This window comes from Triticum aestivum, chromosome 7D (genome assembly GCF_018294505.1).
Source record: "Triticum aestivum cultivar Chinese Spring chromosome 7D, IWGSC CS RefSeq v2.1, whole genome shotgun sequence".
NCBI classification, from domain to species: Eukaryota; Viridiplantae; Streptophyta; class Magnoliopsida; order Poales; family Poaceae; genus Triticum; species Triticum aestivum.
The window spans coordinates 513996283-514068371 of NC_057814.1; positions in this window are offsets into that span (position 1 = coordinate 513996283).

The following is a 72089-nucleotide window of genomic DNA, read 5'->3' on the forward strand; positions in this document are numbered from 1 at the left end:
ATTTTGTGCATTGTACCTAGTAGTTAAGTATCATCACGTATCTGTGATGATATTTTATATATATATATATATATATTCTATGATGAACTAATGAGTAATTAATATATATATATATATTATGAATTCCATTTTCTATCTGTTTTTGTATACTAATTTGAATCTAGCTGTTATCATCCACATATACAAAATGGAATAGGTATATACACACATTGAAACAGAACATATAAAAATGGTAAACATAGTACACACATTGAAACAGAGCAATAAACAGAGCAATACTATGATTTCTGCCAATACATAGCTATCCACGTCGAAATGACTTTTCAAAATAAAACGCGTCCATGAGACCATGACCAGCAGCCCTTGCCTACAATAGCTCTTGGCTCTGCCTGAACTCATGCAGGCGTTCGTCCAAGCGGTCGACATGCTCACGGTACATATGGAGCACGATCTCGAGCTCCAAGTTGGCTTTTTCACCAGAGATCACCAGCTCGAGGATGCGATGGCCATGTTCCTCTACTGCGCCCAGGTGGACACCTGGGCCAAGGAGGCGGTCGAGCCTACGGACCAGCGCATTGGCAACCAGCGGGCCACGGACAAGGTGAATGCCGGCACCCATGCGAACGGCGCGGCGGGCGTCCAGTGCAAGTACGGCGCGGCCGGCCTCTGGTGCAACTACGGCGCTGAGGGCCTCTGCCCACTCCTGGCGAGGAATGGAGGTACTGACGGGACGTATACCCAGCTGCAACGCCGTGTCGACAGCAGGCAAGCGCCGATGGATCCGCTCTTGCTGTGCGGCGCGCCGCGCCTCTCGCTCTGCGGCGCTCCAACGGTCTCGTCGTGCGGTGAGCCGCAACCTATCGGCGCGGACGCTCCTAGCTTGCTCTGCGGCACTCCATCGATCATGTTGTGCGGCGAGCTGCAGCCTGTCGGCACTGACATGCCTATCTTTGATCCGCTGCGCTCAAGCGCCATGCGCCAAAGGTCTGCTCAACCTTGGCGATGACGCGCATCACGGCATCGTCCATCGCGTTGCCGGGGAGCACCTCGGCCTCGATGGGCCGTGGCGCCTGCTTGTTTTCCTCGTCGAGGAGGTTTTTGGTGGGTTGGCATGCTTGGAAAAGGTGGATGTGCTACCGGCTGCGCTTGTCGCCTCCGTGCGTCGCGCGGCGCCTATGCGCAATATCGCTGGGTGGCGAGAAACAGGTGAGGAAATGGCGGGAAATGGTGGCGTTTTCTTACATGAGCTACTGGTGGAACAGCTAGTCCTTGCTGATAGGATGCCTCTTCGCATCCTTACGGCGTAACCGGAGGACCGCCCGTCCCCCAATGGCCAATAGATGTTGTGTAGATAGAGCATATCACATACGTCTTATTAGAAGCAATCGTCTGTGTTATTATCGGTCTTCGCACACATTTCTTATTACAGACCTGTTTGCCACGTATCTCACACATCTTGTTATATTGAACCGTTTCTGTTCTCTTGTCTCAATGCAAACAGTTCATCCGAGTGAACCGCATGCCGTATATCGCACACACCTTCATCTGGCTGCCCGTTTCTTTTGTGTTTCCTAATCACAAATAGTTCATCCGAGTGAACCGTATGATGTATACCGCACACACCTTCATCTGGCTCCCCGTTTCTTTTGTTCCTCCTCATCGCAAACTGTTAATTGAGCTGAACCGTATGCCCTGCATCGCACATGCAACTAAATCTGAACCGTGTTTGATGCATCCTCCATCGCAAATGTTTTGCACCTTTTTTACGGTTATTTTACACCACTATTTGCGATTATGGCATCGCACACAATTTTGTCGAAGGGTCTCTGATCGTAGTGTCGCGTTAGCAGCAACCTGCAGCAGTGTATGATACTCCTTCACACCAAAGGATGGTTGGAATTGCTACAGGTGATACGACGGTCTTTCTTTGTACACTCCTCCCCCATCTCTATAATTACCTCTTGAAAATGAATGAAATGATATATACTTGGTATTCTATATGTGCATTTTGTTATATGAAAACTCGGTAAAAGTTTGCGAGGTTCAAATTTTCAATAAAGCTATATGCACTACATTTTGGAACGGGGGGAGGAGCATACGACAGTTGCTAACACTAATGTGGAAGATTTGTGTGTCGGAGGAGTGGCTGTTCTGTTAAATGCCATGGCAAAACTGGCACTGTCGGGTGCCGATCTATCGGTTCTTTTGGCATTCGTCAGGAAACGGCTTGTGGTGAATGTTTGTCAGGTATGATTTACGGACACATGCATTGCATTGATACGTGCCCCCTCTCTCTCACGCACACACACACCCTCACGAGTCACGACTCTCCCGAGTCCTCTCGCACCCACCGTCTATCTGTAGGTAGATGTCACACGCACATGTGTGCTCTTCACACCCTACCCTCAGAACTTCTAAAAAATAAAAGACGCCGCACACCTTTTATTTTAACTCACACATCACACACTTATACTACTACTCTTGTGGCGAACGTTCTTTGGGCATAGTATATTGTACTCTCACGAAGAGAAGTGGTGCACGCATGCACTAGTTCTCTCACACCCACTCGTGGGTACACGTAGGAGCACATTTGTTTACAAAGAGGCATCCCTATTGACATTTCGACGCGTCTAGTTTTCAACTTCATGTAGGGCCGGGGACCACACGTGAATGATACAATACATAGTGCGTCCTGGATGCGGTGATTTGATAGTGCGACCTGGAAGCGGTGGCACGTTATTGATTTTTACTTGAACTTCAAATGAAAATAGTGGTTCGCGTGTATTCAATTTAATAACGGTTGATACAACAAAATCACTCCACTATATATATAAGCAGGAGCCTCAGTGCTTGCTTTACTAGGCACTACTGCAGGATGCTGCTAACGCGACACTACGATCAAAGACCCTTTGACAAAACTGTGTGCGATGCATTAATCGCAAATGGTGATGTAAAAAACGGTCAAAAAAGATGCAAAACGTTTGTGATGGCGGAGCCATCAAACACGGTTCCAATTTTCGTTGCGCGTGCGATGCAGGGCACGCGGTTGATCCATCCGAACTGCGATGAGGCAGAACAACAGAAACGGGCAGCCATATCAATGTGTGTGCGATATATGGCATACAGTTTGCTCCAATGAACTGTTTGCTATTAGGGAGTGCAACAGAAACGGTTAGCCAGATCAAGGTGTGTGTGATATACGGCATACGGTTCACTCGGACGAACTATTTTCGATTAGGGAACACAACAGAAACGATTCAACTTAACAAGATGTGTGTGATATGCGGCATACAGTTCACATAGATGAACTGTTTGTGATGAGCCAAAACAATACAAATGAGTCGTGTAAACAAGATGTGTGTGATACGCGGCAAACTTCCGACTCGGATGAACTGTTTGTGATGAGAAATTACAACACAGACGGTTACTACAGTTAGTTCATGTGTGATTTTGTGTGTGCAAAAAACTTTGAAAAATGCAAACTAGTTGCTTGCGGTGGCTAGGAGTATTGCACACGATGCGTCTGCGAGTACTCGTGTGCGATGATTAGTAAGTTACACATACGTTTCCTTATGTTAACACGTGTGTGAATTTGCAATATGGACAGTTAATATGCAAATGCCTTTTGGACATCAGGCATACGCTTAAACTCAGTGAACTATGTACGATACTAATACTTCCATGAAAATTTAAGAACTTGGCTGACAGCATTTGAGTAACATATATATAGTGGTTACACTATTCGACAAAAAGAGGATCTTCGTAACACGGTTTTGACAACCATATGGTCCATATCTACATACTTAACATAGTAACAACTATCACATTTTAAGAGGCTGAGGGCGAACAACCATATGATCCATATCTACATACTTAACATAGTAACAACTAGCACATTTTAAGAGGTTGAGGGCCAACAACCACAAATATCCGCTGGAAGCAGCTTGATCACAGTGACTCGGCATCTTGTTAGTGAAAAGGAAGAGCCCTCCTGTGCCTTGGTAGAGCATGAGTAGAACAGTGTCTCCAATTTTCCAATATGGATGCATTGCCATGACAAGCGAGAACTTGTTAATTTGAATGGTTCCATTTCTGCGGGAAATGCAGTACCTTGCAATCACTTTGGCGTTATTAGCAGGCACAAGTGTAATTCAACCACGCCAGAAAATCAATCTAGGAACTGCTACAGCGGGGAATTTCTGTTGAAATGTAGAATAAAAACCAATTGTAACATATCGTTGAAGATATATATAGTTTATGAGCATCAACATTAAAATAAGACTTTTTACCAGCGTTTTGTGCACACAATTGGTCTTGTTCAATGTGTGCACCATAGGTATAATTAATCCCATCAAAAATCCAGCGTTCATACGCTGTGCTATCTCTATCAGATTATCAACAAAGTTTATGACATGCTTCAAGTCCTTCGAGTGAAATTTGGTACGCTTAGTAACATACAGATCGTTCACTATGCATCCAACATATCCTGCTTAAAAGGTGGAAAGGTATTATTTATTCAGAACATGGAAGAAGAATATATAGTGCACATAAATTGGTAAATAGAATTTGTTACTGCCTAGGAATGGAGTGAGAAAATGAAATCACAATTGGTTGCCTAAATAGTGATCAATTAGTCAAAACAAATACCCCGATTTTGCTAAGTAATATGCCAGTATGGAGAAAGTTGAAAGGACACTAACCTCGATCAGACTTTCATCGGCTGATGACGTTGGGGAAGTAAACATCCATGTTAATTAGACCAGGCTGCAGTGCACGGACTAGAATTTTATTGCCAGCTTTCAGTTCATAACACTTAGACATTTTTCTCCAAAGGTCCACATCAAAATAGGACTAACCATCTTTATCGAGTTTTACGCTAACCGTCATTGTAAATCCATGATGCGTTGTCAATATGACATCCATGGAGTCATCAACAAAGTAAAGCCCAAGATTTCGTTCTACTCCTGTTCTTGCAAAGCAAGGGGTGTACTGCTTGGAATAAAAATTAAGATCGTAAATTAGATATATGGAAATAACAGGGCAAGATGCAAATATTGGAGTAACTGATAGAACAGATCAATATATAAATGAAAGCAAAGTACAAAAATATATAATTAAAAATAGATAATATCACTACTGCAGGATGCTGCTAACGCAACACTACGACCAGAGACCCTTCGACGAAACTGTGTGCGATGCCATAATCACAAACGGTGGTGTAAAATAACCGTCAAAAAGGTGCAAAACGTTTGTGATGGAGGATGCATCAAACACGGTTCAGATTTTAGTTGCGTGTGCGATGCAGGGCATACGGTTCAGCTCAATTAACTGTTTGTGATGAGGAGGAACAAAAGAAACGGGCAGCCAGATGAAGTTGTGTGCCATGTACAGCATACGGTTCACTCGGATGAACTGTTTGTGATTAGGCAACACAAAAGAAACGGTCAGCCCGATCAAGGTGTGTGTGATGTACAGCATACGGTTCACTCAGATGAACTGTTTGTGGTTAGGCAAGAGAACAGAAATGTTTCAATATAACAAGATGTGTGTGATACGCGGCAAACAGGTCTGTAATTAGAAATGTGGGCGAAGACTGATAATAACGCACGCGATTGCTTCCAATAAGACGTATATGATATGCTCTGTCTACACAACATCTATTGGCCATTGTGGGACGGGCGGTCATCCGGATACGCCATAAGGATGCGAAGAGGCATTCCTATCAGCAAGGACTAGCTGTTCCACCATAAGCTCATGTAAGAAAACTATCAAGTTAAGTGTGCTTAGGCTGGAGCAGCCATCGAATGGATGACTGGATGGGAAGTTGTGTCGATGTTAAATTAGCTGATGGGATGGGTCATTTCGATCAAATGACCGAAATGCCCCATTCCTTCAGCTAATTTAACCTCGAGGTCCTTGTTTTTTATTTTATTTTTTATTTTTTAACACATGTTAAAGAAGGTCTACCGCATTACTTTTTGACAATGTGCGATACATGGCATACAATTGATCCATCCGACCTATTTGTGATGGAATAGGCCGTGTGTGTTGTGGGCAAACGCTTGCTAGTATTCAACCGCTTGGGATTGATGAATTCATCACCGACGGGTTCCCTAGTGTGGTCCGTGTTCATCTGATCATCATCTACTTCTTGTGCTAGCTCGATGCTAAGTTTCCATTAATTGATGGCGTTTTATGAACACGCCACCGTTTCCCGCCATTTCCTCACCTGTTTACCGCCACCCTGCTATATTGCGCATAGGGGGCGCGCGACGCACGGAGGCGACAAGTGCAGCCAGTAGCACATCCACCTTTTCCAAGCATGCCAACCCACCAAAGCGCCGCCTTTGCCATCAACCTCGTCGACGAGGAAAATGAGCAAGCGCCACGGCCCGTCGAGGCCGAGGCGCTCCCCGGCAACGCGATGGAGGACGCCGTGATGCGCGTCATCGTCAGGGTTGAGCAGACCTTTGGCGCATGGCGCTTGAGCACCGCGGATCAAGATAGGCATGTCAGTGCCGACAGGCTGCAGCTCGCTGCACAACATGATTGATGGCGCGCCGCAGAGCAAGCTAAGCGCATATGCGCCGATAGGTTGCGGCTCGCCGCACGGCGAGACTGTTGGAGCGCCGCAGAGCGAGAGGCGCGGCGTGCCGCATAGCAAGGGCGGATCCATCGGCGCTTGCCTTCTGTTGACATGGCGTCGCAGCTGGGTACACATCCCGTCAGTACCCCCATTCCTCGCCTGGAGTGGGAAGAGGCCCTCAGTGCCGTACTTGCACCAGAGGCCGGCCACGCCGTACTTGCACCGGACACCCGCCGCGTCGTTCGCATGGGTGCCGCCATTCACCTTGTCTGCGGCCCGCTGGTTGCCAACGCGCTGGTCCATAGGCTCGACCGCCTCCTTGGCCCAGGTGTCCACCTGGGCGTAGTAGAGGAACATGGCCATCGCATCCTCGAGCTGGTGATCTCTGATGAAATAGCCAACTTGGAGCTCGAGATCGTGCAGATGTACCACGAGCGTGTCGACCGCTTGGACGAACGCCTGTACGAGTTCAGGCAGAGCCAAGAGCTACCCTAGGCAAGGGCTGCTGGTCATGGCCTCATGGACACGTTTTATTTTGAGAAGTCCTTTCGACGTGGATAGCTATGTATTCACAGCAATCATAGTATTGCTCTGTTTCAATGTGTGTACTCTGTTTTCCATTGTTATATGTTCTGTTTCAATGTGTGTATATACGCTTTCCATTATGTATATGTGGATGATAACAGCTAGATTCAAATTACTATACAAAACATATAGAAAATGGAATTCATAATATATATATATATATTAATTGTTCATTAGATCATCACAGAATATATATATATATATATATATATATAATATCATCACATATACGTGATGATACTTAACTACTAGGTACAATGCATAAAATTGAAAACGAACAATACTAAAACTAATAATCCCTCCTAGGGCAAGTATTCCGGCAGCCCTGCTACCTCTTGAGCACTGTGTTGGCTTTCCCTTGAAGAGGAAAGGGTGATGCAGCAAAGTAGTGCAAGTATTTCGCTCAGTTTGAGAACCAAGGTATCAATCCAGTAGGAGACTACACGCAAATCCCTCGTACCTGCACAAACAAATAAGAACCTTGCAACCAACGCGATAAAGGGGTTGTCAATCCCTTCACGGCCACTTGCAAAAGTGAGATCTGATAGAGATAATAAGATAAATATTTTTGGCATTTTTGTTGTATAGATTGAAAAGTAAAGATTGCAAAATAAAATAGATCGAAAACTTATATGATGGAAAATAGACCCGAGGGCCATAGGTTTCACTAGTGGCTTCTGTCAAGATAGCATACTCTACGGTGGTTGAACAAATTACTGTCGAGCAATTGATAGAAAAGCGCATAGTTATGAGAATATCTAGACATGATCATGTATATAGGCATCACGTCCGCGACAAGTAGACCGAAACGATTCTGCATCTACTACTATATTACTCCACACATCGACCGCTATCCAACATGCATCTAGAGTATTAAGTTCATAAGAACAGAGTAACGCATTTGGCAAGATGACATGATGTAGAGGGATAAACTCAAGCAATATGATATAAACCCCATCTTTTTATCCTCGACGGCAACAATACAATACGTGCCTTGCTGCCCCTGCTGTCATTGGGAAAGGACACCGCAAGATTGAACCCAAAGCTAAGCACTTCTCCCATTGCAAGAAAGATCAATCTAGTAGGCCAAACCAAACTGATAATTTGAAGAGACTTGCAAAGATATCAAATCATACATAAAAGAATTTAGAGGAGATTCAAATATTGTTCATAGATAATCTTGATTATAAACCCACGATTCATCGGATCTCGACAAACACACCGCAAAAAGAATTACATTGAATAGATCTCCAAGAGAATCAAGGAGTACTTTGTATTGAGATCCAAAGAGAGAGAAGAAGCCATCTAGCTCATAACTATGGACCCGAAGGTCTATGGTAAACTACTCACACATCATCGGAGAGGCTATGGTGTTGATGTAGAAGCCCTCCGTGATCGATTCCCCCTCCGACGGAGCGCCGGAAAAGGCCCCAAGATGGGATCTCACGGGTACAGAAGGTTGCGGCGGTGGAAATAGGGTTTCATGGTGCTCCTGTATGTTTTCGGGGTATATGAATATCTATTGGCGAAAGAAGTCGGTTGGGGAGCCACGAGGGTGGGGGGACCGCCTACCCCCCTAGGCGCGCCTCCCTGTCTCGTGGCCACCTCGTCGCTTCCTTGACGTCCACTCCAAGTCTCCTGGATTGCGTTTCTTCCAAAAATCACTCTCCCGAAAGTTTCATTCCGTTTGGATTCCGTTTGATATTTCTTTTCTGCGAAACACTGAAATAGGCAAAAAAAACAGCAATTTGCATTGGGCCTTTGGTTAGTAGGTTAGTCCCAAAAATAATGTAAAGTGTATAATAAAGCCCATTAAACATCCAAAACAGATAATATAATAGCATGGAACAATCAAAAATTATAGATACGTTGGAGACGTATCAAGCATCCCCAAGCTTAATTCCTGCTCGTCCTCGAGTAGGTAAATGATAAAAATAGAATTTTTGATGTGGAATGCTACCTAGCATATTTTTCAATGTAATTTTCTTTATTGTGGAATGAATGTTCAGATCCGAAAGATTCAAGACAAGAGTTTAATATTGACATAAAAATAATAATACTTCAAGCATACTAACAAAGCAATCATGTCTTCTCAAAATAACATGGCCAAAGAAAGTTATCCCTACAAAATCATATAGTCTGGCTATGCTCTATCTTCATCACACAAAGTATTTAATCATGCACAACCCTGATGACAAGCCAAGCAATTGTTTCATACTTTTGATGTTCTCAAACTTTTTCAATCTTCATGCAATATATGAGCGTGAGCCATGGACATAGCACTATATGTGGAATAGAATGGTGGTTGTGGAGAAGACAAAAAGGGAGAAGATAGTCTCACATCAACTAGGCGTATCAACGGGCTATGGAGATGCCCATCAATAGATGTCAATGTGAGCGAGTAAGGATTGCCATGCAACGAATGCACTAGAGCTATAAGTGTATGAAAGCTCAACAAAAGAAACTAAGTGGGTGTGCATCCAACTCGCTTACTCACGAAGACCTAGGGCATTTTGAGGAAGCCCATCATTGGAATATACAAGCCAAGTTATATAATGTAAAATTCCCACTAGTATATGAAAGTGACAATATAGGAGACTCTCTATCATGAAGATCATGGTGCTACTTTGAAGCACAAGTGTGGTAAAAGGATAGTAACATTGTCCCTTCTCTCTTTTTCTCTCATTTTTTTTGTTTGGGCCTTTTCTCTTTTTTATGGCCTCTTGTTTTTCTTCTCTTTTTTTCTTTTCGTCCGGAGTCTCATCCCGACTTGTGGGGGAATCATAGTCTCCATCATACTTTCCACACTTGGGACAATGCTCTTATAATGATGATCATCACACTTTTATTTACTTACAACTCGAAAAATTACAACTCGATACTTAGAACAAAATATGACTCTATGTGAATGCCTCCGGCGGTGTACCGGGATGTGCAATGAATCAAGAATGACATGTATGAAAGAATTATGAAGGTGGCTTTTCCACAAATACAATGTCAACTACATGATCATGCAAAGCAATATGACAATGATGGAGTGTGTCATAATAAACGGAACGGCGGTAAGTTGCATGGCAATATATCTCGGAATGGCTATGAAAATGCCATAATAGGTAGGTATGGTGGCTGTTTTGAGGAAGGTAAATGGTGGGTTTATGGTACCGGCAAAAGTTATGCGGTACTAGAGAGGCTAGCAATGGTGGAAGGGTGAGAGTGGACTCAACATTAGTCATAAAGAACTCACGTACTTATTGCAAAAATCTATTAGTTATCGAAACAAATTACTACGCGCATGCTCCTAGGGGGATAGATTGGTAGGAAAAGACCATCGCTCATCCCCGACTGCCACTCATAAGGAAGACAATCAATAAATAAATCATGCTCCGACTTCATCACATAACGGTTCACCATACGTGCATGCTACGGGAATCACAAACTTTAGAACAAGTATTTCTCAAATTCACAACTACTCAACTAGCATGACTCTAATATCACCATCTTCATATCTCAAAACAATCATCAAGTATCAAACTTCTCATAGTATTCAATGCACTTTTTACGAAAGTTTTTATTATACCCATCTTGGATGCCTCTCATATTAGGACTAATTTTATAGCCAAAGAAAATTACCATGCTGTTCTAAAGGACTCTCAAAATAATATAAGTGAAGCATGAGAGATCAATAATTTCTATAATATAAAACCACCACCGTGCTCTAAAAAGATATAAGTGAAGTACTGGAGGAAAAAATTTCTAGCTCAAAAGATATAAGTGAAGCACATAGAGTATTCTAATAAATTCCGATTCATGTGTGTCTCTTCAAAAGGTGTGTACATAAAGGATGATAGTGGTAAACTAAAAAAGCAAAGACTCAAATCATACAAGACGCTCCAAGCAAAACACATATCATGTGGTGAATAAAAATATAGCATCAAGTAAAGTTACCGATGGACGAAGACGAAAGAGGGGATGCCTTCCGGGGCATCCCCAAGCTTAGGCTTTTGGTGTCCTTGAATTTACCTTGGGTGCCTTGGGCATCCCCAAGCTTAGGCTCTTGCCACTCCTTATTCCATAATCCATCAAATCTTTACCCAAAACTTGAAAACTTCACAACACAAAACTCAACAGAAAATCTCATGAGCTCCGTTAGTGCAAGAAAACAAACCACCACTTTAAGGTACTGTAATGAACTCATTATTTATTTATATTGGTGTTAAACCTACTGTATTCCAACTTCTCTATGGTTCATACCCCCCGATACAAGCCATAGATTCATCAAAATAAGCAAACAACACACGAAAAACAGAATCTGTCAAAAACAGAACAGTCTGTAGTAATCTGTATCTAACGCAAACTTCTGTAACTCAGAAAATATACCAAAATAGGAAGACCTAGATAATTTTTTTATTGATCTACCGCAATTGGAATCAGTATTTTATCACTTTCTGGTGATTTTTAACAATTGTTTTCGTGAGCAGAAAGTTTCTGACTTTTTCAGCAAGATCAAATAACTATCATCCAAGAAGATCCTATAGGTTTTACTTGGCACAAACACTAATTAAAACATAAAACCACATCTAACCAGAGGCTAGATCAATTATTTATTACTAAACAGGAACAAAAAAGCAAGGAACAAAAATAAAATTGGGTTGCCTCCCAACAAGCGCTATCGTTTAACGCCCCTAGCTAGGCATAAAAGAGAGAATAGATCTAGTTATCATCATCTTTGGTATGCAATCCGTAAGTGGCTCTCATAATAGATTCATAAGGCAATTTAATTTTCTTTCTAGGGAAGTGTTCCATGCCCTTCCTTAATGTAAATTGGAATCTAATATTCCCTTCTTTCATATCAATAATTGCACCAATCGTTCTAAGGAAAGGTCTACCAAGAATAATAGGACATGTAGGATTGCAATCTATGTCAAGAACAATGAAATCTATGGGCACATAATTCCTATTTGCAACAATAATAACACCATTAATCCTTCCATAGGTTTCTTAATGGTGGAATTCACAAGATGCAAGTTTAAAGAACAATCATCAAATTCACGGAACCTAACACATCACACAAAGTTTTTGGAATCGTGGAAACACTAGCACCCAAATCACACAAAGCATAGCATTCATGATCTTTAATTTTAATTTTAATAGTAGGTTCCCATTCATCATAAATTTTTCTAGGGATAGAAACTTCTAATTCAAGTTTTTCTTCATAAGATTGCATTAAAGCATCAACGATATGTTGGGTAAAAGCTTTATTTTGACTATAAGCATGAGGAGAATTTAGCACGGATTGCAACAAGGAAATACAATCTATCAAAGAGCAGTTATCATATTAAATTCCTTGAAATCCAAAAAATCCGAATTTTGACCTCTTCAATCCCACTTTGCTATGTAAAGTGGGTTCATTGCTATGTAAAGTTTTGACCTCTTCAATCCCACTTTTACCAATTTTTGCATCAAGATCTTAAAACTCCGAATCATTGGGACGCCCTCTAACTAAAGTTGACTCATCTCCAGTCCCATCATTATCAAGATTCATATTGGAAAACAAAGATTTAATAGGAGACACATCAATAACTTTTAGATCTTCATCCTTATTATCATGAAAACTAGAAGAACACGCTTTCATAAAGCAATCTTTTTTAGCACGCATCCTAGCGGTTCTTTCTTTGCACTCATCAATGGAAATTCTCATAGCTTTGAGAAACTCATTGATATCATGCTTAGGTGGAATAGATCTAAGTTTCAAAGAATCAACATCAAGAGAAATTCTATCCACGTTCCTAGCCAATTCATCAATCTTAGGCAATTTTTCTTCAAGCAAAGCATTGAAATTCTTTTGAGAAACCATAAATTCTTTAACACTAGTCTCAAATCAGAGGGCAACTTATTAAAATTTCCATAAGATTTGTTGTAGGAATTACCATAATTATTAGAGGAATTACTAGGATACGGCCTAGGATTAAAGTTTCCTCTACACGCGTTGTTACCAAAATTGTTCCTACCAACAAAATTTACATCCATAGATTCATTATTATTCTCAATCAAAGTAGACAAAGGCATATCATTAGGATCAGAAGAAATACTCTTATTAGCAAACAACTTCATAAGTTCATCCATCTTTCCACTCAAAACATTAATCTCTTCTATCGCATGAACCTTTTTACTAGTAGATCTTTCAGTGTGCCATTGAGAATAATTAACCATAATATTATCTAGGAGTTTAGTAGCTTCTCCTAAAGTGATTTCCATAAAAGTGCCTCCCGCGGCGAATATAAAAGATTTCTAGAAGCAAAATTCAATCCAGCATAATTTTTTTTATAATCATCCATAAATTCAAACCATGTGTAGGACAATTATGTATCATTAATTTCATCCTCACCCAAGCTTGTGCAACATGTTCATGATCAGGTTGCTTAAAATTCATAATATCATTTCTAAGAGAGATAATCTTAGCGGGAGGAAAATACTTAGAGATAAAAGCATCTTTGCACTTATTCCATGAATCAGTACTATTTTTGGGTAAAGACGAAAACCAAGTTTTAGCACGATCTCTAAGCGAAAACGAAAATAGCTTCAATTTAACAATATCATTATCCACGTATTTCTTCTTTTGCATATCACACAAATCAACAAAGTTGTTTAGACGGGTAGCGGCATCTTCACTAGGAAGGCCAGAGAATTGATCTTTCATGACAAGATTCAGCAAAGCAGCATTAATTTCACAAGATTCAGCATCGGTAATGGGAGCAATCGGAGTGCTAAGGAAATCATTGTTGTTGGTATTGGAAAAGTCACACAATTTAGTATTGTCTTGAGCCATTGTGACAAACAATCCAACACACAAGCACACAAGGGGCAAGCAAAAAGAGGCGAACGGAAAAAGAGGGTGAATAAAATGGCAAAGGTGAAGTGGGGGAGAGGAAAACGAGAGGCAAATGGCAAATAATGTAATGCGAGGGATAAGAGTTTGTGATGGGTACTTGGTATGTCTTGACTTGTGCGTAGAGTCCCCGGCAACGGCGCCAGTAATCGCACGTTGGCGGGAGATCAAATCTTGACTTGACTTGGCGTAAACCTCCCCGGCAATGGCGCCAGAAATCCTTCTTGCTACCTTTTGAGCACTGCATTGGTTTTCCCTTGAAGAGGAAAGGGTGATGCAGCAAAGTAGCGTAAGTATTTCCCTCAGTTTGAGAACCAAGGTATCAATCCAGTAGGAGACTACACGCAAATCCCTCGTACCTGTACAAACAAATAAGAACCTTGTAACCAACGCGATAAAGGGGTTGTCAATCCCTTCACGGCCACTTGCAAAAGTGAGATCTGATAGAGATAATAAGATAAATATTTTTGGTATTTTTTTGTATAGATTGAAAAGTAAAGATTGCAAAATAAAATAGATCAGAAACTTATATGATGGAAAATAGACCCGGGGGCCATAGACTTCACTAGTGGCTTCTCCCAAGATAGCATAATCTACGGTGGGTGAACAAATTACTGTCGAGCAATTGATAGAAAAGCGCATAGTTATGAGAATATCTAGGCATGATCATGTATATAGGCATCACGTCCGCGACAAGTAGACCGAAACGATTCTGCATCTACTACTATTACTCCACACATCGACCGCTATCCAGCATGCATCTAGAGTATTAAGTTCATAAGAACAGAGTAACGCGTTAGGCAAGATGACATGGTGTAGAGGGATAAACTCAAGCAATATGATATAAACCCCATCTTTTTATCCTCGATGGTAACAATACAATACGTGCCTTGCTGCCCCTGCTGTCACTGGGAAAGGACACCGCAAGATTGAACCCAAAGCTAAGCACTTCTCCCATTGCAAGAAAGATCAATCTAGTAGGCCAAACCAAACTGATAATTCGAAGAGACTTTCAAAGATATCAAATCATACATAAAAGAATTCAGAGGAGATTCAAATATTGTTCATAGATAATCTTGATCATAAACCCACAATTCATCGGATCTCGACAAACACACCGCAAAAAGAATTACATCGAATAGATCTCCAAGAGAATCAAGGAAAACTTTGTATTGAGATCCAAAGAGAGAGAAGAAGTCATCTAGCTAATAACTATGGACCCGAAGGTCTGTGGTAAACTAGTCACACATCATCGGAGAGGCTATGGTGTTGATGTAGAAGCCCTCCGTGATCGATTCCCCCTCCGGCGGAGCACCGGAAAAGGCCCCAAGATGGGATCTCACGGGTACAGAAGGTTGCGACGGTGGAAATAGGGTTTCGTGGTGCTGCTGGATGTTTTCGGGGTATATGAATATATATAGGCGAAAGAAGTCGGTTGGGGGAGCCACGAGGGTGGGGGCGCACCTCCCTGCCTCGTGGCCACCTCGTCACTTACTTGATGTCCACTCCAAGTCTCCTGGATTGCGTTTGTTCCAAAAATCACTCTCCCGAAGGTTTCATTCCGTTTGGATTCCGTTTGATATTCCTTTTCTGTGAAACACTGAAATAGGCAAAAAAAATAGCAATTTGCACTGGGCCTTTGGTTAGTAGGTTAGTCCAAAAATAATATAAAAGTGTATAATAAAGCCCATTAAACATCCAAAACAGATAATATAATAGAATGGAACAATCAAAAATTATAGATACATTGGAGACAAATCAAGCCCCTCGCCAGCAGCTCCCTGGTGCACGGCATCTTCCCAGTGCGGAGGCAGTACTGCGACTCCTCCGCCTCGCAGCGCTTGACGTACCAATCTGCCTCTTGCTGGCGGACGCGCGCGGCCGATCTTGCCATTTCGTTGGGCGCCCACCGGAGCTCCTCGTCGGTGGCACGGTGGAGCTTATCGGCCCACCTCCATGCAGCGACGAGGCGCCTAGCGCCTATGACCTTCCTCGCGAAGTACCCGTCTTCGTACACCTCCTTGGCACGACGACGCGCCCGCCCCAAGCTCCCCCGCCTCCTTTTTCCAGGCGGCATCACGGGCTTTGCAGGCCGCCTGGTACCTGGCTTCCTCCTCCGCCATCTCCTTCTTGAACGCCACTTGCCTGGCTTTCTCAGCCGGCGGCAGGGTCTTCCGCAGACAAAGATTGTACTGGCCCCACAACTAATCAAAAGTTGGGGGACTGGCGCAACCTCGTCAGGCGGCGCGTAGGGGTCCTCGTCGCTGCTAATCGAGTAAGCATCCTCGGGGGGCGGCGACTCCTCGTCGGCGCGTGGGCAGACCGGCGGCGCCATGGCAGAGATTTGAGAGAGAGAGAGAGAGAGAGAGAGAGAGAGAGAGGGCGAGCGAGGGGAGGATGTAGATGAGAATGCAGGCGGGACGACGTGAGCAAGGTAGTATTTATTGGTGGCCGGAATCTAGATCGACGGAGACAGTACACACGCCGGTCTCCGGAATTTACGAGTACTGTAGTTTGAATTACACACAATTCCCGCAGCAAATCCGTGTGTGAACATAATAGCTGACGGTTTCCAATACAGAACCGTGTCTCATTAATGATTCCCGCCAATCACCTACCAAACCTCGAGCCGCGAGATAGAGTGCCAATCGTGTGGGGGCTGGTTGTCTTTCCATATCTTTACATTTTCTTTTTTGAACACCAGATATTTACATCATCTGATGATTTTTTAACTCGCACACAAGTACACAAAACTATGATTTTTCAAACCGTTTTGGTTAGGCGTTGCATGTAGATGTAGTTCAAATTTCAATTACGGTCATTAAATGGTTAGAAAATCACTTAAATGTCTTTAAAAGGTCAAATGACCCCTGCAAAATTCTAAATTTTCACATGACAGTTGTATTAGTGCACGTTAAACGTAGAAACAATTTGAAGGCCGTAAGAGGAAGCTATCTCCCATTCGTCATCAAACATGCATTGTTCCCTCTCGGAACCACGAACCTTTTAGCGAGTTGCTCCAGTTTGTGAGGGGTGTGTGTCCAAACTTTCGTCAAACATGCCAATTTCTTTACCACATCATCTTGGTGGCATGACATTATATCAACCAAGGTTTCATGTGTTTCTGATCATTTTTCTATTTTTTTGAATTAAAATGCCATGTCACTCCATGCATACGTATGCATGTGTCCATGTCGTGAGACCAATATGTTTGAAAATTCCTTCTAATTTACTGCACATGGAATTAACTCGCACACAAGTACACAGATATGATTTTTCAAACCGTTTTGGGTAGGCATTGCATGTAGATGTAGTTCAAATTTGAATTACGGTCATTAAATGGTTAGAAAATCACTTAAATGTCTTTAAAAGGTCAAATGACCCCTAGAATTTTCCAAATTTTCACATTACAGTTGTAGTAGTGCACGTTAGACGTAGAAAAAATTTGAAGGCCGTAAGAGGAAGCTATCTCCCGTTCGTCATCAAACATGCATTGTTCCTCTCGGAACCACGAACCTTCTAGCGAGGTGCTCCGGTTTGTGAGGGATGTGTGTCCAAACTTTCGTCAAACATGCCAATTTCTTTACCACATCATCTTGGTGGCATGACATTACATCAACCAAGGTTTCATGTGTTTCTAATTTTTTTGGAATTAAAATGCCAAGCTACTCCATGCATACGTATTCATGCATATGTGTCCATGTCGTGATACAAATATGTTTGAAAATTCCTTCTAGTTTACTGCACATGGAATTAACACTACTAGGAAAAGGGCTATAGATGATATGGACACTAATGGCGCACCAGACATGTGGTGCGCCACTACTATATACTAATGGCGCACCATGTGTTGGTGCGCCATTAGTGTCCAAATACTAATGGCGCACCACATCCACGGTGCGCCACTAGTAACAATTTTTTTTTTCAAAACTAGTAATGGCGCACCAGGGGATAGTGCGCCATTACTAGTTAAACTAGTAATGTCGAGTTAAACTAGTAATGTCGCACCACATCCACGGTGCGCCACTAGTAATTTTTTTTCAAATTTTTTTTATTTTTTTTCCAAAACTAGTAATGGCGCACCAGGGGATAGTGCGCCATTACTAGTTCAACTAGTAATGGCGCACCACTCCCACGGTGCGACATTACTAACTTGACCCAAAAATTCCACCGAATGCACCCCCCCCCACCCGTGGACCGCCTTTTCAGTTTTTAAAAAATAAAAGAAAATAATGGAAATGTCAAAAAAATAAAAGAAAATAAGTTTCCCATGTGATATGTGGTCTAGTTGTTGGGAAAATTCACAAATATGAATTTCGACTTTATTTGCAAAATCTCTCTGGAATTTGTAAAATGGGCATAACTTTTGCATACGAACTCGGATTAAAAAGTTTTTTATATGAAAAATCATCTACTCGAAAAGTTACATCCGAATTTAATAGAAAAAAGTTACGGGGCTTTCAAGATCTAGAGGCAAAAAAATTCAAAAAAATTCAAACTTACTAGTGGCGCACCGTTTGCTAGGTGCGCCACTAGTAACAGAAAAAAAATTGGTGTTGAATTTTTTTTGGAATTTTTTTTCAAAAAATGATACGTAATATGACCGGGAAGTTTGAAATATTTTTCAAAATTTCATCATACTCATGAACATGAACAAAGTCCTAGACATCAACAAGGTTTAATAGGATTGATATGGTAGATATATCAACAAGTGCCTGTTAAGTGAGGTGGTGCTGGGGTTGGATAGAACTGTGAAGTTAAGCGTGCTTGGGCTGGAGTAGTGTTAGGATGGGTGACCTTTCGGGAAGTTTGACCACTTAGTGCGATTTGACTTGAGATTAAGCATATTGACCCGAGATTAAGAAAAAAACGAAAAAAATTGAAAAAAAATTTAAAAAAAAAAATTCTGAATAAATATTTGAAAAATAATTGTTACTAATGGCGCACTTCTATGTGGTGCGCCATTACTAAGTCAGATAGTAATGGCGCACTTCTATGTGGTGCGCCATTACTAAGTCAGATAGTAATGGCGCACGGCGTGATGCGCCATTAGTATACCAGATACTAATGGCGCACCAGTGGTGCGCCATTAGTATTTAATACTAGTGGCGTGGTACTAGTGGCGCACCAGTAGTGCGCCACTAGTAGGCCTTTTCCTAGTAGTGTAACTCGCACACAAGTACACAAATATAATTTTTCCAACCGTTTTGGTTAGGCGTTGCATGTAGATATAGTTCAAATTTCAATTACGGTCATTAAATGGCTAGAAAATCACTTAAATATCTTTAAAAGGTTAAATGACCCCTACAATTTTCAAAAATTTCACATTACAGTTGTAATAGTGCATGTTAGACGTAGAAAAAAATTTGAAGGCCGTAAGAGGAAGCTATCTCCCGTTCGTCATCAAACATGCATTGTTCCCTCTCGGAACCACGAGCCTTCTAGTGAGTTGCTCCGGTTTGTGAGGGGTGTGTGTCCAAACTTTGGTCAAACATGCAAAAAAAATTACCACATCATCTTGGTGGCATGACATTACATCAACCAAGGTTTCATGTGTTTCTGATTTTTTTTTTGGAATTAAAATGCCATGTCACTCCATGCTTAATTGTACTGTCATAGCCGTTAGACCAATATATTTGAAAATTTCTTCCAATTTACTGCACATGGAACTAAATCGCACACACTTACATGAAATATGAGTTTTCAAACTGTTATGGTTAGCTGTTGCATGTACATGTAGTTCAAATTTCAATTACGGTCATTAAATGGCTAGAAAATCACTTAAATGTCTTAGAAGGTCAAATGACCCCTAAAATTACCAAAATTTGACATGACAATTGTATTAGTACTACAAAATTTCTTGTTCATTTAAAACACCATCCGTTGGCACTTTATTCCAAATTCGTTTTTCACAGCTAATAAAAAATATCTACAACATCACACATTGTTGTTTTCTAGGAACCGTTTGCGATGAAAATATCTGAATCTATTTAAGTCTCCCTCCTTAAGCTTCCCCGGCTCGTCTGCTCTAGTGCCGGCAACTCCCGAATCCACGAATCCGGATCCCCATTCCCGCACCGCCTTCTTGCAAAGATGACGCCATGGAAACGCTTCGTGAAGGCCCGTACGATGGCCGCGTCCCCCCCCCCCCCCGAGCACTGCTGCCTGTGCCGAGAGCGCGGCCACCTACGCCGGGAGTGCCGCCGCATCCGCACTGAGCGTGGCCACTTCCGCCGAGAGGGCGTCTGCGGCAGCCGACAGGGCAGCACACGCCAAGATATTCCAGGCCACCTCGAACTCCAGCATGCAACCCACGTCTGAAAAGGCGGCGGTGGCCATGGAGCACATGCTTCCTCATGACGTCGCTGAGCGGGAGCTGGAGATGCAGGAGGCGGTGGAGATCGAGGAGCGCCAGGAGGAGGAGTTGCGCGTGGCCGAGGTCGAGGTAGAGAAGAGTCTGTCCATCGAGGAATCGGTGGTGGAGTACCAACGCGAGCTCTGGCGCAGCCACTACTACGAGTACTAAAACCTTGAGGGCGGCACCGAGGACGAGGACGCGGTCGACTTCAGCAGGGGGGCGCGGAGTCCACCAACGGCGGCATGTCACCAGGACAAGTCATCGACGTCTCATCTCACATCGGCGATGCATTGGCCGGCGCGGCGGCGGATTTTTAATTATGCGTACTTAGGCTTTGTTTTTAATGCTGGTCTTTTGTTAGAGCAATGTTTAGGTCAACTGGCTCTGTGTAATTACTAAAATTGCTCGATTCAGTAAGTGTGGTCTGTCTGCTGTACGCACTTTTGTGTGCCCAAATTAGCAAGCGATGTTAAATTATGCAATGACGTACCAGGGGAAATTTCCACCAAAATTTGAATTATCAAACTCATCCCATGCGCGTAAAGAAGAAGTATCATTTGTGATGCACACAATCGTTCAAAGTGAATGGTCCGGCGGCACCCCGCGCATTCAAAGTGTATGTGCCATGCCTTGGGACCAAAATTTGAATTATCAAACTCATCCCATGCGCGTAAAGCAGAAGAATAGTTTGTGATGCACACAATCGTTCAAAGCGAATGGTCCGGCGGCACCGCGTGCAAAGTTTGCCTCCACATTTCCAAAATTTTGGCCTACCGCCAAAATATCTACCCCCGCCCCCCTTCCCCCTTCCCCACCCCCTTTTCTCCCTGACCAAAAGTCACATTTCCCCTGTTTCCTCCTTCCTTCCTTCATTGCTAAGCTATAGACGCTTCCTCGCTCTCGCCGTCTCGCATCCTACCGCCAGGGTCGCCATGGTCTTCTTCAAAGACCTCTCCAGCGGTTCCTCCTCCGGCGACTACTCCTTCACCACCCGGGTATGCCTCTCTTCTCTCTCTCGGGCTATGACTTGGAATGAAGGATTTTTACCCGGCGGTCGATTTGAGTCATTTCTTCCTCTTGTAGGTCCCTAGGACCATCGGTGGCAATGAATGGAGCGGGGGTAGCTGAAGATCTATCTGCTCGTTGTCGCCATCAATCTCCATGCGTGAAGCTAGTTGCGTTTGATTCTGTGGACAGTGGGAGGAAGTTTCTGGCATGTACAGAGAAGGTTAGACCCTCTTTCGTTGTTACAAATCATTTGTTAGATGTGATTCAGACACTGTCACGGTCCCAACCCATTCATACCACACCTTCAGCCAAACGCATCCCAAGACAGTGTCACAGTTTGTACCTAGTATCTTAAATTGTTGCCATCTCATCAGCGGTGCCATTAGAAAATTATTTGGCACCGCTTCAGGAGTTTGTGCAGCCAACTTTGGTCCAAACATCCGAGCAGCCAAGCAGTAAAATACTAAATCTTTATGGCACGAAGGAACTGGGCAGCGGAGCAACTACGTGCTCCGGAGTCTGAGTCCCTAAATTTTTTTCCGCTGCATCGGCTCGCCAGTGCAGGGCACCGGTGCGAGATGTAGCAACAGTTGTCTTTACCCCAGTTTTGACATACATAGTGGACAGCCTTAGTGCTATTAGTTCTATGTTACTAAATTTGTGCATGTACACACCTGTTAGTATCAATTTGCTATCATCCAAACATTGTCGCTATGTTATTGCAGTTATATTTACCTTCCTCATAAAATGTTCAATTTGTTAATTATTGTACATGAGTAAGAACTTGTAGCGTCGTTGTAGTTAATTATAGCTTCTGATGTTCCAGAATTTGGTTGTTGCCTCAGTACCAATTATTTCATTTGCACATTGATCTTTTTGAGAAGATATGTCATAATTAACATGTTTCTTCATATTTTCAAAATAAGCATTGGTGATTTTCTCTGTTGCTATAAACCCATTTCCCCTACAATTGTTACTGATCTAGTTTTAAATATTATAGGATGAACGGAAGTGTTCTTACTTGGAGTGGGTTGATCAAGAGTGGACACAGTCTTTGAAGATGTGCCTAACGAAGCTCTGGAGCATGTATGAGGAAGAGAACACACGTAGGCTTAGAGAAAGTCTTGTCAATGCTGAAGCGTATTTCAAGATGCGGGATAAAAAGTTGAAGGTGGAGAATGAGCTCAGATTTTTTAAATCAGACTTTGCTAAGATGGTGTTGGTGAAGGAGGAGGCACTTTCCTAGTTGGCCCGTGCAAACGGGTTCTTACTGAACTGAAAGCAGAGGTGGATAAGACGAGCCTGGATGATCTCGATTAGGGAAATGAATATATTGTTCTTATGAAGTTGAACTAGCTATATGTTGTACTCTGTTGTTTTCATGTAGCTACCGTACTGTGATGTTATAATATATTTATGTGCCTGATATGAAATTGGCAAACAGCTGTTCAATATGAAATGTGAATTTGCGTAATACTGGAATTATTAATTGTAAACTAATAAACCTGCTAAATGTATCATGGACCTTTGCAAACGGTTCTAGCAGTAAAAGCGCTTGCGATGGATAGCCCAATGCCACATAGTTTTCTTCATCAAATCGTGTGTGATATAGTTGATAAAAGCAAACAGTTAACCCAGGAAGACCGTGTGTGATAGTTACACCTTTCACACACGAGCCTACACATAAAACTGTGTGGGATGTACGTCCGAACGGAAACGTTTTCCCTGGATTGACTGTGTGGGATGTACATAAGAATGGAAATGTATTCCTTGGATGGACTGTGTGTGATATACATACGAACGGAAATGTTTTTCTGGGATTCACCGTGTGGGATGTACATACTTATGGAAATGATTTTCTTGGATTACCGTGTGGGATGTACATACCTACGGAAATGATTTTCTCGGATTACCGTGTGGGATGTACATACCTACGGAAATGATTGGGTTTCGATGCCTCGCCCGATCGCACACGGCCCCAGCCTGGGTCCCAGGAGGGCCTATCCCCGACGATTTCTGGGTCGTGTGGGAAGGACACCCTATCACACACACTCACTTGGCGACGGTTCCAAATGCCGTCGCGGAAAGGGGTTAAAAACCGTTTGTTTAGAACCGACGCGCACCAGTGTATAACAATGATTTGATGCAAATATGAGAGTAACTTAATGAACAATACATCATATATTTGCCTAATATAGGGGGGAATCGGCTTCGACATCTAGGCTGCACGTGGCACCGTACAAAATGTAGCAACAAAGGGTATATGTTCACAAATTTAGGCCATGCCAACTGTGGTAGGTTGAGATTGAACATACCGAGCGCTCCCTGAAGTCATCCGGAATGGTGAGATAGAACCAGACTGGCCGCGACCACACTTGCCCGATTTGTGCTCGCACTATGGACACATGAATGAACACCGACGAAATAGCTAGAACAAAAATGAATGCACGGCGATTTCAGGTGGTTGATTAACAGCGACAGACGGACTGCGATAAGGGATGGGTGAATATTTCGCTAAGTTGATTACCTTCTCCATGAGAAAAATCCCTGGCCCAATCCCGCAGAAAACCCCAATCGACCAGAGTCTAGAATGTCGGTGCAAATAGGCGGCGGAAAGCGGTAGGGGCGAAATCCCGTGCCGTTTGGAGTGCGACCTCCACCCACCGACAACAGCCGTCGAGCTTAGGGTGGCCGCCGCGATAGAAGTTGATGAGGTGCAAAGTTGCGGAGGAGTCCGCGGCGAGTGGGTGGGGACGAAGTGGGCGAGGGTTTTGTTTTTTCCTTTTGCATGTGTGGGTGAACACACACGGTTCGCAAAGGCAACGGAGATGAATTGTGTGCGATAGTAAATCACCGAGATTGAAGGGGCATCCAAATTTCCATTGTCCTTTGTCCATGATTTTTTCTACGATGAACATAAACCCTACAAATCACCGTGTTCAAATTTGGCACTTTTCCGGGTTCATTTACAATATTTAGGGGATTATGTGCATTTTCTAGGCATTAATGCACATAATTCAAATTCAAACAATCGGTGCATGAAAAGGTGCACAAGAACGGTCTGGAAAACCATGATCATGCTATTTAGTAAATTCCCATGCCTTTTACAAGGAATGGGCAGATATTTCAAGGAAATATGTGGCAATAGTCAACCATAAATGCGTCGTTTACTGGGTTAACAACTATGCAAAAATGAAATACATGCTTGGAAAACATGACGCCTGGCGTGGTGCCATGGTGTGGCCTCACCATGCCCTGGTAAAAATTTGAGAATGTTTGCCTTATGTCGTCATGCACGCCATTCATAAATCGAACCATCATCGAGGAAAATTCATGGTCTCGAGCGGGAAATCAACAAGATTGAAGGGGCCAGGAATCCAAATTTCCTTCCTAGCTTGTCATTTAGTTTTTTCTACAATCAACATACTCCCTCAAATGCAATGTGTTCAAATTTGGAATTTTTCCGGGCTCATTTATCATATTCGGGGATTATGTGCATTTTCTAGGCATTAATGCACATAATTCAAGTTGAAACAATCGGTGCATGAAAGGGTGCACAAGAACGGCCTGCAAAACCATGCTCGTGCCATTTAGTAAATTCTCATGCCTTTCACAAGGAATGGGCAGATATTTTGATGAAATGTGTGGCAATAGTCAACCACAAACGTTTGTTTATTGGGTTTTCAACTATAGAAAAAATGAAATAAATGCTTGAAAAACATGATGCCTGGCATGGTGCCATGGTATGGCCTCATGATGCCCTAGTAAAAATTTGAGAAGGTTTGGCTTATGTCGTCATCCACGCCCTTCATAAATCAAACCATCACCGAGGAAGTTTCATGCTTTCGAGAGGGAAATCACCAAGATTGAAGGGGAATCCAAATTTTCTTCGTTCTTTGCCCTGAAGTTTTTTTCTACGACGAACATACACCCTGAAAATCACCGTGTTCAAATTTGGCATTTTGTCGGGCTCATTTACCATATTTAGGGGGATTATGTGCATTTTCTAGGCATTCAGAGCTAAAAATCCAATCTGGCTACAGCTACACGGGTGTGATGTGAGGGACGTGGATTGCCGTTCGATCATGGTGCATCCTATGGTGCACATGCGCGATCCGCGTGGCTGGGGTTCCGGCCAATCATAACGCAACACACAATAGGCTCAGCGCACACTGTTTCCGGAGGCGACGGAGATGAACCGTGTGCGATAATGAACGAGCAAAATTGTAAGGGAAGCCAAATTTCCTTTGTAGTTTGTCGTTGAGCTCTTAAAAACCACCGCACTGTACGGCTGCCCGACCCCTCTGTCCCAAAGCTCTCTCCAAGCGTCGTTCATGGCACCGCGGACCACAGTAACTGGTAAGGAAGCGATGGCATCCCCCCGCGCTGCGTTCCTCGCCGCCCGCGACCGCACACATGGTAAGGAAGCGATGGCATCTCGCCGCGCTGAGTTCATTGCCGCCGCTGACCACACAGTTACGTGGGCGGACTTTGAGGCTGCCATGGCCGAATGGGCGGTGGATCTAGAGGCGGCCAAAGCCGCACATAAGGAGCGGAAAAGGCAAAAAGCAGTCAAGAAAAGAGAGTCCCGCCGCCGCAAGAAAGAAGAGGCCGCATGTTGTGCTGAGGAGAGCTTGGTGGAGATCGAAGCACGGTGGGCTGCCGCCTACAAGGCCGGGAACGACAACGCCGGCGTCTGGCCAGCATGCCTGGATGGCAGCATATGAGAAGTAGTTAGTGCGTGTGTCGCCCGTAGTCTTAGAGCAAATTACAAGTAGTACTTTAAGTTTGTACTATCTATTATTAACATACAATGTCGGTAAGCGCATCCTTTGAGGGCTTTGAGCCTTGATTAGCATGTGTTCACTGAAGTTTTGTAGCTGCACCCCGGCCCCAAATACTACCGAAATGTCCGCCCGCAGCCACCGGAGGAGACTAGAGCTGGCCGCAACTGATTTTTAGTCCCACCTCGCCGCGCGACTTGGCCACGCACCGGGTTAAATTGTCGCGCCCGCGGATGGCAGCAAGCTTCTCTCTTGTTGCATAGGATCAAATCTGGCTACGCGAGCGAGTCAGGTTGACACTTGATTGCATTTCATAAACCGATGATTGCTCATCGGGTGTCACCTTGCCTCGTTCATGTACATTTAATAATATGAAAGAGATTTTTGAAATTAGGTGCAGTTGGAGATGATCACAAAACACACGGTTTCTATGGCGTACCCATGTGCGTTTTTTCGTTAATGATCCACTAGATCGTTGACGGCGTGCGTTGCCGCACCCATCACTTTAAATGTTTTATTATAGTGTTACAATTTTGTATAAAAACATGGAGTCCAAATTTAGGAAGAATGATAGTAAAACAGATGGAGTCCAAATTCCTATAGAAATTGGGGTTTAGAACTATCTAGTTAGAATGAACTGAAATAATCGATGCACAAAAACTTTAAAAAACTGCCTAAGAGGGGGAGTAAATCTATAGTTCCAATCGGAAGTGCAATAAAAGGGAAGAAGGAAACGAAGACATGGCAAAGAATGAGATACGGATATCCGAAAATCAAATTACGCCAACGAAGTTGTAAGTATTTCTCCTTGCATTCTATAAAGTACCAAATTGATTCGAGGATCCATGTCTCAAATTCAGGACACCTATAAGGCTGGGTTTAGATTGAAAATACATATAGCTAATTGATGGGCCTTGGCTAAATGGAAATAGCCAAAACAGTTGAATGTCAGCAAATGAAAGTACATAGGAGAAGCAAATGTTGCTATCCTCATTCTGAGTCAGCTGCAATTTGTGTCTCTTGAGAAACATGCATTTTTTCTGATAAAAAGCACACACTGTGAGCCTAACGATATTCATTTGTTGATCCATCTTCAAATGCATTGACGCAAAAGTAATTGGAAAAATACTTCATTTTAGTGAAAAAATAGGGTTTAGCATATCAAGGAAAAAGAAGCAACATTAAGAATACATGCAAATATGGAGGAGCGGAAGAAAATGAATCAGTGGGCAGAGACGAGGAAACAAAGGCTATAGGAATAAGTATGGGACCATAAAAGAAAAACACCATGTCTAGCTTCAAGAATGTATAAAGAACAATTGTTGTAATGTTATTTACAATCCATCTCACATCAAAATTATCTGCCCAGATCTAAATAATCATGTCTTGAACAACACTGTACAGTGTATGCAGTTCAGAATTCTTATGTTACTTAAAATTAAGTAAATTTGAATTCCAAATAACTGTTCCATCAAATATACAGTTCAGAATTGAACTATTCTCTTTCGTGACACTGCTCTTTACTCTGTTTCTACAAAAACTGGGAACTGCCATTGTTCTGATTTTATTATTGTATTAGTGCATCAATTATGTTCACTGCATTCTTCCTAGATGCTCAGTCCCTGCAGATTACCATGTCCATTGGTACAAAGAAATTAATGGCACCAAAGAATAAACAGTAATATTAGAGATTCGCTACAGCGCCCATGTATCTTGTAAAACAACTCAGGTCTTGTAAAACACAGATTGACCGGTAGCCTTTCTAAATTGGAAGGGATGCAGTACTCAGTTCTTACCATGATGACTGTATAATCTGGATTCAAGTTGGAGCTTGTAAAGTTAAGTTATTTGCATATGTATCATCATGTCCGTCACTGGTAATGGAGGAGGCCAGGAGTGAAAGAACCAACAATGGCGGAAGTATAATCTGTAGAATGAATAAATGGTAACTAATGCGCTTAATGCAGTTGTGCAAAATAACCAAAACTAATTATCAATAGAAATGTTGAATTACACACTGTGTTTGTGATTAAGGCCATAAGATATGACCATATTAAGATCAACTACGCAACCTTGCTTTCAGAAGTGTGAATACATATCCCACGTGAATTAAGGGGTGTTCATAAAGAAATAAACCAAAATCATATTTGATATACCCGAGGCTTACTGCCTTATGTGCTTGTTAGTAAAACCAAGAAATTGTTGATGTAGATACATATATTATAGAGACTACCTGCGCCAGAAAGAAAAGTACATGAAATTGCAATTGCACATTAACTACCATGATAAGGTATAGTTTTACATACTACTTGGTTAAAGAGTCGATTTGAATTCATGCATAAATGCTCAGAATATTGCAGCACTTAGTAATATGTACCTTTCCGCATCATTTCAGTAGTTCATCGATCTGCACCAGATACTGCTCCTCGCATTGCTGCTCATGTAGACATGTACAACTACACCTCTGTTCCCAATTAAACCATCATTCCTTATAGCCCTAAAAAATCAACTAAACTTATCAACAATGGTCGGCATGAGCGTAGCCAAATTCTATAATTTGTGAGTGCTACTACAATTTATACCAAGAATAGAAGTACTTACATGTGAAGCGGGAGGTCGCCACATCTCTGCTGCTTACAAAATCACACAGCAAGGCTGTAGCGCTAGCCACCAACATGAACACCCGCCCTCCTGTGCCTGCCCGACTCTTTCCCACACGAAGCCATGGCCTTCTCCATCGGCTAGGGTTTCGCCTGCTCCTCCAGCGCCGCTCGGTAGCTGCAATATGAGTTGGATTATGCCTGCTCTTTATCCATAGCCGCTCACGCCATTTCTCCTTCCCGACCCAGGATGTCGCCCCTCCAGCCCGTCCTGCCCGATGGAGGAAATAGGGGATAAGTCTATCCGGCCACCGCACTACGGCCCGTCCTCCGCGTTGTCGCCGCCGCGGCCAAATCACTACCTCCAAGGAGATGAGGGGGGATGCGGTGATGGGGATGAGGAGAGCAGAGTGGGGTGGCGGCGGCGCATCGCCTAGGTCATGAGGGATGAGAAAAGTAGGGTAGCAAGCGAATGATTTTTTGTTCTTTCCTGGGAGCCTCGCCCAAAATAGTTTAACGGGCCGTCGGTACAGCCCCACGGACCCGGATTAATCACAGGATTCCAAAAAAGCTACCGGAGTAGCAGCCCATTAGGACATTGGGCCTAGTTCGCGATCTAAACTAACATTGGATGGCCCTGGACGTCCCAAACACAAAATCTGACGACTCACGAGTGAGGATGCGTGAGAGGGCTGGAAAAGTGCTCGGTTATAATGTCTTTAAATAAGTCACTTACCTGTGCGATGTTTCCTAATAAACCAGGCGTACCATTGACCCAAAAAAGCAACTACACGTGTAAATTTTTTCGAGACGGGATCTGCCAATTTTCTCTTTTCTCGCACACGAGTATTTTACGTGCTTCGTCTGTGTTGTGTGTTTCCCCGCCCAAGTTTCAAGTTTCGGAGTGAAATTTTCATTAGGCGGGCAATTTCAGAATTTATTCGTCCAACCACATCCCCACCCATCAAATTTCCTCAGTATCTCCCCCCTCCCCCGTCCCCCTACCGGTAGCTCAAACCGCCGCCGCCGCAACCACAGCTTCAACCACATCTACATTCTGCTCAGATCCAGTCAGGTAACCCATCGATCTCTATCATGGCCCCGGCCTGATTGCTTAAATGGCGCTTGCGAAACATCCTCATGCCTCCAAATCCCCACCGCCCTACCTCTAGAGCATCACCGTGCAAGCCCAACCACATATCACGTGGAGGTTGAGGAGCTGATGGCGGTCCATGGCGCGATGGCCGCTGTGGGTGTTGACCCAGAGGAACACCTCGCCTCCGCCGCCGTCGACATGGTGCAGGATCTGGCCCAGATGAAGTGCCCCAGCAACTACCCCCTAGGACATAACTGGTATGATCTGACCAGCTAAATCTTACCAATACCACTTGCAATGGCTATGTTTTGTATGGTTGATGTATTAAGCATGTTCTTGCCTTGTTTATTTCAGTACTGCACTCTGTGTGATGTTCAAGTATTAATTGTCCAGCTCAATTTCACCAATACCAGCAACAAACTTACAATACATGACTCGGGATATCACTAGAGATGCTGCCCATTTGCTATTTTTAGTGGATGCTAACCCTGTTGTACTTAACATGCATGTCCATGTACTTACACAGGGTCATAACGGCCCATGCTATTGTTTGCCATCGAGGTTAGCTGCATCCCATGTCTTACAGTATTTCACATCATTTGTGCAATTGCAGTTTAACTTCTACCATTTACTGGTTGCCTGTAGGTACACATGTCAGTGGCACTGATCCATGCTTCGACCCAGAGGAACAGCTCGCCTCCGCCACCGCTGACTTTGGGCGGGCTCTGGCCAAGATGAGGTGCCCTAGCAACTACCTCTCAGGACTTACCAAGTATGTACTCACCAGTTCAATCTTACCAATACCAGTTGCAATTAATGGCTATGTTTTGTATGGTCAATGTATTAGCATGTTGTAGTAAACATGCCTAACACGTTTTAGCTACTTTCCCTACCTTTTTATAAACAATTGGGCCATTCTCTGCTTTCGCGGCACCTTCCTTGTGATGTTTAACTCTGCTAATTGCATTTTTATCAGTAGCGGTTTCAATGGCTATTAAGCCTGTTGCAATGAACAGTTGAATCCATTTTTAAACAATTGTATTTCAATGGCTACAAACTTACAAAACATGACTTAGGATGTTGTTAAGCCTGTGCAATTAATAGTTGTATCCATTTTTTAATATGTCCCTTTGCTACCGTGCTACTCTCCGCAATGAAGATATAAATAGAGATGCTGCCCATTTGCTATTTTTGGCGGATGCTAACCATGTTGTACTTAACATGCCTTTCCATGTACTTATGTAGGGCCATAACGGGCGATGCTGTTGTTTGCTGTCGAGGTTAGCTGCATCCCATGTCTTACAGTATTTTACATCATTTGTGCAATTGCAGTTTGGCTTATAACATTTACTTGCTTCTTGTAGGTACACATGTCGGCGGCACTGATCCACGCTTCGACCCGGAGGAAGAGCTCGCCTCCACTGTCACTGACTTTAGGCGGGCTCTGGCCAAGATGAAGTGCCCCAGCAACTACCTCTCAGGACTTACCAAGTATGAACTCACCAGTTCAATCTTACCAATACCAGTTGCAATTAATGGCTATGTTTTGTACGGTCGATGTATTAAGCATGTCATAATAAACATGCCTAAACATGTTTTAGCTATCTTTCCTACCTTTTTATAGACAACTGGGCCATTCTCTGCTCTGGCAGCACCTGCCATGTGATGTTTAACACTGCCAATTCCATTTTTATCAGTACCAGTTTCAATGGCTATTAAACCTGTTGCAATTAACAGTGGTATCCATTTTTAAATAGTTGTATTTTAACGGCTACAAACTTACAAAACATGACTTAGGATGATGTTAAGCTTGTTGCAATTAACAGTTGTATCAATTTTTTAATCCGTCCCTTGGCTGCCGTACTACTCTTCCGCAATGAAAATATAACTATAGATGCTGCCATTTTATTACCATTTGCTATTTTTGGTGGATGTTAACCCTATTGTAGTTAACATTGGCTGTCCATGTACTTACACAGGGCTACAATGGGCGATGTTGTTGTTTGCCGCCGAGGTTAGCTGCATCCCATGTCTTATACATCATCTGTTCCTAAATATAAGTATTTTAGAGATTCCAATATAGACTACATAAGGAGCAAAATGAGTGAATCTAGATTCTAATCTAAACTATATCTATAATTATATATACATCCGTATGTAGTTCATATTGAAATCTCTAAAAACACTTGTACTTAGGAACGTAGGTAGTTGTATTTTACATCATTTGTGCAATCTCAGTTTAGCTTCTAACATTTACTGGTTGCTTGTAGGTACATATATGAGCGGTACTGATCCACGCTTCGATCCCTTTTGCGTATGGGGCAATGAGATATTCATGAAAGAGCGTCAAGTGAGGAAACTAAGAAAGATTATTAGGCGAAAGAAATGGGTGATGGTAATTAAGCTCTTTATTTACACTTTGTCCAAGACAACAGTGAACTTTAGGATGGTAAGTAACGTGTTGCCTTTTCCCCCTGCCCACAACAAGTTACTCTATTAGACCTCAGTATCTAATATTTTTTTCTTTTCAGTGGTTTCCGAAGCTATTTACTGATGATTACCTTGCAAACTACATGACCGGAGTGGAGGCAAATATGGTTAAAGTATATAATTCGTGCTACCATGATAATGCTCTAGAAGTCTTCCTGAAGGCGGCGAAGGATGGGCGGGCGATCGTCACAAGGGGTTGGACAAAAGTTGTTCATGACTGTGGCATGCAGGAAGGCACATTATGGGCATTTCGCTTCTTCAACACCATCGGCAGTCAAAATGATTTACACTTGTCTCTTCACCTTTACCGTCTCTAAATATTGTGGTTCATTATAGTTAATTGTTGTCTAATCCTGTAATTACTGAGCATATTGTACTGACAATTTTATTTATGAATTCGTTGTTGAACCATTGTGCTGAGAATTTGAATTGCACGTTTCATATTTCAAAATTTCCAACTCGAATAATAAATTACAGGGGGAAATAAAATTATACAGGAGCGAATAAAATAATGTGCACACGGTTAGAAAGAAAATAGCGTGTGCGATGAAAAATAGAGAACAGACGGTTCTTTGACGTGAAACGTTTGCGATGCCCGACAGACGCACACATGGTTTCATCTCATATGTGTGTGCGATTCATGGTAATACGGCAAACGTTTCAAACCAGTGTGCGTGTGTGACAGGAATACCAATCGCACACAGTTATGAAAATGGACATGTTGGCGTTAGTAGAGGCACCGCACACATTTTACATTCTTGAACCGTCTGCGATAACGTACCTATCACAAACATATCGGTAGATTAAATGTTGATGTCCACCTTTTTCACACGACTATAGCGGCGTAATCATTTGGGATGTCTCTTTGATCGGAAACGTAACGTCGAGATGTAACGTGTGGGACTGGGGCAGCTTCTCATACGTTTATTCTATGGCGATCGTCAGTAGCCGCTCGCCTATCCCCGACAGTTTCTGAGTCGTGTGGGATCAGGTCTAGATTTCCTGTGCTCACATAGGAAAATGTCGCTGAGGAGATAAAAAGGGACAAATGCAGACATGTTGCCTGAATGTTTGCCGCTCTCGGCAACCACACTTGCCTCACCACTTTATGCCCCTGCTGTCACTATGCCCTTATCGCTACCTTTAATGTAAAATCACATGAAGCATGAAGCAATGCCACCTAATGTCACTATTAAGTAATGCTGCTGCCAGTCTAGTGTCGTCGATAAATTGAAGCAATGACACCACCACTTCATGAAGTGCTTCCGTCTTGCTTTATTTCCCATGAATTGAGTTTTTGTAGTTACACTTAAATCTCACACCGCTAACATTGCTTCATCCAAGTGGAACTGCACAAATTTGATTGCACATTTACTGATCATGTGTTACTCTCATGACAGTAATACTAATGCTATTGTTCTTCATGATAATCTAGTGGTAGTGTTGATGTGATGTGATGCTACTTCTTACTTAATGGCACTTTTTCATACTGTCAATGTAGTGCCAATTATAACACAATAGATGATGATGTTAATCATATGCCACTGCAAATAACTGTCACTGCTTAAATAACCATATTTCATATTTGCGCAAACAGGGATGTCTGTCACCATATCGTTTCTATTTGTGCAATCAGAAGTACACACCTCAGTTTTAGTAGAACTGCATAAAATGAGATGGCTATTCCTAGCTGTCGTCGTCTAACCACCCATGCTCCAGGTATTACTACATTGGTAGTAACTAGGTAGAATGACCAACGCAATCTAAAAGAAGTTGATTCGTACATTTACTTCCTAATTGCAGTGCAGGGATGAGCGAAAACAACTACATCCTAGTCGGGAATGCACTTTTTCCCAAATCAAGGATGGACAAAGGACTAGCTAGCACGGCTGAGCGGAGGTTTTTGGGACAGGTGCGCAGACAAGAGGCATTGTGGTCTGCTTATTTCTGCAAATGGTGGTGTTTAAATTTAGTTGAACTGCACAAGAAGTTCAGATGGTCAGTCCACTACATGGTTCAGTTCAGTATTCCAACTGAGAACACAATTATAATTGATTATTCTGGAATGAGAGAACCTATCCCTGGATGGTGGCAACAAGAAAAACCTGAGTGAACTCCAGGAAATTAAAGCCTGGCTAGGGAGGCCCTTTGCTCAGAGAAGCCTTGCTTGATTTTTCCTAATTTGTAAACCTTCTCGCAACTTTGTCTTTTGCTATGAACTAGTAAATGTTGGTTATGTCCTATGAATCATTGAGATGTATAAAATTGCTGAACTTATGCTTTCCAAGTATTTTATGAAGCCGAGTTTAATGTGAATGTTCCACGTGAATGTTGGACTAGCATGTGAATGTTTGGAATTTACATTGTGGCCTCAGTTAACTGCATGAATCACTGTAACAAGATACCTACTTGCTTATATGTCAGACATCAGAGTATTGATTGTTAGTTGGTCGATAACCGACTTCTCTAGTGTTGAAGCGAGCTAAGCCAATGTGCCGTGTTTTGCACAACTTCTTACAAGTGGGGTAGCACCAATAGTGTTTACAAGTACTTAACCAGCCTTATGTACCCTATGTATATGTCGGTGCACAGTTGTCTAGCAAGTACTCTATTTCATCAAACACACACTGCTCATATGATAAACCGTGACAACTTATGTCTTACCATGCCCTATTACACGAAAAAACTAGTGAGGACGCATCTGCTACGGCAACAATTACGATGGTTCTCACATGATTCACGGGCACACAAAAGTAGCAGTAGTTCCCATAGACGGATTCAAACAGAGTACTACCCCCTGAGGGCTCGATAATATGCAAGGTTCGGGTAATTAAACACAACCCAAACTACTTTGAAAAACTAGCTGGGCCAACTATTTCATGCCATCGATCTAATTTGCGATCGACGCAAGATGGACCTTGCCATGAACATAATCGAGGATGTCTGGCGGCAGCTCAATCCTGTCAACCTTCTTGAAGATAACCTTGTGGCCTTGCCACTCATAAACTAGTTTGTCGAGGCATGCCACGTCATCTTCCTGCGTAAGCTTGACAAGAACAGTATGCCGCACAAACGAAGGAGTAGATTTGAACTTCTTGTGCTTCAGTACAACCTGGACAACACGCCTGACAACAGTGTGGCTAGAATACATCTCGTCTTTGGTATAAGTGCAACTGGCTTCCAAGATCGAACAACCTAAGAACTTCATTTTGCCAGTGCGTATATTCAGGTTATCCACCTCATAGCGAGTGACATATACAACCACACAATCCTTTTCTGCATCAGGGCCCTAATTGAAACAGAAATGAATTCTGAATTACTTTCCAATATAAAAAACACAAGTTATTTAAACCACTATGTAGAATCAAAAGTATGCATGACACGGAAGGTAGCATGGAATCGGAGCTAATAAAATCTTGCACTATTTATCACCACATACTTAGATGAAAAACTACAATCAAAATAGGCAAAGAAGAAAATCACCTTGGGCAGCTCAGCCGGGGGGGACACATCCGCGAAGGGGGGAAACTGCTCCTGCAGGGCCACGGGGGATGTAACCTCAAACGTGGTGTTGACCATCTCAGTAGTGGTCGTGAGCGTATCTGGGTCGGCTCGGTGGTGGCCTTCATCTTCTTGGTGTTCTTTGTCTCGTGGGGATCAGCCTCCCGCATCTGCTCCAACATTGGTTGCCTAATTAGAGCTTGGCTAATCCTCTAGTTCTTCTAGTTTTGTTCTAGTTAGTCCTAGTTGACTAATTAGAGCTTGGATAATCCTCTTGTCCTCATAATTAGAAGCCCGGTGTGGTTCTAATCTCTTCCCTCTAATTCTCCAATGATGATTAGCTCTGGACGGCGAAGCGCTGCCGGATTGTGAAGGCTGCACACTTGCAACCAAGTAGAGAGGTCATTGGTTCGAGGGACTCCAAGTACGATCTACACCGACATGTTCTTCTTCCGCTGCAACTTGGTGATGGTAACGATCGTGATCCCAACCAGCTATGCATCTTCATATTGATCTTGGGTGATTGTAGGCGCGATTTTTTTCGTTTTCTACTACCTTTACCAACACCAACACCACCACATCATCCTATAGACGGCGCATCAGGGCAGAACTAGACCAGATGGCAATGATCACATTCGACCCAACATATGCCACCGCTCTAGCACCGTTCCAACACCGTCATTGTTTATGATCAGGCCAACCGAGGCACCATGCACCAGAAGATCACATGCAAAGGGCAACACTCCAGTGTCTTATTGATGCAAACACCGATGTCATTGGTGAGTTGCAGATCACCGATGATGACTTCCAAGGTGACGATCCTACGCTACATCTAGACGAGTCCCGCCGCACCGACCTAGACCTCATGCCACTGCCAGGCCACACCCCGCGGATCGGATTGGCAGCACTGTTGAAAACGTCGGTCACATTATGTGAGGCAAGTGCCATGGTTGTACATCTTAGTCGGCCACCGAGAGAAACCATAGGAGGATTTTTGGATGCCGCCTCTCCCCGTCTAGTGCACCACCAAGCTAGGTGGCTAGACCGTGTTGTCACGGCTATGCATCCATAGGTGCCACAACTCTGCGCTTGCCAAGAACCACCGCCGTGCGAAAACAGCCAGGAATGGATCCGTCACCATCCGCCGCGTGGGCTTCGCCCAACGACCTCCTCTAGCGGCGATGATGAGCGGAGAGCGCAGCCGCTGGACCCAAGCGACTAGGTTTTCTGTAACCGCCCATGTCACCCTAGGAGAGCGAAGCGGGGCCGAACCATTTTTCTCTATCGATGGTGGATCTCCTAGAAGGTCCTAAAATGTGTGGTAAAGAGTATTAACTCAAGCAAGGCTATGATGGTTTTGCATGATTCAAAGGATAAGAAAAATATCACCTTGTAAATTGGCTAACAATATATTTGCCAAAGGACTAGGGATCTTGGGTGTTGGACCTGGAAGTGATGAATTGGCTTTGAAAATTTAAAAACATTGATGGTGTGTGGCAGATGTTGTTGGAACAGAAATGTCTCCAGAAGAGAACTTTGTCGAGTTGGAGTGCTGAATCCGGTGGATCCCTCTTTTGGCAAAGTTCGATAAATGTTAACCATACATTTTAGCTATTGCTAGAGCAAGGGTGATGGGGCTGGTGCTAAACACTTTTCTAGGAGGATATATGGTTGGGCGATAATACACTGGCCGAGAGATTCCCCGGATTATATGTCATCTCTTTTAAGTTCATTACTATCTAGTCTACTAAAGCTAGAGGTCGGAAGACTTTGAATTTAGAAGACCACTTTAATGGGAGACTGGAAAGCAGTGAACTGGTCTCAAACTTATGGTAGATAAAGTGAAATTGACTGATAATAAAGACAGGATGAAGTGGTATTGAATAGAAAGAATCAATTCATTGGATAGATCTTTACCCTCATTTAACGACATCTGATTCATGAAAATGCCTCGCAAAATTTAATTTTTCTTATTTTCATGTGGCTCATGCTGAAGGAGAGTATCCTTACTAAGAAGAACTTACCAGAAAGGTTGGACTGGTAATGACCAGTGTCACTTCTGTGAGAACAACAAGGGTACTTCCTCCGATTCATATTACTTGTCGTTGGTTCTGTACAAAGTTAATCGGAGGCAGTATTAAACATCTGCTTTTCGAATGCAATCTTGCCATATTGATATGGCAAGTTGTTGTATGTGCTTTTAATCTTTGATACACCTCTGGATGATATCGATTACTTTAGTTGGAGATTGGGCTCAATCCTTTCCCAAGAACCCAGGGCACTCTAGCGGTGATCAGAAGAGTTAGAGCATCTACAGCCGGGCCCCTCAAACCCGTCTCAAACGCCCGGGCAGGCCGCCCGGTCACGATTTTTTAACCCAAACAGGCTCTCAAACGGCCCTCAAACGCCCGGGCTGACCAGCACCCCCCATATCCAACACAAATATGGGGCCGATATTGGGGCGCTCTGGCACGCCCGGGCACGCCCGCCATGTCGGACCCGGCCCACGCTGGCCCACCCGATCCCACATAAAATCCTTCCCATCCGCTCGCCGGACCAAACCCTAGCCGCTTCACTCCCCTCCCCTCCACTTCCCTCCGCCACCCAAGCTCGCCTCCGGCTCCTTCCCGTCCTCTCCGGCATGGTGGGCAGCGGATCCGAGTCCTTCACCTCCAGATCCGTCGACCCCGAGCTCATCCCGCGGGGGCCCGAGGAGGAGATGGCCGTCTGTACTGCCCTCCGCCGCGCCCGGGAGGAGGCCTATGGACGGCTGCGCTCAGACTCCATCCGTCGGGAATCCATTGCTTCCGCCCAAATGGGGCATGGATCCGACGCTCGGCCGGCAATAGCTGCCTCGCCGGAGGCCGTGCGGTCCGTCTGGCATCCGAACGCGCTAGCGGACGCGCAACCCTTTCGGTGGCACGCCGAGCATCGGGACGCACCATGGGCCTCGTCCGACGAGGCCATGGCACGGCGTGCCAGCCGTGCAAGGCACCGGGCGCGGGAGGCGGCGGCAGCCCTCGCGGCGGCGGATGTCGGTGAGGCGGAGTCGCATTCTCCGGCGCCCCGTATGCCGCATCAGTCTAGGCAAGCGGGAGCGGAACCGGACGAGCTCCGCGTAGATTAGGTTTCATGTTGTATGTAATACTTTTTTCGTGAATACGCGCGGAGCGTATCATTCCATTGATAGAAGGGGAGAACAAACAATGGTGAACCTCAGTAAGCGTACACTGAAGGCGCTTATGAGGTCGCAATGAGCAGGGAAGGGGGTTGCTCAGCCCGCATACAACAAGGTCAGGTTACACCAATGATCGAACTAAGCCCTCGAGCACCGGCGTTAGCCCAGATGCGAGCGTCGTCCTTAATGTCATGACTGAGGAGGGTGGTGGAAGGGGTTGCGTCGTCGAAGATGCAGGCATTGCGATGCCTCCAAATCTTCCATGCAGTTAGCGCGACAAGGGAGGCAAGGCCTTTGCGCTGGCCTGTCGAGGAGTCATGGAGGGCCATATCCCACCATTCATAGAAGTCCATGGTGCCGTCCGAAGGAGGCGTAGTAAGGCGGCACCAGGAGAAGATATCATACCACATCGTGCGGGCCACGACGCACCCCATGAGAAGGTGATGCATCGTCTCTTCGTCCTGGTCGCAGAGTGCGCAGGCGGCGTTGTGGGGTAAACCATGGCGGACGAGGCGATCAGAGGTCCAGCAACGGTCGAGGCCGGCAAGCCAAAGGAAGATCTTGATTCCCTCCGATGCCCAGGGCTTCCAAGTGAGGCTCCAAGTCGGGGAAGCAATTGAACCATGGAAGAGCGCGAGGTAGCAAGACTTGGCGGAGTAAGTGCCGCTCGCAGTCCATCTCCAGCGGATGGAGTCCGATGAGTTTTGCAGCGATATGCCACGGAGGCGCTGCCAGATATCCACGTACTGGATGGTAGATTCCACCCCACGACCCCTTGGATGTCAACTATCCAGGCCCTGCCAGGGATTGCCTTGGAGACTAGCCGACGAGAGCGGCGTCGCTTAGGAACCAGGGCAACCAGGGCGGGGGCAATCTCGGCGATGGAGGAGCCGTCAAGCCAGGGGTCGATCCAAAAACGACACTTGTTGCCATCACCGAGTGTCCAGGAGGTCGAGGCACGGAAGATCTGTCTCACGTCAGAAGCGGCGGGCAGGTGAAGGTGGCTCCAGGGTCTCGTCGGGTTGGTGGCCTGGAGCCATAACCAGCGTGCACGTAGTGCGATGCCAGCGCGTTGCAAATCACGGACGCCGAGGCCCCCAAACTGGCGCGGCCGGCACACCCTTTGCCAATTGATAGGGCAGCTGCCCGACCTAGCGTCCTTGCTGCCATGCCATAAGAAATCCCGTATGATGCGGTTCACCAACTTCAAGATGGTGGGGCAGAGTGCCATGGCGAGCATGATGTGAACTGGCATCGCCGTGAGGACGTGCCGAACAAGTGCCAGTCTCTCGCCATGGGAAAGAAGCGAGGCCCGCCAGGATGAAAGCTTCCTAGCAAGGTTGTCAACCAAGGGCATGAGGGCCGAAGAATGGATCTTGCAAACTGAGAGCGGCAGTCCAAGGTATTTGACCGGGAAGGAGGACACTTGGCATGCAAGAGTTGTTGGGGAACGTAGTAATTTCAAAAAAATTTCTACGCACACGCAAGATCATGGTGATGCATAGCAATGAGAGGGGAGAGTGTCGTCCACATACCCTTGTAGACTGTTAAGCGGAAGCGTTATGACAACGCGATTGATGTAGTCGTACGTCTTCACGATCGACCGATCCTCAGTACCGAACGTATGGCACCTCCGCGTTCAGCACATGTTCAGCTCGGTGATGTCCCGCGAACTCACGATCCAGTAGAGCTCGAGGGAGAGTTTTGCAGCACGACGGCGTGGTGGCGATGTTGATGAAGCTACCGTCACAGGGCTTCGCCTAAGCACCGCTAAGATATGACCGAGGTGGATTATGGTGGAGGGGGGCACCGCACACGGCTGGGAGAGATCAATGATCAACTTGTGTGTTCTAGGGTGCCCCCCTGCCCCCGTATATACAGGAGCAAGGGGGAGGCCGGCCGGCCCTGTAAGGCGCGCCAGGAGGAGGAGGAGTCCTCCTAGTAGGAGTAGGACTCCCCTCTTTCCTACTCCTACTAAGAGGGGGAAAGGAAGGGGGAGAAGGAGAAGGAAAGGGGGGCATCGCCCCCCCCCCTTCCTAGTCCAATTCAGACCAGAGGGGGAGGGGGAGCGCGGCCAGCCCTGGCCGGCCCCTCTCTCTCTCCACTAGGGCCCAACTAGGCCCATTAACCCCCGGGGGGTTCCGGTAACCCCTCCGGTACTCTGGTAAAATCCCGATTTCACCCGGAACTCTTCCGACGTCCAAATATAGGCTTCCAATATATCAATCTTTATGTCTCGACCATTTCGAGACTCTTCGTCATGTTCGTGATCATTTCCGGGACTCCGAACTACCTTCGGTACATCAAAACATATAAACTCATAATACCGATCGTCACAGAACTTTAAGCGTGCGGACCCTACGGGTTCGAGAACTATGTGGACATGACCGAGACACGTCTCCGGTCAATAACCAATAGCGGAACCTAGATGCTCATATTGGTTCCTACATATTCTACGAAGATCTTTATCGGTCAAACCGCATAACAACATACGTTCTTCCCTTTGTCATCGGTATGTTACTTGCCCGAGATTCGATCGTCGGTATCTCAATACCTAGCTCAATCTCGTTACCGGCAAGTCTCTTTACTCGTTTTGTAATGCATCATCCCGCAACTAACTCATTAGTCACACTGCTTGCAAGGCTTATAGTGATGTGCATTACCGAGAGGGCCCAGAGATACCTCTCCGACAATCGGAGTGACAAATTCTAATCTTGATCTATGCCAACTCAACAAGTACCATCGGAGACACCTGTAGAGCACCTTTATAATCACCCAGTTACGTTGTGACGTTTGGTAGCACACAAAGTGTTCCTCCGGTAATCGGGAGTTGCATAATCTCATAGTCATAGGAACATGTATAAGTCATGAAGAAAGCAATAGCAGTAAACTAAACGATCAAGTGCTAAGCTAACGGAATGGGTCAAGTCAATCACATCATTTTCCTAATGATGTGATCCCGTTAATCAAATGACAACTCATGTCTATGGCTAGGAAACTCAACCATCTTTGATCAACGAGCTAGTCAAGTAGAGGCATACTAGTGACACTATGTTTGTCTATGTATTCACACATGTATTATGTTTCCGGTTAATACAATTCTAGCATGAATAATAAACATTTATCATGATATGAGGAAATAAATAATAACTTTATTATTTCCTCTAGGGCATATTTCCTTCAGTCTCCCACTTGCACTAGAGTCAATAATCTAGATTATACAGTAGTGATTCTAACACCCATGGAGTCTTGGTGTTGATCACGTTTTGCTCGTGGAAGAGGCTTAGTCAATGGGTCTGCAACATTCAGATCCTTATGTATTTGGCAAATCTCTATGTCTCCCACCTGGACTTGATCCCGGATGGAATTGGCGTCTCTTGATGTGCTTGGTTCTCTTGTGAAATCTGGATTCCTTTGCCAAGGCAATTGCACCAGTATTGTCACAAAAGATTTTCATTGGACCCGATGCACTAGGTATGACACCTAGATCGGATATGAACTCCTTCATCCAGACTCCTTCATTTGCTGGTTCCGAAGCAGCTATGTACTCCGCTTCACATGTAGATCCCGCCACGACGCTTTGTTTAGAACTGCACCAACTGACAGCTCCACCGTTCAATGTAAACACGTATCCGGTTTGCGATTTAGAATCGTCCGGATCAGTGTCAAAGCTTGCATCGACGTAACCATTTACGACGAGCTCTTTGTCACCTCCATAAACAAGAAACATATCCTTAGTCCTTTTCAGGTATTTCAGGATGTTCTTGACCGCTATCCAGTGATCCACTCCTAGATTACTTTGGTACCTCCCTGCTAAGCTAATAGCAAGGCACACATCAGGTCTGGTACACAGCATTGCATACATGATAGAGCCTATGGCTGAAGCATAGGGAACACTTTTCATTTTCTCTCTATCTTCTGCAGTGGTCAGGCATTGAGTCTGACTCAACTTCATACCTTGTAACACAGGCAAGAACCCTTTCTTTGCTTGATCCATTTTGAACTTTTTCAAAACTTTGTCAAGGTATGTGCTTTGTGAAAGTCCAATTAAGCGTCTTGATCTATCTCTATAGATCTTGATGCCCAATATGTAAGCAGCTTCACCGAGGTCTTTCATTGAAAAACTCTTATTCAAGTATCCTTTTATGCTATCCAGAAATTCTATATCATTTCGAATTAGCAATATGTCATCCACATATAACATTAGAAATGCTACAGAGCTCCCACTCACTTTCTTGTAAATACAGGCTTCTCCAAAAGTCTGTATAAAACCATATGCTTTGATCACACTATCAAAACGATTATTCCAACTCCGAGAGGCTTGCACCAGTCCATAAATGGATCGCTGGAGCTTGCACACTTTGTTAGCTCCCTTTGGATCGACAAAACCTTCCGGTTGCACCATATACAACTCTTCTTCCAGAAATCCATTCAGGAATGCAGTTTTGACATCCATTTGCCAAATTTCATAATCATAAAATGCGGCAATTCCTAACATGATTCGGACAGACTTAAGCATCGCTGCGGGTGAGAAAGTCTCATCGCAGTCAACTCCTTGAACTTGTCGAAAACCTTTCGCAACAAGTCGAGCTTTGTAGACAGTAACATTACCGTCAGCGTCAGTCTTCTTCTTGAAGATCCATTTATTCTCTATGGCTTGACATCGGGCAAGTCAACCAAAGTCCACACTTTGTTCTCATCACTAAAAAAGACACATCCGTGACATTTTGGGCCGAACGAAATTTTTTCTGTCATACTTATGACACTTCTATGACGATAATTGTGACAAAATCCGGTATCATCATAGATGTGGTGGGCTCCTACTTTTGTGACAAAAAATCATGACAGAAAATGGGCTTTTCGTTCTAGGCGGGCCGGAGACACACCTGCATGACATTCTTTGGGCCGTCCATGACGGAAAAAACCGTGGTAGAAGCGAGGGCGAGGAAAATATCAGGGTGTTCCCGGTTACGGTGGGTGGTCGGGGCTGAGCGATGCGCGTTTCTCTCATACACGCACGTGCGTGGGTGCAAGGCGTTGGGCTCTAACTGAACCCGAGCGAGGCGTTGGGCTCTAACTGAACCTGAGCGATTGCACTGCAGGCTACATGTTACTGAACCCGAGCGATCGATCGATGGCTGTTAACTAAACCGGATCGAGCGATTCCTTCGCTACTGCTGCTAACTGAAGCCGATCGATGCTGCCTCTGGATGAACAGTGAGTGTTGCTGGGGGGTTTGGATGAACAGTTTCCGGTGGGGGGTGGATGAACAGGACCCCGATCGATCGAGCCGGTTGGGGCTGGATGAACAGGACCACCCCGTGGAGGGCTGGATGAACAGTAGACGGTGGAGGGCTGGATGAATAGTAGCCCGTGGAGGGGTGGTTGAACAATAGCCCATGGAGAGGGCTGGTTGAACAGTAGCCGGTGGAGTAGCGCGCGGTGGAGGCTGGATGAACAGTCGCAGGTGGATGTTGGAGGAGGTCGACGGTGGATGAACAGTAGCCCGTGGAGGCTGGAGGGGGTCGACGGTGGAGATGAACAGTATCCTGTGGAGTCCCGTTTTGCGGTATGCCACACCCCTCCCGATGAACAGGGCCCCCGTTTCGACCGTAGCGCTCCAACACAAGTTTGTTTCCTCCGTTTTGCGGTACGCCACACCCCTCCCGATCAACAGGACCCTCGTTTCGACCGTAGGAGGTCCGTTTCCTCGGTTTTGCAGTACGCCAGACCCCTCCCGATGAACAGGATCCTGTTTCGAACGTGGCCAGTCAAACACAAGGCCGTTTCCTCCGTTCCGCGGTACGCCAGGCCTCGTTTCCATTGGTTGTTCCGTCTAAGCCGGTTGGCTCCCACGCGTTCTGTTGCCTTCTGATGAACCCGATGCATTCCATTGCCTCCCCATGAACACGATGACAACGCAGTTTCTCCGTTCGACCCAGCCATGTACACAAGCCTTGGCCGTACGTACGCGCGAGTAGGCGTTTGAGACCCCGCCCGTATGTACGTACGTGGCCGTATTTACTTTCTTGCACCCCGGGCACTGTACGTACGTATGTGCGCGCCACTACTACGACACGTGCGCGCCTCTACATCGACCAGTATGTACGTACACGTTCACGACCAGAATGACAACGCTACGTACGCTTCGACCAAGTGGGTCCCGACTGTCAGGCACTTCCTTGCGTGCGAAGATGTAGCTGGTGAGTCCCAGCAGTCAGGGGTGAATCATTTTTTTTGCCCGGACGCACTTCCGTGCGTGCGAAGATGTCGCTTGTAGGTCCCAACAATCAGGGGGGAAACGTTTTTTTTTGCAAAATATGGTTGCCCGTCCGGTGGGTCCCTACTGTCAGGTGGAGGAATAATTATTTTCCGCCTAATAAGGAGGCACTTCCTTGCTGTGGCCGTGGACCCAGCTGTCAGCCTCTCCATGTACAGTCCACGTCCGATGGAAGCCGTTCCTTGATCACGTTGACCACGCCGCGCCGAGAGCACCAGGGCGGTGGACGACGGCGAGGCCTAGGAAGGGGACGACGCGTAGCCGGGGAAGACGCGACAGTGGATGCCCATGGATAGAGGAGTATGAGGGTTCACTTGTTCGCTGTGGTGTGAGGCTGCCGACGCCGCAGAATAACAGGGGGTGTGGGTGAGTAGAGGGATGGCCTGGCCAGCGGTGGGAGTAGTAGGGGGCGGTGAGGCCTCAGCGGCATCGCAGCCGGCCATGGGAGGCAGGAGCACGAGGCACGACCGGCGCTGCTTTGGGCGGCTGGAGCAAGAAGACTAGAGGTTGAAGAAGCACTATGGCCATTGGATGGACATCGTACGGTCAGTAGAGCTAAGAATCGTTCATATTGACTAAGTTCACAAAGCCCTCCGTCCCCATCAACTTAGTTGGCCCACAAGTCAGCCTCCCACTATTGTGGGTCCCAGCTAGCAGGGGGTATTCATTTTTTGTGCGTAATAAGGTGGCACCTCCTTGCGTGCGAAGATATAGCTGGTGGGTCTGACCTATCAGCGGTGGGAACGTTTTTCATGAAATACAGAGGCCCTTCCGGTGGGTCCTAGCTGTCAGGTGGAGGAATCATTATTTTGCGCGTAATAAGGAGGCATTTCCTTGCGTGCGGCCGTGGACCTAGCTGTCAGCCTCTCCACGAACAGTCTACTTCCAATGGTGTCGTTCGTTGACCACGTTGACCACTCTGCGCCGAGCGCATCCAAGGTGGTGGACGACGGCGAGGCCCCAAACAGCAACGAGCCAGAGATGGGAAGAACGCGGGAGTAGAGTCGTAGTCGGGTGTACGAGGGTTAACTGGTTCTGGTGCGGTGTGGTTCGGCAGTCGGTGGAGAAGAACAGGAGGTGTGGAGGGGTGGAGGGATGGCCTGGCCAACGGTGGAGTAGCGCTTCACAGTGAAGCGTGCTAAGCAGAGCTGCTAGCAGCAGGAGGCGGGAGCAGGTGGCCCCCGCGGCAGTGGAGGAAGAAGACGAGAGATTGAAGATGGATGCTGGTCGTTGGATGTAAATCCAACGGCTAACAATGTCAGAATCATTTGTTGACTAAGTTGACAACGACTTGCATTGGCTTCGACCTATTGGCCCACATTTCAGCCTCCAAAAATGTGGCACGTATTCAACCCATATTTTTAGAATTTACAGTCTTTTTTTGCGGGGTAGAATTTACAGTCCATTTGATCTTTTTTTTTGAATTACAGTCCATTAGCTGGGCTAGGTGAACAAATAATGTAGCGTCCATGCGGCCCATTTATGTTTTTACTAAAAAAATTACAGGCCATTTGCACTTTCTCAAAATACACGATTTTGCTGGGCTTATTCTAATTATAATGTTGGGGTGGGCGCAGCAATGTTATCAAAAAATAAACATGGGCTGAACATTTTGTTATATATAGTGATTTATTATTACATTGGTCCTTAAATCTTACCAAGCTTTTGTACACAATCACCAGGATTTTCGTTGCCAAAAAAATCCAGGATTTTATTGTTAAGAAATTATTTTTATAAGTTAATAAGATGTGGGATATTGTTTTTTTACATATGTAAGTATCTATTAAATATATGATGACGATAACAATAATATATAATAACATATAAAATAATTTAAATATATATAATATAATTAGAAGGGAAACATAAGTTCGACCAGGCGTTCCTATTCTTATATAGAAAAATAGAATAGACCTCTGCGTTTTCTTCAAAAAATACATAAATTGGGCTGCCGATGTTTTAGGAAAAATAAAAACCTCGGATGGGAGGTCCATAGGCCGGTCAGGCCGGTCGATACATGACGGCCCTCAAGAAAATACAAACAGGCCTATGGACTGTGACACCCCAAAATTTTGACCTTGTTTTATTAATTAAAATTTTGCCAGGAAATTAAACTTTTCCATTTGTCTAGATTTACCCTTTTGATATTGTGGGGTTTTACCTCAAGTGGAAACTTTCCGAAGGTATTATTGGACTTATATACTCTCTCTATGAAACAATTCTTTATCAGTGGATTTAATTGCAAGATTTGCCTTTCCCTGAGCTTTATTCTTTTAAAATGATTTTTCATGAACTTGGAGTCTCTGTCGCACTGCAACCATTTGATTAATGCATTTAAAAATTTCACCAAAATTTGGGGATGTCATGTGATGTTTCCGCATCAGTTTTGTGCAAAAATATCTTTTGGTTATTGGAGATTTTGAGCTCTACATCAACTTTTCAAATCTGGTCCAATAGGTATTTTGCACTACAACCTATTTAAATATTCCTTTAAAAATTCTTCCAAGTGTTTGGAGATGTCAGTAGATGCATATAATTAAACTTTATGCTAAAAACCAGTGTTGTTCTTTGAAAAATTTGAGTGAATCAACCTCTTTTTCATTCTGGTCCAGTTTGGTGATTTGTACTGCAACCCTATTTTATTTTGCTCTAGTGCCCATGAGCTTTTTCCTGCTTGTAGCCCTCCCTACAAAACCCTTAAGTCCAAGAGAGTGGACCCATTGGAGGATTTTAAGTGCATGCAATGAGACCTTTTCCTTTCTGTCCAAAACTGAAATTTTGCAAAACTTGCACTAGCAAGTTTCTGGTTTTGCCCAAATGATCTTGCCATCATCACCTACATCCAGGGAGACCCTGACCTGGAGTTTTTGGCCACTCCAAGAGTTGCCTAGATACACTTAGCATTCTGTCGAACATCTTGTGTTCATGGACAGTTTTGGCATGTTTTCTGGTTTGCATTTTGATCTTGAGCTCCTGACCCATCCAGCATGTCCACTAAGCTCCTAGCTATCCCTAACCCTGGCCTGTTAACTACCAGCATCACCCTAGCCCTCTAGCACGCGCTGGCATTTCGTCGAGCACCCGGCGTGCGTGCTCTGGGCGCGGCCAGAGCGCGCGTTTTGCACGTGCGTGCGCACGGGTCGCCGCGTCGCACCCCTGGCCCTTGCTCGCCTGCAGAGCCACGCCCTGCCCTCGCCCACTCGCCAGAACCCTCCAAGCCACCCCTGGTGCCCTACAGCGCCGCCGTCCGAGCCTTTGGCGGCACGCCGGCATCGGCAGTGAGCTCCTGCCACGGACGGCGCCGCCCAAGCCACCCGCGCGCGCCAGCTGCCCCTTGGAGCAGCTCGAGCTTATCCTGGAGCCCGTCGGCACGCGCTCGTCGCCGCCACGTCGCCCTGCGGCTATAGAGCGACGGTCGCCGGCGTTCTTATCCACGGCCGCCGCGGGACCAGCCTCGAACGCCTATAAAAGGAGGCCCCGAGCCCCTCCGAGCGCTCAGGCGACCTCAGGCCTCCCCCCTAGTGCTCCCCTAGCCACGGATTGACCGGAAGAGGCCATCTCCCCCACCTCCGGCCGGTTCGGCCGCCGCTGCCTTCCGGTGCCGTTCGTCGCAACCAGACAATCCCCCGCCCATCCAACACCACCACCCGCTTCCCCTTGTTCTTGCGGAGCTACCCAGCGCCTCAGCCTCGATTGGAAACCACCGGAGCCCAAACCCCCATTCACTCCCGTAGCCCTCTCCGTCGCGGAGCTCGCCGCCGGCGACTCCTCCCACCATCGTCGACCCAACGACCACCGGGAGGACCGCCCCGGTCTGGCAGTTCCATCCCCGCCCTCGGATACCCGTGGGGAGCTGCCGTTCATCGACGGCGATCGCCGGAGTCCCGCCTCCGCTCGGGCAGAGAGAGAGGAGGGAGAGGGGGACTAGTCAAACCTGACCAGTGGGCCCCCTGGACCCACTGTTAGTGACCCACGCGCCACCCACGCTGGCTTAAGTGGAAGCGTATATCCTCGAGTACGTATCCCCTACCCCGAAAGCGTATTCTGTATCGAAACGTTTTCCTTTTTCTGGTTTTATTAAAAACAGAACTTTGACTCAACTTTGACTGGCTATACCTTTTAAAATGAAACTCCAAATGAGTTGATTCTTTTTCCTACCTCTCTCAAATTTCATCTAGTTTATTTTAAGATTTATTTCAAAAATATTTGGGACAACTTTTCATACTGTTTTTGAAATATTTGTTATTTAAATATTTTTCAAAATAGGAAATGGAGAGAGAAGAAAACTTTCAAAAAGTGCACCCCCTTGCATACTCTTAAAGGCAAGCATTCTGAACCCTGGCATAATATCTTTGAGTGTTGTCGATACGGTTACAACACCACCTTGACTTGGAGCATACGTTATTTTTATGTAACGATAAAGTCACACGCATGAGTGCATGTTGGAGATGCTTTACTGTTAGAATGGATATGCTGGTGATAGTGATCATCCTCGTGAGCTTCTCATGCATACCGGAAGGAAGCTGGGAAAGTCGTGGTCTTGGGTAGACACGAGCTTGTCCCTAGTTCTCGTCGAGACGAGTATGTCCGGCATGGCATGGTGAGGTTTGATGAGTGGTGAGTTTATCTGTTAATGGTAATATATTTTGGTTATGCTAATCATTCGGAGAATACTTGGACCTCCTGAGTCGGCCGTAGGTCGAGTTTTGTTCAGTAACTTCCCCTACTTGTTTTGTACTACCACTTGTCCCTGCCGCAGGTAGGGTACGGTTCAGTAAGTTGTCAACCCCTTACCAAAGCACACACCGTACAGAGAGGCCATGGTGGAAGATACCGGAGGCCTCCGGTAGGCATGCCACCTGGTCCGGGGGCATGGGTGTTTCCGGTTGGGACCGAGAGGGGGGCACCCCTTAGAGCGCGCGATATAAATTTGATCCCATGCTACGTCGAGGTTGTAGCCTCCCCACTTAGAGTTTTGCTTGACAGGTGTCGTGGGTGATTCCAGACACCGGTAAGTTAAGCTGGTGTGTGCAGGTCAGGCGTGTTTTCAATTAAAAGGCCGTAGGCGGAATTAGTCCCGATGGACTAAATAAATCCGTTACTCGTGGGTAAAGAGTACACCCTCTGCAGAGGTTATATCTATTCGGATAGCCATGTTCATGGGTAAGGACTTCAGTCTGAGATGGGTCTAGTGATGGTCTTCGGATGGAGAAACGGCTAAACTAGAACATAGTGACGGTCTTCGGATGGAGAAACGGCTATAATAGAGCTTTGATTATGACCTATGACATATGAGGATTATGTTTATTATTAACATGGACTAACCATTTACATTTTTTGAATTATTAAGTATCCCTGGGACGGTTCTACCTCCTGGATACTCACTGCGATTATTATTTATAAGCCCTTTATGTGGCGTCGCTCAGACGCCCGACTGCGGCATGCTTGTTATTTATTTATCATTTATAAGCCCTTTATGTGGCGTCGCTCAGACGCCCGACTGCGGCATGTTTGTCTTTTCTTTATTATTTATAAGCCCTTTATGTGGCGTCGCTCAGACGCCCGACTGCGGCATGTTTGACATTTATTTATTATTCATAAGCCCTTTATGTGGTGTCGCTCAGACGCCCGACTGTGGCATGCTTGTTTTTTTCTTTTATTCATAAGCCCTTTATGTGGTGTCGCTCAGACGCCCGACTGAGGCATGAGTTATCTTATTATCCTTTCGAGGTGTCACTTCAGACACTCGATCGGTGCATTCTATAACCCTACTCCCGTGATTGCATATTCGTAGTTTACCCGCATGTGTGCATCATGGATTTCGTTTATTTCATGACAGACGTTATGATCATAAAATATTTCGGAGCATGATTATCCCTTATTATATTATACCCATGCTCTTAATGTTTGCGAGTACATTCAAACGTACTCACTGGCTTGTCCCTGGCTATTGTCTTGGCCAGATTCCTTGCTTGGAGAGACCATTGCGAAGACAGCCCCGGAACCTGCGCAATCGTGATAGCAGCCTCGCGAAGATAGGAGTTATCCTGGTCAGCTGTTCTTGTGGGAAATGGAGTCCCATAGACACAGAAGTGCCACAAACCGCTTCCGCCATCAACCACTAGAAACCAAGTGTTGTACTCATAGGCCACAATGGTCTTGTACTACATATTTTGTACTTTGCTTGGGATTCTTGTATCAAGTTGGTGCCTCATCAGCTAACAGTAATCCTGGGGCTGGTGAGCACAAAAGGGCATTTCTGGGAAATTAATATCCCGAAAAACCGGTCCTGACATGGACCTCCCATCCGAGGTCGTGGGATGCGCATGTTAAAAAAGAAAGCCTAGACGGGGCAGCCCAAAACCCAGCTGATACTTGCTGCCCCGGTGATAATAAATGCTACCTGCCAGCTCCCCGGCTTCATTGTGAATTTATCTCCTATAGTAACTACGTTGAAGCACCTAAAAAATGTAACTATGTTGACAAACCCGTGGGCCCCAACGTCAGTATAGCATTAGGAGGAAGTATTTTTTCGATGAGGCACTTGCTTGCGTACGGCCATAGACCTGGTGGGTCCCGACTGTCCGCCTCTCCACGTACAGTCCTCTCCAGATTCCTCTCATTTGTTCAGCATGTTCACAACGGCAGACAACAGCGTCGCGGCGAGCGCACAAAGGCGCAGGAGGAGATCTGACCACCTGAGGAAGTGCCTTATTAGTAACGAAACAACTGAACTAGTCTAGTGGCCGAGTGACACTACCCGACAGCTGTTCCGCCCAGGTTCGATTCCACCTGTGCAGAGAAAATATCTCCAAAAATTTTGCCTCTGCCTTTATTGACATGTGGGTCCCAATTGTCATCTACGCACACCACGTCCAACACTTGCCAAAACTTCGTCCCTCGTTTTCTCTGTTTTTCGCACACTCGACATTGTGTGGGCATCTTGAAAATAGCATATCTTTTTGACTGTGCATCATATGAAGATGTGTTATGCATGAATGTTGATCAGCATGATGTTAACTGGCTGGTAGTTCCAGTTTCGACCATGAATAAAACTTCCAGCATGATGTTAACACTGTTTGAAAAGGCCGTGTTAATATAAATGCTCTGCCTCGGAAAGTTGCAGTTTCTTATCTGAAACTGAACTTGGAGTTTCTTATCTAAAACTGAAACTTGCAGTTTCTTCTCTGAGAATCACATTGTCTACACTTTTATACTCCTATGAAACTACATTTTTAAGTGCTAAAATAGATCTCTAGAATTCATAAAATACTTCATATGCTCAATACTGCAAATCTGAAATTCAAAAGACATTCATATCTAAAAGTACTCTCAAAATACACAACACAAAACACAATTCACAACTTGCAAATACTAACAACCCTAAGCTCCTCCTGACAATTCACAACCTGCCCGACTATTGGTCTAGGGGGGCAATCCCTCCTATTCCTCGACGGCAGACAGCCGCCCCGTGAGACGATGTGAACGGCGAGGGAGAGGATGGCGGGGAAGCGTTGTCGAGCCAACTTTTTTTCTCCTCTTGCAGTTGGGTTCGGTCGATGAAGACTCCACCGGCTCGCTCTGGCACGACACCCTCACAAACCGCACCCTGTAGATGCTCGATCCTTCAATCTCTGGTGGATGCTCCATCTGGGATCGATACTCCCACCACCGCTCCCTCACGATCGGATTCGGTGAATTTGTTTGCTCCATGGCCCAGAGGAGCAGCTCTATGTACTCCTGCGGAACTCCCTCCGGGAGTATCGCCGCCTTTTCGCTCTGTTGCAGATATTTGGCCATGGATGTCGCTGTCGCTGCTAGTTGGTCCTTGTTGTCAAACCAAGACTGTATCTGCAACATCCTAGCTAGCTTCACAGGGTCGCCGACTGCGATCCTCACATATCGGTTGTAGTCCTCCATCGATCTACTTCTCCACAGCACCTTCACTCGCCGGCGGTGGTTTTTGAATGGAAGAGGAGAGGAGCAGCGCTGGTTTTGGTTTAGAACAGGAGAGGAGCGACGCTGGTTTTGGATTGGAATAGGAGAGGAGGGGCGGTGGTTTTGAAATGGAAGAGGAGAGGAGCGGCGCTGGATTTAGATTGGAACAGGAGAGGAGCGGCGGTGGTTTAAGAGGAAAAGAGCGGAAGAGCGGCGCTGGTCTTGGAAGTATTTTTTTTGTTTTGCGTATTTTGGATCAACGTTTGACCACGTACTGTATTTGTCAAGCAAAATGTGAGTGCATGTCACCAAAAATTGTATCGTTTGGTTCGTATCTGAATGTACTTTCAAATTATATTATTTTTTCAACGTATAACATATATTTAATTTGCGAAAATCATGGTCAATTATGACCCAGAATAAAAGGGAGACTAGTTAATGTGGGGTCGCTTTCTTAATTGAAGGGTAAATTGATTTTGATTTTGATCCAGTCACAGTGCGCCGGCCCTCTCGTCCAATCCTAAATCGTTGCCGCACGCTCCTCTCCCTCTTCTCCATTGCAAAACCACCTCCTCTCCTCTCCATCATCTCCATTCCAAAACCACCGTGTCGCCTCTCCCTCTTCTCCATTGCAAAACCACCTCCTCTCCTCTCCATCATTTACATTCCAAAACCACCGTCTCGCCTCTCCCTCTTCTCTATTGCAAGACCACCGTCTCTCCTCCCATCTTCCAAAGCTAGCACCGAATCAGGCAGATCGCCGGCGGCGACCAGGCAAAGTTAGCCAGGTTGAAGGAGATCCTTACTTGGTTTGACAATGAGTGGGAGATTTCGAGGACGGTAGGGTTTAAGGTAAGCTTCGCACTAACCTAATCTTCCACCTGCTCATGCTTACAATCAGTGTGACAGCTAATTAAAATCATGGTTACAATCAGTCTCCGAGTACTACGCCAATCACCCTTAAATAGCTTTGGACCTTTGGGTCAAAGTTGTGACACTGTGTACAAATAAAGAAAAATAGATTGGTGCTTCTTTCAGAAAAGAGTACTCCCTAGAAAACTGTCAATATAAGCTACTAGTATTTGGTTAGAGGATTTGCTGCCGAGAAAGATCCGTCCACAGAGAGCGCCACACATCCCACTGGTGGTGGTGGATGCCAATGCATGCATGGAGCATGGTTGGTGTCGGTAATTTTTACTTGGAACACCTCGCACTCTGCATATATGTTGGTTCCATCCGTACATTTGTGCAGTTCCACCAAAATGCAGCTGAATAACCCTGTTTGCACAGATAATGAAAAAGCGTGATTACATTATAGTGGCACTAGTTGATGAAACAGCAAAATAAATAGAAGAAAATATTGCGATAGTATCATAGTATGCCATGTTGCGAGGGCGAGATGGGCCCTGCGACGCCTCATACGGTACGCCACGCCTCATACTGGAATCGTCCCAAGTCTCCCCGATACACCTTCTGCCAGTGATGAACATCAGTGTATAGCGGTAGTACAAGGAGGGGCCTTGAGACATTCAAATCTCTATTTTTGTGCAGATCAACTAAAAATAAGCACCCCGGTTTGCAGAAACGCTTAAACATTAACAATGGGACTAGTTGATGAAACATACATTAACAAAGAGAAGCACTTTCTTTATCTACATTGGAAATGAAATGATAGAGAGGACACTCGCTCTATTTTAACTATATTATTACTTCATTTTATCAGTGACACTAGGGTCGAGTAGGTGGCAAACGAGGTGTACCATGCGTCGCAAGGATGAAGGCCGGGGGTGCTTAGACTGGGATGCTGAAGCTGGCTCTTTCAGTCCCTGTCTTCCCCCTGATGTTTCTGTGGTAGCATTTGGGTTGTAATCCAAACTTGGTCGAGCTGGTGTTGCGTCCCCCTACCTGGCTAGCTTATGTGGCGAACTTGTCTCCTGCTAGTACTCAGTCCGTTCTAGTAGTAGTTGCATAACTGCCCGTTTACACTGAGATGTTGTAGGATAATGGTTCTCTATGGTTGGGTTTATTTAATGAAATCGGAGGGAACCCCCTCTTTCGATATATAAAAAAACAGTGGCACTAGCGGTGCCAAAACATTACCTCAAATTAATAGTGCCACTAGATTAAGGTGCAAAATAATAACATTACTGCTTTATCATGGCAGTGCCAAAATAGTAGCACAAGAGCAGGATCAACATGCAGGATCTTGGCAAACGGTCAGACCAAAAAGGAACATACCTCGTGATGGGAACCATATCTGCAGTCAACGCCATCGTAGAAGGGATGACACCAGTCACCAACATGGATGATTCAATTCATGGGACCTTTTGGTGCAGTTCACCTAAAATGAAGCAATGTCCCATGAGCTAGCAGCTTTTTCTTCTTTTTTTAAGAAAAGGGCTCCAGCCCCGGTTCCATTTCCATCAGAAAATGAAACCCATAGAGCTTCTTCTTCATTAGTTGCAATAAAATTGAGCAACATCAAGGTTGGTCGTGAAGCTCCTGGAGAGTAGGCGGACTAGGACAGTTGCATCTCTAACAAAAAGAAGCAACTTATCTTAATGGGAAATTTAGCAGGACATGGAAAAAAGTGCCATTGATTCATATTACTGGAGGCATTACATTGAAAATAACATCGGTTTAACATGTCCTTACTTTTAACAATGTAACTGCTACATTTTACCAGTGGCATTACATAAGAGCGGCTCGGGGCAACAAACATCAGAAGAGGATACCTGGGTTGTGAAGGAAATATGCCCTAGAGGCAATAATAAATTTATTATTTATTTCCTTATATCATGATAAATGTTTATTATTCATGCTAGAATTGTATTAACCGGAAACATAATACATGTGTGAATACATAGACAAACAGAGTGTCACTAGTATGCCTCTACTTGACTAGCTCGTTGATCAAAGATGGTTATGTTTCCTAGCCATAGACATGAGTTGTCATTTGATTAACGGGATCACATCATTAGGAGAATGATGTGATTGACTTGACCCATTCCGTTAGCTTAGCACTCGATCGTTTAGTATGTTGCTATTGCTTTCTTCATGACTTGTACATGTTCCTATGACTATGAGATTATGCAACTCCCGTTTACCGGAGGAACACTTTGTGTGCTACCAAACATCACAACGTAACTGGGTGATTATAAAGGTGCTCTACAGGTGTCTCCAAAGGTACTTGTTGGGTTGGCGTATTTCGAGATTAGGATTTGTCACTCCGATTGTCGGAGAGGTATCTCTGGGCCCACTCAGTAATACACATCACTATAAGCCTTGCAAGCATTGTGACTAATGAGTTAGTTGCGGGATGATGTATTACGGAACGAGTAAAGAGACTTGCCGGTAACGAGATTGAACTAGGTATCGAGATACCGACGATCGAATCTCGGGCAAGTAACATACCGATGACAAAGGGAACAACGTATGTTGTTATGCGGTCTGACCGATAAAGATCTTCGTAGAATATGTGGGAACCAATATGAGCATCCAGGTTCCGCTATTGGTTATTGACCGGAGAGGTGTCTCGGTCATGTCTACATAGTTCTCGAACCCGTAGGGTCCGCACGCTTAACGTTACGATGACAGCTATATTATGAGTTTATATGTTTTGATGTACCGAAGGTTGTTCGGAGTCCCGGATGTGATCACGGACATGACGAGGAGTCTCGAAATGGTCGAGACATAAAGATTGATATATTGGAAGCCTATGTTTGGACATCGGAAGTGTTCCGGGTGAAATCGGGATTTTTCCGGAGTACCGGGAGGTTACCGGAACCCCCCCCCCGGTAACTTAATGGGCCTTAGTGGGCCTAGGTGGAAGAGAGGAGAGGAGGCCAGGGCAGGGCCGCACGCCCCTCCTCCCCCCCCCCAATCCGAATAGGACAAGGAGAAGGGGGCGGCGCCCCCCCTTTCCTTCCTCCCCTCCACCTCTTCCCCCTCTCTCTCCTAGTCCAACATGGAAAAGGGGGGAGTCCTACTCCCGGTAGGAGTAGGACTCCTCCTGGCGTGCCTCTCCCCTTGGTCGGCCGAACCCCCCACCCCCCTTGCTCCTTTATATACGGGGGCAGGGGGCACCTCTAGACACACAATTGATCATTGATCTCTTAGCCGTATGCGGTGCCCCCCTCCACCATATTACACCTCGATAATATCGTAGCGGTGCTTAGGCGTAGCCCTGCGTCGGTAGAACATCAACATTGTCACCACGCCGTCGTGCTGACGAAACTCTCCCTCAACACTCGGCTGGATCGGAGTTCGAGGGACCTCATCGAGTTGAACGTGTGCTGAACTCGGAGGTGCCGTGCATTTGGTACTTGATCGGTCGGATCGTGAAGACGTACGACTACAGCAACCGCGTTGTGTTAACGCTTCTGCTTTCGGTCTACGAGGGTACGTGGACAACACTCTCCCCTCTCGTTGCTATGCATCACCATGATCTTGCATGTGCGTAGAATTTTTTTGAAATTACTACGTTCCCCAACAGTGGTATCAGAGCCTGGTTTTATGCGTTGATGTTATATGCACGAGTAGAACACAAGTGAGTTGTGGGTGATATAAGTCATACTGCTTACCAGCATGTCATATTTTGGTTCAGCGGTATTGTGAAATGAAGCGGCCCGGACCGACATTACGCGTACGCTTACGCGAGACTGGTTTCACCGTTGCGAGCACTCGTTGCTTAAAGGTGACTGGCGGGTGTATGTCTCTCTCACTTTAGTTGAACCGAGTGTGGCTACGCCCGGTCCTTGCGAAGGTTAAAACAGCACCAACTTGACAAACTATCGTTGTGGTTTTGATGCATAGGTAAGAACGGTTCTTCCTAAGCCCATAGCAGCCACGTAAAACTTGCAACAACAAAGTAGAGGACATCTAACTTGTTTTTGCAGGGCATGTTGTGATGTGATATGGTCAAGACATGATGCTATATTTTATTGTATGAGATGATCATGTTTTGTAACCGAGTTATCGGCAACTGGCAGGAGCCATATGGTTGTCGCTTTATTGTATGCAATGCAATCGCCATGTAATTGTTTTACTTTATCACTAAGCGGTAGCGATAGTCGTAAAAGCAATAGTTGGCGAGACGACAACGATGCTACGATGGAGATCAAGGTGTCGCGCCGGTGACGATGGTGATCATGACGGTGCTTCGGAGATGGAGATCACAAGCACAAGATGATGATGGCCATATCATATCACTTATATTGATTGCATGTGATGTTTATCTTTTATGCATCTTATCTTGCTTTGATTGACGGTAGCATTATAAGATGATCTCTCACTAAAATTTCAAGATAAAAGTGTTCTCCCTGAGTATGCACCATTGCCAAAGTTCGTCGTGCCCAGACACCACGTGATGATCGGGTGTGATAAGCTCTACGTCCATCTACAACGGGTGCAAGCCAGTTTGCACACGCAGAATACTCAGGTTAAACTTGACGAGCCTAGCATATGCAGATATGGCCTCGGAACACTGAGACCGAAAGGTCGAGCGTGAATCATATAGTAGATATGATCAACATAGTGATGTTCACCATTGAAAACTACTCCATTTCACGTGATGATCGGTTATGGTTTAGTTGATTTGGATCACGTAATCACTTAGATGATTAGAGGGATGTCTATCTAAGTGGGAGTTCTTAAGTAATATGATTAATAGAACTTAAATTTATCATGAACTTAGTACCTGATAGTATCTTGCTTGTCTATGTTAATTGTAGATAGATGGCCCGTGCTGTTGTTCCGTTGAATTTTAATGCGTTCCTTGAGAAAGCAAAGTTGAAAGATGATGGTAGCAATTACACGGACTGGGTCCGTAACTTGAGGATTATCCTCATTGCTGCACAGAAGAATTACGTCCTGGAAGCACCGCTGGGTGCCAGGCCTGCTGCAAGAGCAACACCAGAAGTTATGAACGTCTGGCAGAGCAAAGCTGATGACTACTCGATAGTTCAGTGTGCCATGCTTTACGGCTTAGAACCGGGTCTTCAACGACGTTTTGAACGTCATGGAGCATATGAGATGTTCCAGGAGTTGAAGTTAATATTTCAAGCAAATGCCCGGATTGAGAGATATGAAGTCTCCAATAAGTTCTACAGCTGCAAGATGGAAGAGAATAGTTCTGTCAGTGAGCATATACTCAAAATGTCTGGGTATAATAATCACTTGATTCAACTGGGAGTTAATCTTCCGGATGATAGCGTCATTGACAGAATTCTTCAATCACTGCCACCAAGCTACAAGAGCTTCGTGATGAACTATAACATGCAAGGGATGAATAAGACAATTCCCGAGCTCTTCGCAATGCTAAAGGCAGCGGAGGTAGAAATCAAAAAGGAGCATCAAGTGTTGATGGTCAATAAGACCACTAGTTTCAAGAAAAAGGGCAAAGGGAAGAAGAAGGGGAACTTCAAGAAGAACAGCAAGCAAGTTGTTGTTCAGGAGAAGAAACCCAAATCTGGACCTAAGCCTGAGACTGAGTGCTTCTACTGCAAGCAGACTGGTCACTGGAAGCGGAACTGCCCCAAGTATTTGGCGGATAAGAAGGATGGCAAGGTGAACAAAGGTATATGTGATATACTTGTTATTGATGTGTACCTTACCAGAGCTCGCAGTAGCACCTGGGTATTTGATACTGGTTCTGTTGCTAATATTGGCAACTCGAAATAGGGACTACGGATTAAGCGAACACTGGCCAAGGACGAGGTGACGGTGCGCGTGGGAAACGGTTCCAAAGTCGATGTGATCGCCGTCGGCACGCTACCTCTACATCTACCTTCGGGATTAGTATTAGACCTAAATAATTGTTATTTGGTGCCAGCGTTGAGCATGAACATTATATCTGGATCTTGTTTGATGCGAGACGGTTATTCATTTAAATCAGAGAATAATGGTTGTTCTATTTATATGAGTAATATCTTTTATGGTCATGCACCCTTGAAGAGTGGTCTATTTTTAATGAATCTCGGTAGTAGTGACACACATATTCATAATGTCGAAGCCAAAAGATGCAGAGTTGATAATGATAGTGCAACTTATTTGTGGCACTGCCGTTTAGGTCATATCGGTGTAAAGCGCATGAAGAAACTCCATAATGATGGACTTTTGGAATCACTTGATTATGAATCACTTGGTACTTGCGAACCGTGTCTCATGGGCAAGATGACTAAAACACCGTTCTCCGGAACTATGGAGAGAGCAACTGATTTGTTGGAAATCATACATACAGATGTATGTGGTCCGATGAATATTGAGGCTCGTAGCGGATATCGTTATTTTCTCACCTTCACAGATGATTTGAGCAGATATGGGTATATCTACTTAATGAAACATAAGTCTGAAACATTTGAAAAGTTCAAAGAATTTCAGAGCGAAGTTGAAAATCATCGTAACAAGAAAATAAAGTTTCTACGATCAGATCGTGGAGGAGAATATTTGAGTTACGAGTTTGGCCTACATTTGAAACAATGCGGAATAGTTTCGCAACTCACGCCACCCGGAACACCACAGCGTAATGGTGTGTCCGAACGTCGTAATCGTACTTTACTAGATATGGTGCGATCTATGATGTCTCTTACTGATTTACCGCTATCGTTTTGGGGTTATGCTTTAGAGACGGCTGCATTCACTCTAAATAGGGCACCATCGAAATCCGTTGAGACGACGCCTTATGAACTATGGTTTGGCAAGAAACCAAAGTTGTCGTTTCTTAAAGTTTGGGGTTGCGATGCTTATGTGAAGAAACTTCAACCTGATAAGCTCGAACCTAAATCGGAGAAATGTGTATTCATAGGATACCCAAAGGAGACTGTTGGGTACACCTTCTATCACAGATCCGAAGGCAAGACATTCGTTGCTAAGAATGGATCCTTTCTAGAGAAGGAGTTTCTCTCGAAAGAAGTGAGTGGGAGGAAAGTAGAACTTGATGAGGTAACTGTACCTGCTCCCTTATTGGAAAGTAGATCATCACAGAAACCAGTTTCTGCGACACCTACACCAATTAGTGAGGAAGTTAATGATAATGATCATGAAACTTCAGATCAAGTTATTACTGAACCTCGTAGGTCAACCAGATTAAGATCCGCACCAGAGTGGTACGGTAATCCTGTTCTGGAGGTTATGTTACTAGACCATGACGAACCTACGAACTATGAAGAAGCGATGGTGAGCCCAGATTCCGCAAAATGGCTTGAGGCCATGAAATCCGAGATGGGATCCATGTATGAGAACAAAGTATGGACTTTGGTTGACTTGCCCGATGATCGGCAAGCTATTGAAAATAAATGGATCTTCAAGAAGAAGACTGACGCTGACGGTAATGTTACTGTCTATAAAGCTCGACTTGTTGCGAAAGGTTTTCGACAAGTTCAAGGGATTGACTACGATGAGACCTTCTCACCCGTAGCGATGCTCAAGTCTGTCCGAATCATGTTAGCAATTGCCGCATTTTATGATTATGAAATTTGGCAAATGGATGTCAAAACTGCATTCCTGAATGGATTTCTGGAAGAAGAGTTGTATATGATGCAACCGGAAGGTTTTGTCGATCCAAAGGGAGCTAACAAAGTGTGCAAGCTCCAGCGATCCATTTATGGACTGGTGCAAGCCTCTCGGAGTTGGAATAAACGCTTTGATAGTGTGATCAAAGCATTTGGTTTTATACAGACTTTTGGAGAAGCCTGTATTTACAAGAAAGTGAGTGGGAGCTCAGTAGCATTTCTGATATTATATGTGGATGACATATTGCTAATTGGAAATGATATAGAATTTCTGGATAGCATAAAGGGATACTTGAATAAGAGTTTTTCAATGAAAGACCTCGGTGAAGCTGCATATATATTAGGCATCAAGATCTATAGAGATAGATCAAGACGCTTAATTGGACTTTCACAAAGCACATACCTTGACAAAGTTTTGAAGAAGTTCAAAATGGATCAAGCAAAGAAAGGGTTCTTGCCTGTACTACAAGGTGTGAGATTGAGTAAGACTCAATGCCCGACCACTGCAGAAGATAGAGAGAAGATGAAAGATGTTCCCTATGCTTCAGCCATAGGCTCTATCATGTATGCAATGCTGTGTACCAGACCTGATGTGTGCCTTGCTATAAGTTTAGCAGGGAGGTACCAAAGTAATCCAGGAGTGGATCACTGGACAGCGGTCAAGAACATCCTGAAATACCTGAAAAGGACTAAGGATATGTTTCTCGTTTATGGAGGTGACAAAGAGCTCATCGTAAATGGTTACGTTGATGCAAGCTTTGACACTGATCCGGACGATTCTAAATCGCAAACCGGATACGTGTTTACATTGAACGGTGGAGCTGTCAGTTGGTGCAGTTCTAAGCAAAGTGTCGTGGCGGGATCTACGTGTGAAGCGGAGTACATAGCTGCTTCGGAAGCAGCAAATGAAGGAGTCTGGATGAAGGAGTTCATATCCGATCTAGGTGTCATACCTAGTGCATCGGGACCAATGAAAATCTTTTGTGACAATACTGGTGCAATTGCCTTAGCAAAGGAATCCAGATTTCACAAGAGAACCAAGCACATCAAAAGACGCTTCAATTCCATCCGGGATTTAGTCCAGGTGGGAGACATAGAAATTTGCAAGATACATACGGATCTGAATGTTGCAGACCCGTTGACTAAGCCTCTTCCACGAGCAAAACATGATCAGCACCAAGACTCCATGGGTGTAAGAATCATTACTGTGTAATCTAGATTATTGACTCTAGTGCAAGTGGGAGACTGAAGGAAATATGCCCTAGAGGCAATAATAAAGTTATTATTTATTTCCTTATATCATGATAAATGTTTATTATTCATGCTAGAATTGTATTAACCGGAAACATAATACATGTGTGAATACATAGACAAACAGAGTGTCACTAGTATGCCTCTACTTGACTAGCTCGTTGATCAAAGATGGTTATGTTTCCTAGCCATAGACATGAGTTGTCATTTGATTAACGGGATCACATCATTAGGAGAATGATGTGATTGACTTGACCCATTCCGTTAGCTTAGCACTCGATCGTTTAGTATGTTGCTATTGCTTTCTTCATGACTTATACATGTTCCTATGACTATGAGATTATGCAACTCCCGTTTACCGGAGGAACACTTTGTGTGCTACCAAACGTCACAACGTAACTGGGTGATTATAAAGGTGCTCTACAGGTGTCTCCAAAGGTACTTGTTGGGTTGGCGTATTTCGAGATTAGGATTTGTCACTCCGATTGTCGGAGAGGTATCTCTGGGCCCACTCAGTAATACACATCACTATAAGCCTTGCAAGCATTGTGACTAATGAGTTAGTTGCGGGATGATGTATTACGGAACGAGTAAAGAGACTTGCCGGTAACGAGATTGAACTAGGTATCGAGATACCGACGATCGAATCTCGGGCAAGTAACATACCGATGACAAAGGGAACAACGTATGTTGTTATGCGGTCTGACCGATAAAGATCTTCGTAGAATATGTGGGAACCAATATGAGCATCCAGGTTCCGCTATTGGTTATTGACCAGAGAGGTGTCTCGGTCATGTCTACATAGTTCTCGAACCCGTAGGGTCCGCACGCTTAACGTTACGATGACAGTTATATTATGAGTTTATATGTTTTGATGTACCGAAGGTTGTTCGGAGTCCCGGATGTGATCACGGACATGACGAGGAGTCTTGAAATGGTCGAGACATAAAGATTGATATATTGGAAGCCTATGTTTCGACATCGGAAGTATTCCGGGTGAAATCGGGATTTTTCCGGAGTACCGGGAGGTTACCGGAACCCCCCGGGTAACTTAATGGGCCTTAGTGGGCCTAGGTGGAAGAGAGGAGAGGAGGCCAGGGCAGGGCCGCACGCCCCTCCCCCCCCAATCCGAATAGGACAAGGAGAGGGGGCGGCGCCCCCCCCTTTCCTTCCTCCCCTCCACCTCTTCCCCCTCTCTCTCCTAGTCCAACATGGAAAAGGGGGGAGTCCTACTCCCGGTAGGAGTAGGACTCCTCCTGGCGCGCCTCTCCCCTTGGCTGGCCGAACCCCCCTTGCTCCTTTATATCGGGGGCAGGGGGCACCTCTAGACACACAATTGATCATTGATCTCTTAGCCGTGTGCGGTGCCCCCCTCCACCATATTACACCTCGATAATATCGTAGCGGTGCTTAGGCGAAGCCCTGCGTCGGTAGAACATCAACATTGTCACCACGCCGTCGTGCTGGCGAAACTCTCCCTCAACACTCGGCTAGATCGGAGTTCGAGGGACGTCATCGAGCTGAACGTGTGCTGAACTCGGAGGTGCCGTGCGTTCGGTACTTGATCGGTCGGATCGTGAAGACGTAAGACTACATCAACCGCGTTGTGTTAACGCTTCCGCTTTCGGTCTACGAGGGTACGTGGACAACACTCTCCCCTCTCGTTGCTATGCATCACCATGATCTTGCGTGTGCGTAGAATTTTTTTGAAATTACTACGTTCCCCAACAGGTTGGTCCCATTTTTGTTCGGTATATAGCCACCTTATACTGTGTGAGGCTAGCACATCTAGTGTTGGACTTACTCTGTTGACTTGTCCCCCAATCCACACTTTCTTTCCTTTTTCAACCAATAAATCGGGTTTATATTGAGTTTATACTGTGTTCCCTTTATTTCCCTATTAGACCTAGAGACCAGTTGGATAGCCAGTCTCTGCTACTTTTCACCCCCATTATTTCCTCTTTCGACCAAGTCCTAGATTCAAGTAACAAATCTTCCCCCACCCCCCACCCCCTTTCTTCCTTGTTTGAACCAAGTACTACTAGATTTGAGTGCATGAACTAGTTTTACCTCTTAACAGTAAAAAATTAGGTGGTTTTTGAACAGCCGATCGATCCTATCTACACGAGGGGGCCTGAGAAATAGTAAAAGATACAAATGCAGTGACGTCAGGAGCTCAGGAAGTAGAGCAAGGCCGGTTTCGAAGGAAGTTATACCTGAGGGTCGCCGGGATGTCGCTAGGTGGGCGGCGGGAGGCCGAATCTGCCCACACTACGGCAGCAAGGAAGAAGGGGTGGGAGGCCCTCCCTCGTCAGCGATTCTTGGGAGAGAACGGCAAGGCACGCAGATCGGGACGTGCCGGCAGTGGGTAAGAGCCGTCGCCGAGGACGACCACGTGAATGTTGCACCTTCTCACCTTCCCCGGCGGAGAGGATCCGCCTGGATCTATGACTAGCGGTGAGTAGAGAGAGAGAGAGTGTGGCCACCGCTGTCGTGTTTAGATCTGGAGAGGACGAGACAGTGTGAAGAGAGCAACACTAGCAAGCAAGCGCGGAGGCTCCTGCCTATATAGTGGAGTACTAGTTTTCTTTTTTCTACCGGCCGGAGCCGGCTTGACCTCGGCAATGACTGTCGAGAAGTCTTCATGCACGTGCCCCGGAGGCGCAGTTGTCGTCATTTTGATCTGAAGCACCGGGTTATAACATATAACACGAACAAATGCCACATGACAAGAAATCATAACCTCACTGCCCAAAGGAGACAAGATGAATCCCGACGGACAAACTAGACGAGGATCAAAGCTCAAATTAAAGATAAACTCGTAGAAAAGGGGTCCGTCGATAGATGTCCTAATTAACATAGCCGGCTTGACCTAGATGGCAGCCGAGTAGTCTTCGTGCATGTGCCCCCAATGACTAGCCCAACTCAGTTGTCGCTGTTTAACCCTCGCAGTGATCCGAAGCACATGACACCTAATTTTGCGAGATGACAAGAAACCTTTTTTTAGATTTCTCACCAGAACTACAGCCCTGTTCAACACAGCCTGCACGATATGTAGACGATAGCCAATCCAAGCGTGTCTGCTGGAGTTTGGTCACATGCATGGACGAACTGATCTTCCGTGTCTTGCAGGGATCGTCCAGGTACCAACGTATGTACTTATATTAACTCACCCGACTTGCGGGGCCGAGGAGTGTGCCTATGGTCGGTTCTCAATTGCGGTCCCACATGTGTGTGCAAACGCAATATGACGCGCGTTCCATTCGGAGAGCGGCTTGCCAGACCGACTGACCGTCTGGGGTGCGACGCGAACGCGACGGGCGTGCTGTATACTCCGTACATGTGTACCGCCGTTTTCTTGAGGCTTTGCTCCATGGCGCAATCGCAATCCATGGATACAAAATTAGTATACTGTACTATTTAGAAGTCGAGGGCGGGGCTTTTCCCGCGTGGTAGGCGGGGCAGTTCCGCCTAGTCGGTTCGACAGAGACGCGAGAAGATGAGGGAGTAGGCTGCTGCAAACATAGGGCTGTGTGATTTGAGAGTGAGTTACTGTTGGACAGGTGGGGCCCGGTGATTTGACTTGCCATTATCATTTTAACTGCGGCGCTACGACCGGCTTGAGTCTCCCGATTCCTGACCACCTCCATACAGGTGCCTCTCCCGATGCTCCACCATGTAGAGGCTGGCTCTTGCTTGAGAGCCCACTCCTCCACTTTTTCCTTGCCTCTTTCCCCCACATATGCAAAAATGCCATGTAAAGCGGGCTTATAGCCCACTATTGTACTTGATCCTGCAGGTGTTAAGCCTGCCACATAGGCATAAAGTCTGATGTGGCAAGTTAATTAAGAAGAGAGAGACTAGTTTGGTGACCCCAGGAAGAAACGGTGATAAGCGCGTGTACCTAGATGAAGCAAACTTAGCAACAAAAAACTAAGCACCTATGCATTGGGGACTTGAGTTGCTAAGCCATTTAATGCCCATAGCACCTCATCTAAGCACCATTTCATTGGAAGAGGTCACTCCTTGGCAAATGCAATAAATACTACGAAGAAAGAGATAGAGAGAAGTAAACAAAAAATACTCTTATAGCCAACCTTATAGCTAACCTTGTTGTATGAGTGACTAAGTGATGACTATGTATGACATGCCAACATCAGATAGCCTAACGCACCGTGTTAAATCTCCGAGGGCGCGACCGTGCGAGCGAGGCGACGGTCGTGGTAGGCGCGACCATGATACGGGCTGCTGGCGGCCCTTGGATCTGAGATCGAACGGTCGCATGCTAAGTTGCTGAAAATTTGCAGAATAATCCTCCAGGATAAGATATTCACCCATAGGTCTAGAATCACGCCATGCAACCGTTCGATCTCAGATCCAAGGGCTCTCGGAAGCTCGTTTCATGGGAGAATGGAAAGCTTCGTATCACCTGTAATTTTCCCGACGCTTGACATGGCATCGAAAGCCATTTAATTGGGCGTCGAGTAGACATGACATCTAATTGGGCCCCATAGTACTGTGCATGAATCCATTTATCCACCAGGCAAGCCACTACCCTACCATTCGCACGCCCCCCCCCCCCACTTGACATTTTTACAATCGATAAACCGCTCCTAGTCGTCTCGTCCTTTCACATTACGGCAGTTCCACTAATCCTAACCCTCCTCTCAAATCCATGGCGTCCCAAATCTCCATGATCGGTGGTGAGTACAAGGTTAGAACCATCACCGGCGATGAGTTCGACGTCATCTATACCCATTCTTCCGCAACGGTGAAAGAATGCCTTGCTCGCTTCAAACGCATGTTCGAAAACTCAAATGATGAGTGGGTCGCTGGGCTAGATGTTGAGTACACCACAGTCCTGGGAAGCGAGAAGAAACTAAAGGAGGCAGAGAAGAAGAAGCCTGTCGTGATCCAGGTACGGTGAACTGAAGAAACCTCCGCACACATTTCATCATGCATGGCAGTGGACTGTACTAGATATAGACCACATCCAGTACGCTGCAATGGATGGCTACCTTTGTTTCAATATCTACAAGGGTTGGATGAAGAGCAAGAGCCAAGTGTGCGGTTCAAGCAAAGAAGTATCGCCCAAGAGGAAGAGGGACAAGGACGAAGTCGAGGACGTGGACGAGGACTCCGAGTAAGGCGGTAGTGTCGTTGCTCATGGTGGTTCTAATGCAGTGTCTACCGGATTAGTTGCTTAGTTTAATTTCTGGTGTGCTTAGTTTTATTTGAGGGTGTGTGTTGTGCTGAGCCCCCAGCACAACTATGTTATGTTTCTTCTCGTTATATTTCATACATTTCATCTTTTAGTTGGTATAGTACTACCACTCGTTTCTTGACATTATATACGTACAATATATATGGCCAACATCATATAGCCAGCAGTTTAGTTGTCAAAGAATTTCAGGGTGCTTAGTTTTGTCAAAGAATTCCAGGGTGCTTAGTTTTATTTAAGGGGTGTGTTGCGCTGGACACCATTAACTTATCATTGTGAGAATCGGCTTATTTTTGTCATGTAACATGGTCAACGGGTTTGACGTGAAAATAACAATGTCTATTGGCATTTTTGAGCAAACATCTAACTTAACGATGGCATTTTTTAGATATCTAATTGCATTTTGAGCAGGCATCTCATGGATCGATGGCATTTTTTGAGTAGTTGTAACTTCTAATGGCAAAACTGAGTAGTGATACACAACTAGTGGCATAAATAATAAGAACCCAAGAATTAAATAGGTATGCTAATTTCTTTGTTTCTTTATCTCTTTATACCTTTGTGTGCGAAACAATATACGCTGCCTCCCCCCAGATTTTTCTTTACAGAGGCAACATAGAACTGTATGAGTGCCCTGTTAAATTTTGGAATTATTCCGGGTTCGTTTGGCCTTTTTATACATTAATTGAGTTTCTGGTCATTTAATGTGCATAATTCAAATTTGAACTACAAGCACATGCTCCCGTGCACCAAAGTTGACTGAAAAATCACATGTGTGTCCTCGGGTGAATTTCTAGGTCCCATGCAAGAAATGGGTATGAAATTCAAACATCTGGGCATCGTGGTTCGGCCGAGAACATTGAGAAGCTTGGTTTTAAAATTCTTGTAAATCCAAAACATGCCTGAAAATCATGAAACTTGGCATGGTGTCATGTCATGGTACTACCATGCTGTGGTAAAAAAATTGTAGAATAGGAACAAGTTTTGGTATAAGTTTCTTGCAAACCGGAGCTTCTCTCAAGAAGGCTCGTGGTTTTGAGAGGGAACGTGTCACCTTTGTGTGCATAATTCAAATTTTAAATACAAGCACATGCTCCAGTGCACCAAAGCTGGTTGAAAAATCACATGTGTGTCCTCGGGTAAATTTCTAGGTCCCATGCCAGAAATAGGAATGAAATTCAAACATCTGGGTGTCATGGCTCGGCTGGAAACATTGAGAAACTTGGTTTTTAATTCCTGTAAATCCGAAACACGCATGAAAATCATGAAACTTGGCTTGGTGTCATGACATGGCACCAACATGTTGTGGTAATTTTGTTGTCCGATTTGCGAAGGTGCACACATTAACAATCAACAAAGTCATTTTTGAAAAAGTGTTGTCACGTTACAATCAGAAACACAAGTATTATTGAAACCGTGGGCATTCTATTTACCATTTACGTGCCGCCACGCGTCCCCTTTTTTATTAGCTAGGAGGCGCCGTCCAGGGTAGATATTTGAGTACAGGAGGCGTGCGATCAGACCCCTGCGCGTGCTTATCAGGAGGAGAGCCCTTTGACCTCCATCTTCCATCCACCTCTCTCCCAAGGTCTCCATTAATGGCGCCCGAGCCTCTGTTTAATGGCGTGGCAATGTCTCACTCCGCTGAGATTTAAGAGAGAAAAAGGAAAATATGAAAAGAAAATTTTGCACGGATCTTGATGTAAGATCCGACGGACCTATATACTCCCTCCTTTCCGGTTTATAGGGCTTATCTCAAAATCTTAGTTTTTCCATTTTATAAGGCTCAATTTGGTTGTTCCCCATCACAATTTCAAATTCCAAGGTGCATTAAATAATTGCATGCAAGTATTAAGAGAAAATTGACCAATGCATGTACTTTATGCATGCATGCATGCATTGCAATTAATACATTGATAAACATAAATTTTTAGGAAACAAGAGCATTAACTGGGTGCTTTTGCAAATTACAAAAAGTATTCCACCACTCACCATCTACCTTGGTTGGTGAGATTTTTGAATTGAGCCCTATAAACGGGAAAGGAGGGAGTAGCATCTACTACGACTTATAGCAAGACTAATGAATATATATAAGGACGACGAGAGTGGATAATAATTGTCTTACATAATTAGGAATATAATTAAAAAAGCCACATGCGGCTACGCCCGAAATACACAAGGGCAAAAGAAGAAGGAAGACGCATACAACGATCTGGCTCGCTGATCTCTACTTTCTTTATGCGCTGCAGGTCGCGGAGACTAGTTCTTGCGGCGGGCGATGATCTCTTTCATCAGTTTCATGTCCTTAATACACTGCTTGGCAGCATCCATGGATTCCTCCACCAGCCTGTTGCGCTCGATGCGGAGCATGGCATTCTCGTCCATAAGTTTCTTGATGATGACGCTCGTCCTCTGCAACAAGGCAGCGGTCTCCTCCTCCTGCTTCGCCCTTCCGGCGATCTTCGCCCTCAGCAGGTCGCGCTCGCCCCCGAGCTTCACATTGCCCTCCCCTAGTTGCCGGATGACGCCGGTAGCCTCGTCCTGCATCGTCGCTCAGCCAGAGATCTGATCCATCTGGCTATGGACTATCGCATGCATGCGCCTGTAAGAGTCCTCGCCTGCCCGTGAGAAATTTTCCTAGGCCACCGCGGCGCGGCAGGACCTTCCTACTGCTTCGGCGGTGCGGCGGGACATCTCTGCTGCTTCCGCGGCGTGGCCGGACCAGTCTGCTACATCGACGGCGCGGCGGGACCTCTGTGCTGCTTCGGCGGCGCGGCGGGACCTCTGTGTTGCTACTGCTGCACAGCTGGACATGTCGGCTGCTTTCGCGGCGAGGCGGGACATCTCTCTTGCTTCCTCTTCCATGCTCACCTCTCCCTGGTGGAAATCTCTCGACCCAGAACTCACGCTGGCTATGGCTTGATTGACTTGATTGTTTTTTGTGGATGAGGAGTTGAGGAGGAATGTGCAGTCATCTTAGCATAGTAGTATTTATAACCGAGTACTACTAATACGCTCCTAAGTGGGAAACCGTTTAGGTTGTGACCGGTGTGAACAGGTTTGCAATTAAATATAGCATGGTAGTAGTAGTAATTTGGAATGTGACGAGACGCGGTCAAAATTTATTGATGGTTCTAGTTTCGAAGTGCGGCACTATTCCCGGATGGCGTAACGTCGGCACGTTTTCTCGGCCGTGGTGTAGCATATGCCATGGTACTAGTTCTTTTTCTACTGCTGTGTACGTGCAAAAACTGGCACCGTCGGATACATATCTTACGCTTGGCGTTCGACAGGAATAGCCTCGTGGCGAGCTATAGACTAGTCTTTTTTTCAGACGCATTACACCTATCTCTCGGGACTTCTCGCACGCACCATCACTGCTCCCTAGGTCGATGCCACCCACATACAGTTGTACTCTGAGAAGAGGTGCACGCACGCACTCGTCCTCTCTCACACACGCATCTGTAGCTACGAATTGTAGTGTTCTCAACCATCCGATTGGCTCTATCATAGGTTTCACGTTGCTCCTTGGCCTTGAGATTGAGAAGTTTAAAACGCGGAGGCTAAGATGGAGGCGCGAGGTTTTGGTTAATGTGCGGGCCGCACACGGCACCAACACGACACGAGCTTCGTCTGCCTGGTGCGCATGCAGTCGGGTGAGTTGTCCAAGTATAGACACAACCAGGCCCTCGTTGGTATCCGCGCCTCGACTTTGGCTGGTCATAGTGGAGAGTAGCATAGACTAGTTACTAGTCTATGTTACTAGTACCTTCATAGTGGGTAGTGTCATATAGTATATGCATAATTTGGCGACGAG